The sequence below is a fragment of the Pyrus communis genome, chromosome 7 (genome assembly GCF_963583255.1).
Source record: "Pyrus communis chromosome 7, drPyrComm1.1, whole genome shotgun sequence".
Taxonomy (NCBI): Eukaryota; Viridiplantae; Streptophyta; class Magnoliopsida; order Rosales; family Rosaceae; genus Pyrus; species Pyrus communis.
In genome coordinates this window covers 15,551,178-15,623,266 of record NC_084809.1, presented here as the reverse complement: position 1 = coordinate 15,623,266, position 72,089 = coordinate 15,551,178, and the positions used below count along the sequence as shown (strand labels likewise).

At 36.8% G+C, this 72,089-nt stretch overlaps 3 protein-coding genes, 1 long non-coding RNA gene, 2 other non-coding genes and 1 pseudogene across 7 annotated transcripts; 3 read left to right on the top strand and 4 right to left on the bottom strand.

Annotated features, from left to right (window-relative positions):
• Nucleotides 1-7,703: 7,703 nt before the first annotated feature.
• Nucleotides 7,704-9,038, top strand: LOC137738922 (uncharacterized). The gene is made up of 4 exons (XR_011069075.1): nucleotides 7,704-7,819; nucleotides 8,419-8,500; nucleotides 8,636-8,765; nucleotides 8,894-9,038. It is a non-coding gene; the product is annotated as an uncharacterized lncRNA (long non-coding RNA).
• Nucleotides 9,039-31,550: 22,512 nt separating this feature from the next.
• On the top strand, nucleotides 31,551-31,624 carry TRNAR-UCG (transfer RNA arginine (anticodon UCG)). Its single transcript has one exon. It is a non-coding gene; the product is annotated as a tRNA-Arg (tRNA).
• A 1,915-nt stretch (nucleotides 31,625-33,539) lies between these two features.
• On the bottom strand, nucleotides 33,540-37,881 carry LOC137739658 (MAR-binding filament-like protein 1-1). 2 transcript variants are annotated; one of them, XM_068479311.1, is made up of 4 exons: nucleotides 37,512-37,881; nucleotides 36,035-36,078; nucleotides 35,769-35,909; nucleotides 33,540-35,538 (listed from the first exon to the last, which is right to left on the bottom strand). In XM_068479311.1, exons 1-4 carry the CDS (start codon nucleotides 37,783-37,785, stop codon nucleotides 33,832-33,834), a joined length of 2,166 nt encoding a protein of 721 aa, XP_068335412.1. In that variant the 5' UTR covers nucleotides 37,786-37,881; the 3' UTR covers nucleotides 33,540-33,831. The 2 variants fall into 2 exon arrangements, with proteins under 2 accessions (XP_068335412.1, XP_068335413.1); XM_068479312.1 differs by having other exon boundaries at nucleotides 36,035-36,075.
• A 6,115-nt stretch (nucleotides 37,882-43,996) lies between these two features.
• Nucleotides 43,997-45,193, top strand: LOC137740623 (trihelix transcription factor ENAP1-like). The gene has a single exon (XM_068480460.1). The coding sequence runs from the start codon at nucleotides 43,997-43,999 to the stop codon at nucleotides 45,191-45,193; it is 1,197 nt and encodes a 398-aa protein (XP_068336561.1).
• Nucleotides 45,194-46,631: 1,438 nt separating this feature from the next.
• LOC137740622 (pentatricopeptide repeat-containing protein At3g16010-like) lies at nucleotides 46,632-47,768 on the bottom strand (annotated as a pseudogene).
• Nucleotides 47,769-49,448: 1,680 nt separating this feature from the next.
• LOC137739492 (heat shock 70 kDa protein 15-like) lies at nucleotides 49,449-54,437 on the bottom strand. Its single transcript, XM_068479078.1, has 10 exons — nucleotides 54,305-54,437; nucleotides 52,380-53,567; nucleotides 52,020-52,247; nucleotides 51,811-51,906; nucleotides 51,492-51,713; nucleotides 50,875-51,069; nucleotides 50,646-50,792; nucleotides 50,383-50,532; nucleotides 50,180-50,310; nucleotides 49,449-50,022 (listed from the first exon to the last, which is right to left on the bottom strand). The coding sequence occupies exons 2-10, from the start codon at nucleotides 53,547-53,549 to the stop codon at nucleotides 49,794-49,796; spliced, it is 2,568 nt and encodes an 855-aa protein (XP_068335179.1). The 5' UTR covers nucleotides 53,550-53,567; nucleotides 54,305-54,437; the 3' UTR covers nucleotides 49,449-49,793.
• A 3,885-nt stretch (nucleotides 54,438-58,322) lies between these two features.
• On the bottom strand, nucleotides 58,323-58,427 carry LOC137741210 (small nucleolar RNA R71). Its single transcript, XR_011069240.1, has one exon. It is a non-coding gene; the product is annotated as a small nucleolar RNA R71 (small nucleolar RNA).
• Nucleotides 58,428-72,089: the final 13,662 nt, after the last annotated feature.

The following is a 72,089-nucleotide window of genomic DNA, read 5'->3' as shown; positions in this document are numbered from 1 at the left end:
AATTAAAAAAGGTTGAGATCAATTCAGAAGTACTTTTTTTATTTAATTTCAAATTAAAATAATTATAACAAACAGAATTCAATTGGTCTATTTTGGGACTGACTGACAGTTATCCATCTTGCAAACATATCAAGATTTAAAAAAGAATACTGACGCGGTCCATATATTTATTTCTGGGCTTCAAGGAGTCATATGAGATGAACATCTCATGTACAGTTCTATAATAGCGATGGTAACAATGATGGTATCATCAACTATAATTATCTAACTGTTCAAGTACAATTGATATTGTTGAGGCGCAATCAAAATAGGGTTTTTGAGGATGGAATTTGTGGCGTCAGCCTATAGGGTTTATCATTTTTATTATTTCTTCTCTAGCAGAATGTGAGAGATTACCTTTTGATTTACCAGAAGCAGAAGAAGAGTTAGTAGCAGGTTATCAAACCGAATACTCGGGTATAAAATTTGGGTTATTTTATGTTGCTTCCTATCTAAACCTTCTTCATTATTTGTAATAGTTATTTACATGGGAGGTTGGAATATATCTATTTTGGACATAAATGTTTATGAGCTTTTTAAAATAAATAAAACATGTGGAGTTTTTGGAGCGATAATTGGTATCTTTATTACATTAGCTAAAACTTATTTGTTCTTGTTCATTCCAATCACAACAAGATGGACTTTACTGAGGCTTACAATGGACCAATTATTGAATCTTGGATGAAATTTTCTTTTACCTATTTCTATTAGTAATCTATTATTAACTTTTTTTCCAACTCTTTTCGATATAAAATAACATTCTATATTCGCAACGTGTCTCAAACAAGAGAAATAAACAAAAATAAAACTATTCATATATATATATATATATAAACGATATGTTCTCTATGGTAACTAGGTTCATGAATTATGGTCAACAAACAGTACGAGTTGCAAGGTACATTGGTCAAAGTTTCATGATTACTTTATACCACACAAATTGTTTACCCGTAACTATTCAATATCATTTTGAAAAATTAATCACCGCAAAGCGTTTCCGCGGTCGAATCCATTTTGAATTTGATAAATGTATTGCTTGTGAAGTATGCGTTCGGGTATGTCCTATAGATCCACCCGTTGTTGATTGGAAATCGGAAACTAATATTCACAAGAAATGGCTGCTTAATTACAATATTGATTTTCGGAGCCTGTATATTTTGTGGTAATTGCGTTGAGTATTGTCCAACAAATTGTTTATCACTTACTAAAGAATATGAACTTTTTACTTATGATTGTCAATAATTGAATTATAAACAAATTGCTTTGGGTCGTTTATCAATATCAATAATTGACGATTATACAATTTGAACAATTTTGAATTCACCTCAAATAAATAAGTAAATCTCTTGATTAACAAATAATTTATAATTACTTTACTAATAACTAATATAGAAGGAATTTAGGTTTCTTTCGTGTTGTTTGGTCAATTACTACAAATACCAACTATTAATTGGTTGGTAAGAAATGCATCTTAATTTGGATTGAAAATCCATTAATTAATATATCTATAATTGTTTTAAAGTATATAGTTTAGAATTAGAATGACTCATTCAGATAAAGAACAAAATTATATATATACTAAACGCTTAACTTTCTGGTTAATTCCCTTTGTGTCCTTTTTACTATTCATTCGCCAGTGTTCTTCCGTTTTTGCCCTTTCGTTGTTCTTTAAGTTTTGCTTTTTGTGTTTATTATACAGTAAAATGGCGTTTTTGTCCCTGCTGTGCGATAGAAATCTGTCGATTTCTTCAGGAAGTCGAGCCCCTGATATCCACGCGTCCTCTACTTTTATGAGATGTCGACGCATTGCATGGTTCCAGAAGTTCTCGAGCCTTCCTTTTTTTTATTTCGATTTCGATCTCTGCCTCACAAAAGCTCTTTGTGCTCTGATGGCTCCCCGATCTCCAGTTTTCTCTCTCTCTCTCCCTTTCTTGCTAAAAACCATGATTAGCAACCTGAAGCGAGAAACTTAGTTTTCTCTTCCTTCCTGCTCGACTTGATTCCAACAAAAAATCTCTTGCACAGAATCAATTTTCTCCCCATCACCGATTTCAACTGCATGCACACCTATCAAGCCCTAGAATCCAACCGAACTCACCCCCTTCAAGTCCATTTCTGCTCTTCCACTCGCTGCCCAGAAAATCAAGTTCTCAAGGTTCGACGTTTCATCGATTTCCTCCCCCTCAAAGATTATTTTGGTCTTTTCGGGCATACTGATTTTTTATTTCTATTAATTTTGGTTGTGTGATTAGTGATTTTTGTTCTTGATTTTACTAAAAATTTTGAGTTTTTCTTTTTGTTGTTTCTATGGTTTTTTGGTCTGCATATTTCAATTACTCTCTCTTGTAGCAGAACCATCGCGACCACTAGGGGCCACTACCGCATGAAATTATGGGCTTCAATCGTTTTCTAAAACCTTATGTACTCATGATAAGTTATTCTAGGTTTTATTCCATGTTCAGATCATCCCCAATTTCGAAAGTTTAGGGAATTGGTTCGTTTCCATGTTGCATGTTTAACATTCTTCTGTGTGATGCTGAGTTGAGGCTTTACGAATTGGAATCATTGAGGGTAGGCTTGAATTTGGCCAAATTTGGGTAAGAAGCGTTACTATTATATTATATTATATTATATTTTATACACACACACACACACTAAACCCCAGTTTTGGGTTGCACTGTTTACCTATAGTGTGCGGACGGATTTGCCCCTCATTCTCTTTAGTGTTTTCTGATTTTGGTGGGATTGTGCAGGGAATTAGCCATTTTGGCCTTGGTCATGTGTGTTGCGCGTGTGTGGCTATTGGCGATGCTGGCAACATGTTTTGGTTTACATTATGCCACGTGTTGATCATCATCTTCCATTTGAGAGACAGACAGAGGAAAAGATGGATGCCTTGCAGTTGCCCAATGGCAGTAACCAAGGCCCTTTCCTCGAAAAAGAGATAATAAATGCACAGTGACAGAAATATATATATATATATATATATATCAGCATGTTTTGGTTTACATTATGCCACGTGTTGATCATCCTCTTCCATTTGAGAGGCAGACAGAGGAAAAGGTGGATGCCTTGCAGTTGCCTAGTGGCACTAACCAAAGCCCATTCCTCGAAAAAGAAGATAATAAATGCGAAGTGGCATAAATATATATATATATATATATATATATCTATGTATGTATGTATGTATGTATAAATATATATATATATGGCAGGGCATAAAAGATAGTCTAAGGTCATGATGCGAAGTGGGAGAAAAACAAAAAGGCAAAAAAAAAATATATATATATATATATAGATGTATATTATATTGGCTAGGGCAGACCACGTGTTAATGATCCCATGCATTTGGCTTTTTAGCTCTTCCCTTTTATTTTTCTTTTCTTTTCTGCACGTTTCCTCTCTCATTTGTCTTTCTTTTTGGTTTCGACTTCTGCGTTTTCTCCCCTCTCTGTGTCGCTGCTTGCAAATTTAGGTTTGTAAGCTCTTCTCTTTTATTTCTCTTCTCTTTGCTGCACGTTTGCTGTCATATTTTCTTTTCTTTTCTTCTTTTTTTTAGCTTTGGGCTTATGTTTTTTCTCCTCTTTTGGTATTGCACTATTGCTGCTTGCAAATCTAAATTTGTAACTTCGGTGCTCAATCTGGGTTTGTAAGTTTGGTCCTCATTTTTGTTGTGCTTTTTGCTTTCGATTTTGTTTTTCTTTGGAGTTTTTGTTTTTCCTTTGCAATTGTGATGTTGTTTTGCTGTCTATGATGTTCTTTCGTTGGAGCGTGCATTTTCATTTATTATTATTATTTTTTTTGGGAAACAGGTTCTGTCACATCTCGGTCCGGGATGGATCACTTCTCGGGCCCGCTTCACTACCGTAGCACGATATTGTCCGTTTTGGGCTTATCATTTCCTCACGGTTTTGTTTTTGGGAACTCACGAGCAACTTCCCAGTGGGTCACCCATCATGAGATTGCTCTAGCCCCCTTCTCGCTTAACTTCAGAGTTCCAACGGAACTCGAAACCAGTGAGCTCCCAAAAGGTCTCGTGTTAGGTAAGGATGAGAATATACATTTAAGGATCACTCCCCTGGACGATGTGGGATGTCACAATCCACTCCCCTTAGGGGCTCGACGTCCCCGTCGGCACACTTCCGGCCAGGGATTGGCTCTGATACCAATTGTCACATCTCGGTCCGGGTGGGACCACTTCCCGGGCCCGCTCCACCACCGTAGCACGATATTGTCCGCTTTGGGCTTACCATTCCCTCACGGATTTGTTTTTGGGAACTCACGAGCAACTTCCCAGTGGATCACCCATCATGGGATTGCTCTAGCCCCCCTTCTCGCTTAACTTCGGAGTTCCGACGGAACCCGAAGCCAGTGAGCTCTCAAAAGGCCTCGTGCTAGGTAAGGATGGGAATATACATTTAAGGATCACTCCCCTGGGCGATGTGGGATGTCACAATCCACCCCTCTTAGGGGCCCGACGTCCTCGTCGACACATTTCCGGCCAGGGATTGGCTCTAATACCAATTGTCACATCCCGGCCCGGGTGGGACCACTTCCCGGGCCCGCTCCACCACTGTAGCACGATATTGTCCACTTTGGGCTTACCATTCCCTCACGGATTTGTTTTTGGGAACTCAATCTTGGGCGATGTGGGATGTCACAATCCACCCCCCTAAGGGGCCCGACGTCCTCGTCGGTACATTTCCGGCCAGGGATTGACTCTGATACCAATTGTCACATCCCAACCCGGGTGTGACCACTTCCCGGGCCCGCTCCACCACCGTAGCACGATATTGTCCGCTTTGGGCTTACCATTCCCTCACGGATTTGTTTTTGGGAACTCACGAGCAACTTCCCAGTGGGTCACCCATCATGGGATTGCTCTAGCCCCCTTCTCGCTTAACTTCGGAGTTCCGACGGAACCCGAAGCCAGTGAACTCCCAAAAGGCCTCGTGCTAGGTAAGGATGGGAATATACATTTAAGGATCACTCCCCTGGGCGATGTGGGATGTCACAATCCACCCCTCTTAGGGGCCCGACGTCCTCGTCGGCACATTTCTGGCCAGGGATTGGCTCTAATACCAATTGTCACATCCCGGCCCGGGGGGACCACCACCGTAGCACGATATTGTCTGCTTTGGGCTTACCATTCCCTCACGGATTTGTTTTTGGGACCTCACGAGCAACTTCCCAGTGGGTCACCCATCATGGGATTGCTCTAGCCCCATTCTCGCTTAACTTCGGAGTTCCTACGGAACCCGAAGCCAGTGAGCTCCCAAAAGGCCTTGTGCTAGGTAGAGATTGGAATATACATTTAAGGATCACTCCCCTGGGCGATGTGGGATGTCACAATCCACCCCCCTTAGGGGCCCGACGTCCTCGTCGGCACACCACGGCCAGGGTTAGGCTTTGATACCAAATTGTCATATCCCGGCCCGGGGGGGGACCACCACCGTAGCACGATATTGTCCGCTTTGGGCTTACCATTCCCTCACGGATTTGTTTTTGGGACCTCACGAGCAACTTCCCAGTGGATCACCCATCATGGGATTGCTCTAGCCCCCTTCTCGCTTAATTTCGGAGTTCCTACGGAACCCGAAGCCAATGAGCTCCCAAAAGGCCTCGTGCTAGGTAGAGATTGAAATATACATTTAAGGATCACTCCCCTGGGCGATGTGGGATGTCACAGGTTCTGTCTTGAGGATTTCTGGCTGGAGTTCTTGCTTCCTTTTGTCAGGTATTAAGTTTTTTTTTTACTTTTTCCTTTTATCAATTGATCTGGGTGTTATATCATACATTTTAGTGTTCACTTCAATTTTTTTTTTTTTGGCTGGTTGGTTTTACTTCTGTTTAGACTGTACTTTGGTATCTTTTAATATATCACGCTATATAGGTGTTATATATACTATATCAAGTGTTGTTATTAAAGTGGTGATCGTGATGCTTATGTTAATATGGATTGTGTGTTGTTAAAAGTGAAGAAGGTGATGTTTCTGTTATAACCAAATAAGAACACTATTAAATTAATTGTTTTTCCTGCTGCAATTTAACAACAATTCCCCCTTTTCTTATAGGGATTTATTTGTGATACAAAGTTTGTATTTGTATGTTTTGTTTTGTTAACTAGATTATACTGTTTTGTACAGACCTATTTAATGTTGACTATTTGTTGTATCAAAATCATCTCAATGCTTAATCAAATTTGATAGGATCGACAAACGATTTTTTTTTTTTGTCTGATTGTATTAATCAAAAGAAACTGACAACTTATTGAATAAATGTGTGTGTTTTTATTTCACTATTATTATTATTGAATAACTGATCTCGCTCAAAATCAAATTTCAATGGCAGTTTTTTTTATCCGTTTATAATATTTATAAAAATGCATATATTGTGGCTGGTATTTTAAACCTCCTTGGCTGCACCGTTTATAAATTTATAAATATTTCGTTTCTATAGATCACATGGAAAACGAAGGCCCAACTCCACTTGATCAATTGGTGGCATATAAAAAGGTTGTCAGAATTAAAGTACGTGTTTGTAGGATATGGAGACCGAAATACCCAGGCATGGGCGACAAATATACAGGCTTGCACTGTATATTGGTTGATGAAAAGATTTGTCATAATTTTTTTATCAAATGACTTTATAAACGTTTGATCTTCTATGTTAATAATGAATTATTATCTTTAAAGCGCATGATGTAGTTTTTATACTGGCTGTGCTAAAGATCGTGTACAATTTATTTGAAAACTCTTTATTGTCCTGTTTTATATTCTCAAATCATACATTTGTTTTGCCATTTATCCTGTGCACTGCATAGCTTTTTGTACACATATTCATTTCCTTTGAATTGTTACTTATAGTTGTTAATTCACTGTTGCTATTTACAATCCATATTGCTAGTTAATATTTATGATCTACACATAATTGCATGTTATTTCAACTATAAAATTTGGAACAATATGCTTACCCACACTGTTCTCATTATAACTTTTTTTTTCCTTAATTTTTTTTCTTTTTTATTATCAAGCAACAAGCTATCGAAGCATCTTCTACTGAAATGGACTATGAAATAATAGTTCCAAAGATTGAAGCAGGCACTTGCTATGAGATCATTAATTTCCGTACTAACTATGCAAGGGCTTAGTATAGAGTTGTTCCACATGAGACCCAAATCATTTTCACTTTGAAGACCGTTTTTAAGAAGTTGGCAAGTGTCTTTCCGCCAATTCCACGACACAGATTTTTCTTGCAGGATTATAACGGATTAAACAAATGTGATATCTTAACAGGTAATCATATACATAAATAAACATATTAATATATGTTTGTGCCTATTTTATTCAACAATTTCCTATGAACTTACCAATTTGTTTTTTTTTTTTTTCAAATTTGAAGATGTTATTGGCCACCTCATTTCAGTGCAGCCTTTAGAACCAATACAGATCAATCAGAGAATTGAGAACAAATGTGATTTGGTTATACAAAACATCAGCTCATTTCGTGTCCATAATAAAATTTAAAAGCTTTTTACCTGTCAATTCCATTTCAATAGTCTAATAGTCATATTCTTCTATTAAAAATAGTTCCAATAATTTTAAATACAAAGATTTTCATGACTTTAATTTTTTTTTTTTTTTATCCTTTTTGGCTTTCGTTGTTTTACAGAAATGAAGAAGCTAAGATCACACCATGGTCAGATGTTGCACATGCCTTTTCTGCTTTCTCATTAGAACAACTACACCAACCAATCATTATTGTTTTTACAAGCTTGAAGGTTAAGCTGTTTGGAGGTATTTACTTTAATAAAAAAAATTCTTTTTTTTTTTTTCTCTTTCTAATTTGTTTAGCTATTAAACTGACTTTTATTTTGTTTCTCTGCCCTTGCAAAACTATGTTTGGTGATTTTATTTTATAAAGCGTATTCAAACATTGATTCCATTAATGTCTCATATAAACGTAGATGCGTAAAAAAAAATGTTAACTTATAATGTTACATCATTACAAGTGTAAATTAGCAATTTTTCTACACATCAATAAATACATTTCATTTAATCATGATCAAACAAAGCTTCTCACATAGAAAACAGTCAAAGTATTGATGAGAGGTCTACATCATATTTGCAAAACGGATGTTATTACGAGAACAAACATATTGTATAGGTAGTTTTTCATACAAGAAACTTAATTTTCATGCTGCCCTTTTTGAGTTAGATATGATTTTATTGTGATACACTATTTAAAATCTATAAAACGATATTAAATTTTATAACCTACGATTTGCAATTTTTGTTTGCCTGGATGAAAAACTATTTTAAATGTCAATTATTACATAAATTTTCTCTTTTTATATCTTGACTTTTGTTTAATGCACAGATAGCATCATCTTGAACAACACTGGTTCAACACTTTTCTTTATAGATCCAGACATTCCAGAATTGAATACATACAAATCAGTGTGAGTCCATTCACTCTCATAGAATGATAATCATAGCGTGGTTATATATATATATATATATATATATATATATATATATATATATTAAATTATTTTTATTTCTGTTTTTCCAATTTTCAATCTGAATGATTACAGGTTTTCAACCTGGCCTCATCCCATTAAAACACTGCTTCCTTCCAAGCAAGCCAATGAGCAAGACATTTTCCAAACTGGGAAAAAGATGACAATTGAGGAGTTAGGATATTTGGATCCTGACTTATATAAGGTATATAAAATGTTTTCTTTTTAATTATGTTCAATAAAAACGTTTTCAATTTTATTAAGTTATTTTATAAAACTTATCTATTTAATAATTTGTCCCTGTGTTAATACAAATTTTTCAACATTCCATAGAATGATACATTTTTGTGCAAAGCATCGATTAAGCGATACAACACGAAATATGAATGGTGGTACACGGCTTGCCCTACGTGCGCAAAACAAATGCATCAAGATCCAACAAGTGGTCAACTTATTTGCCAAAAGCATCCAAATCAGATTCCCACTCCATGGTAATAATTCTAACATTGTTTCAAATTTTCTATTTTATGAATCGTTGCAAGTTTAGATTCCATTAATCAAACCAATAATCAATTAAGTAGCATCAACTACAACCTGAAACCCAATCACTTCATTAATAATTGCAATTAGAATCAAGATTTGCTTTCTTCTGTTGTAGATATAGATGTTGTTAATAAGATTTGTAGCATTTCTTTACTATTAACTCCTCTCTCTTCAGGTTAGCATTAGTTCTTTTTCCTACAAGTCAGATATGTGCTAATAATATTGAGAACAATGCCTAAATTAGTTTGACTCTTCTCATTTTGATAATTAATTTTTCAACTATCTTCTCCAACTGCAAATTAGTTTGATAACATTTTGGTTTTAAGTGTTTATATAAAAGTATTTCATTCCAATCAAGATGTCATTGATCTTTTTACTCTTATTTTGCTCAACATTTAGTATAAAAACTAGGAGTTACAAGTATTACATTCCATTCACCAAATCATTGATATATTACCCAACCTAGCCATGTCTGTGTTCTTGATATTGGTCAATTTGTTTCAGGTCATGATATTTGTTCAAACTCTTGACTTGCATGTATTTTTCAAGTTTTATACCTCTCAGTACTGGTCCAATGAAGAGCTAACAATATCTCATAAGTTAATTCAATGTCATTTTCACCAGATTTTATCATTACTACCATGCCTTAGTTTATCAGTGCTCTTATTATTAGCAGATCAGGTGAAAAAGTTTTTGGTGTACCCTGTAAAGATTTGGTTTTCAATCAGAGATCAGTGGATCAAAAACAGTTGCCAAGTGAGTTTCTTAGACTTATAGGGCAGAAAAAAAATTTATCACCTTCGATTTGGAAGCAGAAGAAATTCATTGAACTCGAATGATCTTCTCATCTATAACATTTCTGAGGACCTCACCATTCAACCAACAACTCCACAATCTCTAAGTAGAGAAGTTACAATCTCTTCTACAGCAGTTTCATCTTCAAGTACACCTGTTGACATAATTGCTGATTCACCTGTTGACATAATTGCTGATTCACATAAAAGAAAAAGAGAATCAATTAGAAGAGCCCTTTTTATACCATCTAAAATAAGGTTATACACTATATATCAATAATGTCAACCGCATCTCAAATTCAACTCAATATGGTCTAAATTTATCTTTTTCATATCTTAAATATTTGTGATACAGTGAAGCAGAAGAAATATGTGAAACAGATACACAAGATCAGGATCAGGAATTGTTCAAAAGAAAATCGTCACCAACCAGCTCAAAGACAAACTTTGCTCCATACAAAAAAAACTAGGTAACTACAGTTTATTATTAATTGTTCCATGCTATGAATATGTTCATCTCAAAACTTTATTACACAGTTATTAACATTATCTTTCATTTTTAGCTTCCATTTTTTTCTCATGATGAAAACTATTTTTTCTGCAGTGACTGCTTCAAGCAAAAAGAAAAAAACTTTTGCTCATGTCTTGAAGAATGTTGGCATCTGTAATCCAAAACAGACAAGTATCAGTTGACAATTTTTTGTGTGTAAATAGTAGATCCTCACATCAATTCCCCATACTTTTTGTGTATATAAACAATGTGCTCTTTTACAATATTTTTTTTTTCAAGTAGTCATGCCAGTGAAGCACTAACTGTCAAAGGGGAATGCTAGGTAAATCATTTTTTGTATGTTGATGATAAGGCATTTGATAATGTCTTTTCTGTAAATTATATATACTTAGACAACTTTGTAAAAATATTTTGTCCATTTTGTGTTTGATATTTATAACTCTTTGCATATCCTCTTATGCATAATTCTCCACCACAAATTTATATCAATATCAAAACACTTCTAACCTTAATTTATAGTTACTGCAGCATATTCTATGTGCACATCATTTTCTTCTTTAGTTTCTGCTGATTTTTGTTCTCTGAGTTATATATGTTACCGGTGTTCACAACTAAAATTGATTACACAGACTTGAACTACAAGTATACTGCAAATTACATCACTTTCTGCCAACACTCTGCTTCTTTTTCTTATTATATTTTCTGTGTTTAAATAGTATGAACATACTAAAAACCTGTTAATTACAAACTATCCATTACAAGTTTGCACTAGTTGTTTTCTTCTTTTATGTTCAGTAGTTTTAAGATCTGCAGCAACGCGCGGGCACTATTGCTAGTTAGACCAATAATAGTACTTACATCTAATCATATCCCCTAGTATTTATTTACTTAGGATTAAATTAGGAATGGTTCAAAAATCATAATAAATAAAAAAATTCTGATCGGGTCTCAATAAGGTCATGAAAAATATTTCTATTTATTTATCACTTATTTTACATATAATGGATTTGTCCGGACGAATACATGATTTTCTTTTAGTTTTTATGGAATCGGTTCTTATACTAGGAGGTATATATGGGGGTGGTATTATGTGACAGCCCGTCCTGAATTATTCGTACCGTAGGTGTGAAATGACGATTTTGCCCTTGGTGGGTATTTATCATTTTGGGTGGTTTTGTTGTTTTGTTGGTTGCACCTGGACCACACACACCCACACCCACATCATCTTCTCCCGTGTCTCTCTCTATCGCTAACTCTCTCTCTCCTTCTCACTTGTACGGACGGGACTCAAAACCCTTGCAAACGTGACGGATCAAAGTGGAAAATGGTACCTTTGTGTTCGTGAGGATCATACGAGTTCAACCATACCAAATTCAGGTAAGGAATCCTTTGGTTTCACGTCGAACCAGGAATCTCCGATTTGGTCACTGTTCATGCACACGTGAAATATTGTTTTTCAGGGAATTTGAAGCTTTTAGGAAGCTTAGTGAGGTCCTTAGGAAGCTCGGGGTGGTTCGTTAGGTGGAATTGGACATCGGGATCGTGAGTTGCAAGTTTGGCCAAATTTTCTTGAATTTCTCCGACGACATCTCGTGATCTTTGGGGCTTTAAACAGGTAAGCAAATGTTCTACAAGTTAAGAGCTTCAATTTGGTACTGGTTTCATGAAATTTGGTGAAGAAACGACTGAGAATGAAGGGTTTGAAGATTTTTCCAGGTTTCCAGCGACCGGCGTTTCGCCGGAGAAGAAGACAGTATATTCCGTCAGGTTTGGGACGAAATATGTTGACATCGTCAGTCAGTTTTAACGGAATCCGTTAGGGTTTAACGGAATATTCCTGACAGCGTTAATTGACGCCGTCAGTGTGACTGGCACATGGCTGCGCGTGGGGGCGCGTAGGTCCGTGCACTCGCCGGCACTTGGGATCTTGAAAAATTATTTTGAAAATATTGGGATGTTCGTGAGGTTGAGTAGATCACGTTGGTATATCCAAACATTCCATTTGAGCATTGTATGAGAAGTTATTACCTAGTTTTGGTTATGTGCTTTAAATTGACGTTTTTATAGTTGTTTCGCATATAGGTGAGACCTATCCTGAGGACGAGCGTTCACTCGAGGCAAGGGGGTTATGACCCTTCCACATATCAGTGAGTGGGCTTTTGGTTTTCCGTATATACCTATATACTTGTGGTTTTTCCCAGAAAATGAAATGGAATGAATGCCATGCATTGCGTTTGCCTATTTATTTATGCATTAGTAGTTGCATATATGTATGTTTAGTGTTGCGGACGCACATGTAAGTGCCAGGTAAGTTTATGGTTTATGATTGTGAATTAGTGGTTATGTGAGATGCATAGAGAGCTCATAACCTGCACCCCCAGTGTTAGTGATCTTGCCCAGAGTAGGGCACAATCTTTCACGTGATGTTCACCTCCCGCACCACACGCTCATCTTGGATCCAAGTTAGGTGCACAGTCTTGTCGTACAAACCACTATAGGTGGTTCTGGCTCGTAGGTGACCCGCGATTATTCACCCAGTCTTCACGTAATCGTAGCACTTGAGCGTATTTATTTACACCCAGTCCTATCGTACATACACTTTAGGTGGTTCTGACTCGTGTGCAAGTATAGTTAGTGAGTTGGGGATTTGAGCTCTAGATTTAGCTGTATAGGTCACATTAGGTGACTTCGGCTGACATGTTACTTGCATTGATTGACATTACCTGGGTTACTTACATTTTATGTGGAGGCATTCGACATGGCATATTTCTGAACATGTTTTTGATATATGTGTATATTCTATTTTCTGGGAAACTATACAGGTTTTACGGCGAGGGGTTAGAACTTTTGATAATGAAATGATTTTGAAAAGCTTTGTTTTTGCCCACTCACACTTTCTGTTTTGCGTCCCTCCAGGTTCTAGTTAGAAGCAGCTTTGATGGTTCACGAGGACTTGATGGTGGTTCTGATAGAACATCACAAATGTAGGATCACCTTTGAGTGTTGTGTAATTAGTATTCTTCTTCTGGACTGCACTTAGGCTCTTTGTGCTCTAATTATGTTCATCACACTTAGTCTCGCATTAGTGTGTTACCTTAACTAATTTTTTTTTAGTAGTTTGGTTTTTATTTATTCATACTTTTATTATTATCTTTTGCTTCCGCACTGTGCACATGGCTACGTCACCCTCACGTGACGGCCAGCACGCCTTGATTTCGGTCGGGGTGTGTCATATTATTTACCAACCCCATTTATTCTGCCTTTTCATTGGGACTGGTTCTTGTTTGTATATCCTTATTCTATATTCTATTAACTCTAATTTTGTAGTTGTTGCATAACTCCTTATTTATGTGGGAGCTATAAATGTTTTAATCGTATTTGCTGTGATGTTCATGACTGGTTTAGAATATTACAAAGATTTGAATCTTTGGACCACTGGGGATGTGGTTACTTTACCAGTTTGTACAAATATTTTTGTTTTACTCATGATTATTATTACAGATACGCTATGGTAAGGAATTATTTGGACTGCAAGAACAAACCAGATTATAGAGCAAGATTTGATAAGTTAGTCAACAAATTGGAATTCATTTATCAACAAATTTTTTTTCTTCCATTTGAATTCGTTTCGATAATTCTTTTAGCCGCTTTGATAGGTGCAATTGCCATGGCATGACAGTAAAAGTTTATAGAATTAGCAATGCACATTAAAATATATTCTATTAACAATAGAAAATCTGCCTTTGTTCCGTACTTTTTTTTATTCTAGTCAATTGAAACTATTGAATTGTTGTTCGGTTCATATTGAAATGAATCGAAATTGATAAAGAGTTGATCAATGATGCTCGAACATGTACTTGTTTTGAGTGCCTATTTATTTTCTATTGGTATCTATGGAATGATCATGAGCCGGAATATGGATATAGCCCTAATGTGTCTTGAACTTATACTGAATGCGGTCAATATGAATTTCGTAACATTTTCTGATTTTTTTTATAGTCGCAAATTAAAAGGAAATATTTTCTCAATTTTGTTATGGCTATTACACTTGCTGAAGCAGCTATTGGCCTGACTATTGTTTCATCAATTTATCATAACAGAAAATCAACTTGTATCAATCAATCAAATTTGTTGAATAAGTAGTATATATCAATATCATATAAATTCTAATATTCATAAATTAGAATGACCATACATTACATAATAATACATGTTTTTGAAAATGTAAGAAATTAAAGTATCTTGGTTCTATTGCATGAGTCAATCCAGAAGTAGATTGATTAGAAAAATTATGATAAATTATTGATTCATCTGGTGTCTAAATATATGATTCATTTACAAGTTTACTAGATTGAAACTTTCTGACATTAAAAATTTTATAGATCCAAATGTCACGTTCAGTAAAGATTTATGATACGTGTATAGGGTGTACTCAATGCGTGTGTGCCTGCCTAACAGATGTATTAGAAATGATACCTTGGGATGGGTGTAAAGCTAAGTAAATTGCTTCTGCTCGAAGAACAGAGGACTGTGTCGGTTGTAAGAGATGTGAATCCGCCTGTTCGACGGATTTCTTGAGCATTCAAGTTTATTTATGGCATGAAATAACTTAAAGTATGGGTCTGGCTTATTAATACGTTCCAAAAAACCCTACTTGAATACATTTGATTTTTTTAACTTTACAGACAAAAACCCACGCTCAAAAACTATTTATTTTGAGCACTGGTTTTTCTGGTCCAAGTTTATCTTGTTTTTACCTTGAATAATTTTCCTTGGTTAACGCTGGTTGTAGTTTTGCCAATTTTTGTGGGTTCCTTAATTTTCTTTCTCCCTCATAGAGGAAATAAGATAATTAGGTGGTATACTATAGGTATATGCATAATAGAACTCCTTCTAACAACCTATGCATTCGATTATTGTTTCCAATTGGATGAACCATTAATGCAACTGATGGAGGATTATGAATGGATCAATTTTCTTGATTTTTACTGGAGATTGTGAATAGAAGGAATTTCTATGGGACCTATTTTACTGAAAGGATTTATCACAACTTTAGTTACTTTAGCGACTCGGCCGATTACTCGAGATTCCCTACTATTCCATTTTCTGATGTTTTCTTCTCAAGACCTTTTACTTTTTTTTCATCATGTGGGAGTTAGAGTTAATTCCAATTTATCTACTTTTATCCATGTGGTGGGGGGGGGGGATGGGGGGAGAGAAATATTTGTATTCAGCTACAAACTTTATTTTGAACACTACAGGAAGTTCCTTTTTTTTTATTAATGGGAGTTTTGGGTATTGGTTCCAATGAACCAACGTTAAATTTTGAAACATCAACTAATCAATTGTATTACTTTTGAAATGACAATTGGAATGATATTAACTCCTATTTATTCATTATCTATGTTAAGCCAGATGTTCCATGGATACAAGCTTTTTAATGCCCCAAACTTTTTTTATATTCTAGACCACAAGAATTATTTGTTTCGATCTCTATCCTTTTACTGTAATAGGTATTGGTGTTTATCCCGATTTCATTTTATCATTATCAGCTGACAAGGTCGAAGCTATTATATCCAATTATTTTTTTCGATAGTTTTTGTGAGTATACCAAAAAATGAAACTGAAATCCCATGATTTTAAAAATGGTTGATTATACAATAAAAAAAATGAGTCTTTTATATTCTTTTAAGTAAAATATTTTGTATCATTTTAAGTAAAATAAATAAATTGGAATTCTATTATAACTAGATATCTTTGGAATTTGTGAGAACCATTTGGATCAAGTAATGGAAATGATTCAAATGGTTCTTGATTGTTTACATGAAGTTTTTGTATATATACCTGTATGTCGTCCTATGTTTATATTCGTCAAGTCTTTTATTCAATTAGATGTTAATGTAAATGAACCATAACCATGCAACCCAATTCCTAATAGATTAACCCCAAAATAGCATATCCAAATTAAAAGAAAGCCCATTCAGGCCACAATTGCAGAATTTACACTTTCAAAATTTATATTTGTTCTAATATGTAAATAAATAGCGAATATGGTCCAAGTAATAAATGCCCAAGTCTCCTTTGGATCCCAATTCCAATATGATCCCCATGCTTCATTAGCCCATACTGCTCCCGAAAGAATACCTACTGTTAAAATGATAAACTCTAGACTAATAATATGATAACTCCAACGATCCAATTGTTGAATCAATTGATACCTGTAATAATTTTGAGATGAAATAAAAGAAGTGTTCTGTAAGACATTGTTTCTTTCGTTCACATATTGAATCTCACCAAACTAAACTGACTCATTTTCTAAATTATTGCTTTTACTAAAAATCCTTATGAATTTTCAAAAATGTAATGACTAGAAGAGCTAGTGATAATAATGATCCACAAAAAAGAGCTGCATAGCTCAATACCATCATACTTACGTGCATCATTAACCAATGGGATTGGAGAGCGGGTACTAATATCGCAGATTGATGCATTTTAGTTAAAAGACCCGAAGTAGCAAAACCTTGAGTAAAAATAGCACTTGGCGCAGTTATTGTGCTTAAATGGTTTTTATGTTTTTTAAAATATTGAATAATATGAATAATGGAAAAACTCCACGAAAGAAAAATTAATGATTCATATAAACCACTTAATGGTAAATGCCTCAAATACATCCAACAAGTAACTAATAATCCTGGTATGTAGAAAAAAGTAGCTATCATCCCTTTTTCCGACGAATCATCTAGTCCTACGATTTCATCAACTAATAAAATTATCAAATGAATTGTAATTACAATTGAAACGATCGAAAATGATATATGAGTTAATATATGCTCTAAAGTTGAAAATATCATAAAAATTATTAAATTAATAAGGGCGTCCCTCAATTATAGGAATTGAAATCAGGAACTAAATTCATTATAGGACATACTCTTTTAGAAGATGCCATGCTACCATTCGGACTCGAACCGAAATGCTATAGCACTGCTTCCTAAGAGCAGCGTGTCTACCGATTTCACCATAGCGGCTTATTCGAAATCATAATAACCTATTTTTATTCAATCGTTGAGCTTGAAGGAGTTAATTCAATCCAATATTTTTTTTAGGAAACCATTCAAATTGATGAATAAAAACTTCTTCAAAAATTAGGGACTAAAACGTTTTCGTTAACATTAATGATATTGCTTTTTCATATTATTATCTTTTTATTTAGTTGTTTATTATTTTAGGATGGCAATTTTATTTAACTAAACTAACAATGTATTTTTCGTAGGCTATTACTTTAAACTCTCTTAAAACTAAAATGTAACAATTGTAACTATATAATTTTTACTTCAATCCCTGGATATAAGTAAAAACAATGTTTTGCCTCATTTGCATTTTTTAATGATTCATTTCTTTTATCATTTATTTTATTAATCTAAAATGAAAAATTCATTTTATCAATTAATAAAAAAATAGAATTTTTATATAACACAATTTCAGCAATACACTCAAAAGATTTATGTAAATATTTGCATAGTTTGGTTGCGTTAGGATTCTTTATTGTGTAGAGAATTTGCGTTAAGATTTAGCAAACTCATTAAGTTAGGTATTTAGGATGGTCATATCAATCATATAGAAATTGTACCGTAATTCAAAAAAAATTTCTAAATTTTTTTAATTAAAAAAAAAAATTATATATATATATATATATATGTAAGATTCCACATCGCTCAGGGGAGTGATCCTTATATGTATATTCTCATTCCTACCTAGCATGAGGCTTTTTGGGAGCTCACTAGATTCGGGTTCCATGGGAACTCCGAAGTTAAGCGAGTAGCACGCGAGAACAATCCCATGATGGGTGACCCACTAGGAAGTTCTCGTGTGAGTTCCTAGAAACAAAACCGTGAGGGCATGGTCGGGGCCCAAAGCGGACAATATCGTGCTACAGCGGAGTCGAGCTCGGGATGTGGTAGGGGCCCGAGCCAAGATGTGACAATTTGGTATCAGAGCCAAACCCTAGCCGTGGTGTGTCGACGAGGACGTCGGGCCCCTAAGGGGGGTAGATTGTAAGATCCCACATTGCCTAGGGGTGACACACCCCGACCGAGATCGGAGCGTGCTGGCCGTCACACAACGGTGACGTAGCCACGTGCACGTGCGGAAGCTAATAAAGTAGTAATGTAAAAGTACGAATAAAATAAAACTAGCATACAAAGTACTAAAACAAGTGCTAGTAAGTGAGATACAATTTCAGAGCAGGTCTATAGCAGCCCAAACGAAAAAGTTGCGACAAAAGTACACCCGAAGGTGACCCTACGCTGGTGAGTATCTGTCAGAAAATGCCGGAAGAATCCTCTGGGAAAACCACCGAAGCTGCTAATCAACTAGAACCTGGAGGGGCGCAAAACAAAAGCGTGAGTGGGCAAAAACAAAGCTCTTTGAAAATCATTCGTAAAAATACTTTCTAACCCCTCGCCGTAAAACCTGTATACTTCCCAGAAAATAAACATATACACATATGTATAGGTATGCTAAACATGCTCAAATATATGCCATATACTCTAAAATATACCATGCCGAAGTCTCATAACGATATGCAAGTGCCCAGGTATAAACATATCAATATCATGTAATCTGGCAGCCGGAGTCACCTAACGTGACCTGTACGGCTGCATATAGAGCTCAAATCTCAATCTCAATATCTGAACCTGCCCACGAATCGGAACCACCTAAAGTGGTCTGTACGACAGGCCTGGGTGTAAATAAGTGCTACGATCACGTGAAGGCTGTGCGAATAATCGCGGGTCACCTACGAGTCGGAACCACCTAATGTGGTCTGTACGACAGGCCTGTGCACCTAGCTTGGATCCAAGCTGAGCATAAGGTGCGGGAGGTGAACATCACGTGAAGGACTGTGCCCTGGCCACGGGCGGGAGCACTAACACCGGGGGTGCAGGTTATGAGCTCTCTAACTAACTCAAACTACTGCTGAATGTAAATATGAATACCACTTACCTGGCACTTACCTGTGCGTCCACAGCACCCAATATGCATATGTATAAATATATGCAACTACTAATATGACCATCAATGCTCGAATAATGATGAAATAATGCATGGCATAAACTAATAAACATTTATTCAATTTCTGGGAAAATATAGTATATAGGTATATACGGAAAACAAAAGCCCACTCACTGATACGTGGAAGGGTCGTAGCCCCCCTGCCTCGCGTGACCACGCTCGTCCTCGGAGTACGTGTCACCTATATGCAAAATAACTATAAAAACGTTAACTTTAAAGCACATAACCAACTTCTCGTAATAACTTCTCATACATTGCTCAAAATGGACAATTGAATATACCAATGTGCTCTACACAACCTCAGGAACACAACCATATTTTTAAAATAATTTTCCTCCACCGCACGCGCCCCCACGCGCCGGCCAAGGCACGGCCACACGCGCCAGCCACGCGCAGGCACGTGTGGCGCACACTGACGCCGTTAGGAATATTCCGTCAAAACTGACAGATTCCGTTAACGGCGTCAGGAATATTCCGTCAGAATTGACGGAATATTCCGTCACCTTCTCCGTTCAGTCTCCGGCGACGTCGCCGGCGCCGGAAACTGGGAAAACCTGCAACTAGGGTTTTCTCGCTCATTTTTCCACCATTCTTCACGTTTCTTGCACCAAATTAAAGCCCTAAACTAGTAGAACACAACCATACACATTTTAAGGTCTAAAACTCACTAGATTATACCTGTGCAAACTCTCCAAAACCGGCCAACTTAGAACAGAACGATCCCGACGTCCAAATTTGTCCAACGAAGCACTCCGAGGCTCCTTGGGACCTCACGAACACAACTACAAGCTTCAAAAGTCCAAAAACACGCTAGAATAAGTTTGCATGAATAGTAACTACAACGGACCTCGCTGAATCGACGTGAAAACGGCCACAACCTTACCTAAAAATAGTATGGATGTGCTCGCCTCGACCTCACGAGTTCAATGGTATGCTTGGTTCCCTTGATCTGCAAGGTTTGGTATGGTTATGTGTGTGTCCGTACAGTTTCAATGGAGAAGGGAGGAAGGGAGCACGGGAGAGACAGAGAGAGAGAAGACAGAAGGAGAGAGAGACAGTGTCTGTGTGTGGGAGTGTGTGTGGTTCCAAACACATGCCAACACCACACCACCCACCAACAGAATAACGAAACGAACTAGGGGCTAAAATGTCATTTCACTAGTACGTTTTAATAATCCCGGGACGGGATGTCACAAGGGGAGTGATCCTTATATGTATATTCTCATCCCTACCTAGAATGAGGCCTTTTGGGAGCTTACTGGCTTCGGGTTCCATGGGAACTCCGAAGTTAAGCAAGTAGCGCGCGAGAGCAATCCCATAATGGGTGACCCACTGGGAAGTTCTCGTGTGAGTTCCCATAAACAAAACCGTGAGAGCGTGGTCGGGACCCAAAGCGGACAATATCGTGCTACGGTGGTGGCTAAGGCCCAGGATGTGGTGGACCCGGGGCCGGGATGTGACATATATATATATATATTATATCTTGATCGATCTTCCAATCGAAACTTAGGATCTAAAATAAATCACTCAAAATTGGCGCATTCGTCATATAACTTCCGAAAAATGTAAACGGGGCTTTTATTAATTTAATTGGGTTTAAGGAATTTATATACTGATAGTAATTTCTAAAACCAAAAATAATGGTTTAAAAAATTACAAAAAACATTTTAAACTTAACCAATTAGTTTCAACTTGACAAAAAAAAAATTAGTTTCAACGACTTTTCTTTATAATATAAAATAAAAAATATAACTAAAAAAATTCTTTTTATTATTGAGTAAGAGCGATGGGGAAAGTGAAAATCTCCATCCGGAAAATAATAAAACATACCAAATGAAAGGCGAAACCCTTGCATTTACCCTTTTTTGAAACAAAAAAATACCATTCCTTCTTAAAATTTAGTAAACAACAGAATTCTTATCTATATCAGAAACAAAAGAAACATTTGGCTTCAAATTAAAGTCAAACAAATTCAATTTTATATTCGTTTTATTTAAAACATTATGAGACTAATTCTTTTTTATTTATTTTATTTTTAATGCATATTGTTTATATTGTAATTTATCTTATATATTAATATATATTCTTTTTTATTATATATTAATATTTATTCTTTTACCATTATGATGTTAATATTAATCATAATTGATAAATATTAGTTGTCATTTTTATAACTTATAAATCTTATAAATAAACTATAAAAAAAATTATATAACTTCATTGGTTATTAGAACGATTCATATTATTTATTTGTTACCAAAAAAAAAAATAATAAATAAAAACTTTTAGAACTCTAGAAAGAGATTTTACTAACAAAAAAAGCTTTCAATGCTGCTAGTCCAAATTTATTTTGGAGTTTCTGTGACATCCCACATCGTGCAGGGGAGTGATCCTTAAATGTATATTCCCATCTTTACCTAGCACGAGGCCTTTTGGGAGCTCACTGGCTTCGGGTTTCGTAGGAACTCCGAAGTTATGCAAGAAGGGGGCTAGAGCAATCCCATGATGGGTGACCCACTGGGAAGTTGCTCGTGAGTTCCTAAAAACAAAACCGTGAGGGAATGGTAAGCCCAAAGCGGACAATATCGTGCTACGGTGGTGGAGCGGGCCCGGGAAGCGATCCGCCCCGGGCCTGTGACATCCCACATCGCCCAGGGGAGTGATCCTTAAATGTATATTCTCATCCCTACCTAACACGAGGCCTTTTGGGAGCTCACTGGCTTCGGGTTTTGTAGGAACTCCGAAGTTAAGCGAGAAGGGGGCTAGAGCAATCCAATGATGGGTGACCCACTGGGAAGTTGCTCGTGAGTTCCCAAAAACAAAACTGTGAGGGAATGGTAAGCCCAAAGCGGACAATATCGTGCTACGGTGGTGGAGTCGGGCCCGGAAAGTGGTCCCGCCTGGGCTGGGATATGACAATTTGGTATTAGAGCCTAACCCTGGCCATGGTGTGCCGACAAGGACGTCGGGCCCCTAAGGGGGTGGATTGTGACATCCCACATCGCCCAGGAGAGTGATCCTTAAATGTATATTCCCATCCCTACCTAACATGAGGCCTTTTGGGATCTCACTGGCTTCGGGTTCCGTAGGAACTCCGAAGTTAAGCGAGAAGGGGGCTAGAGCAATCCCATGATGGGTGACCCACTGGGAAGTTGCTCGTGAGTTCCCAAAAACAAAACAGTGAGGGAATGGTAAGGCCAAAGCGGACAATATCGTACCACGGTGGTGGAGCGGGCCCGGGAAGTGGTCTTCCCCGGGCCGGGATGTGACAATTTGGTATCATAGCCTAACCCTGGTCGCGTGTGTGCCGACGAGGACGTCGGGCCCCCAAGGGGGGTGGATTGTGACATCTCACATCGCCCAGGGGAGTGATCCTTAAATGTATATTCCCATCCTTACCTAGCACGAGGCCTTTTGGGAGCTCACTGGCTTTGGGTTCCATGGGAACTCCGAAGTTAAGCGAGTAGCGCGAGAGAACAATCCCATGATGGGTGACCCATTGGGAAGTTGCTCGTGAGTTCCCAAAAACAAAACCGTAAGGGCGTGGTCGGGGCCCAAAGCGGACAATGTCGTGCTACGGTGGTGGAGCGGGCTCGGGAAGTGATCCGCCCCGGGCCGGGATGTGACAATTTGGTATCAGAGCCTAACCCTGGCCGCGTGTGTGCCGACGAGGACGTTGGGCCCCTAAAGGGGGTAAATTGTAACATCCCACATTGCCCAGGGGAGTGATCCTTAAATGTATATTCTCATCCCTACCTAGCACGAGGCATTTTGGGAGCTCACTGGCTTTAGGTTCCATGGGAACTCCGAAGTTAAGCGAGTAGCGTGCGAGAGCAATCCCATGATGGATGACCCATTGGGAAGTTGCTCGTGAGTTCCCAAAAACAAAACCGTGAGGGAATGGTAAGCCCAAAGCGGACAATATCGTGCTATTGTGGTGGAGCGGGCTCGGGAAGTGATCCGCCCCGGGCCAGGATGTGACAATTGGTATCAGAGCCTAACTCATGTCGCGTGTGTGCCGACGAGGACGTCGGGCCCCCAAGGAGGGTGGATTGTGACATCCCACATCGCCCAGGAGAATGATCCTTAAATGTATATTCCTATCCTTACCTAGCATGAGGCCTTTTGGGAGCTCATTGGCTTCGGGTTCCGTAGGAACTCCGAAGTTAAGCGAGAAGGGGGCTAGAGCAATCCCATAATGGGTGACCCACTGGGAAGTTGCTCGAGAGTTCCCAAAAACAAAACCGTGAGGGAATGGTAAGCCCAAAGCGGACAATATCGTGCTACGGTGGTGGAGCGGGCCCGGGAAGCGATCCGCCCCAGGCCGGGATGTGACAGTTTCTTATTATATATATAGTCCTCAAATTGAGGGTTATACTATAGTGACTTTTCCATTTCATTGGAGATGTTTTATTTTGGTTGGTTAGTTTTGTTTCTAACCTTAACAAAATAAAGTTAGAGAAGTTAAACTATATGGTTTTACAAGAGATTATCCTGAAGTGGGAATGAAACTCCTAAGAAAAAATGTATAATTGTTGTAGGCATAATTTACTGAACAATTATGGAGGCCTTAGAGAGAGGGGTGCGACAATAGTAGAGAGAAAGAGAAAGATGTGTAATTGTGATGTGTGTTATATTTCACCCCATTGTGTGTAGGTTAGGTAAAATCCTTACCCTTTTAGAATTACAACTCTAATAGGAATTAGACTACTAAAGGGAATGTAAAGATATCTCTAGATACACTAGGATTTACACAATCACATTCTAATCTAATAGGACGGCAACACTCCCCCTTTTAGTGTGTAAATACTCAAGTAAATGGTGCATCAAGTCTTTATTGATGAAGCAAGTACAGTTGATGAAGTCATCGGCACAATGAGCGAATGCGAGTCTCATATCAACAGAAGAATGCATAAAAAGGTAAAAACTCACAAAATCTTGCTATGGTAAAACCCAAGGTAGAAGAAAATCCATAGACTAAGGAGAAAAGTGAGAAGTTGCATTAAGTCAAAACTATAAGTCTTCTAGATGCAAGTAGAAGAACTCACAAAGGTATAATCAACCCAAGATGGGTGCCTCGTCAAAACCTAGTTAGGTAGCCAAACCCAGTGGGAAAAATGCTCATAATCGTAGGGAAAAAGAGTACATTAAGATCAAGTAAGTATACTTATGGATACTCCCCCTGAGTTTGACAGAACTTCCAAATGAGAACTACAAGCATTGCATATGATAGTTAGGCATACCAATTCCTCGGACAAGTTTCTGGAAGGTTGACTTCGACAGTGACGTCGTGTAGAGATCGACAAGGTTGTCTGGGATCGACTTGCATGACTTCAATCTCTTGATGCTTTACTAATGTGGTGTAAACGCAATATGTCTTGGCGTTGACTTTGTTGATGTATCATAGCTTGGTCAGGTTGATACATGCGGCATAGTCTTCATGGATCGTAGTTGGGACTCAATGATGAATGAAAACAACAAGTACTTCGAAGATACTCAACAAGTCTCACATGTGGCATATTGAAGTGAGGTAAGTCTTGGAACGATTCGATTATTTCGAAACTAAGGTCATATCGTGGACCTCCAAGATATTGCAATATCCCTAAACAGTAAACACAAAACCATTCGGGGATTTTGCCTTGTGCGGGTTCGATAAGTAACCACCGTTAGCATAACAAACAAGGCAAGCATCATTCTGAGGATCAGGGGGGTTGGATCCACTCGAGATGCATTGGGATTTGCCTAAATTCGTAGTACTTTAAGAGTACGTCTTTAATACCAATTCAGTGGTTACGTGTAGACGCGGTGCTGCATCTTTACCAATAGATCAACAGCGAATGAGATGTCCTATCTAACACAATGAGCTAAGTACAACGAAGCACAAAGTTGAACTTATATATCGAATTTTGGATTCCATAACCTCTTCAAGGGTCTCATTTGCATATAACGTATGGACGATCACAAGTATACTCAAATGTAACACCTTCAGAGTGTAGTTCGACTGGTAGACCAAAATACCGTCAAAACAATGCTTGAACTTCAAGGCATAAACGAGTTTTCCCAAGATCCTTCATCTCAAATTTCTCTTTAGGTGCGAGGTAGTTTTCTTCAGCTCATTCGGAATCTTAGGAAGATTCATGTTAACGACATAAACCGTAACTCTAGCAATTTGGAATAAGACTTCATAGTTTAACACGCAAGGGCATAATTCATCCTTAACTGATCAAATAATCACTTAGACGGGTATACCACATCCGTTGGATTGTTTCAATCTTTAAGTGAACCCCTCAAACAAGTTAAGAGGGTGTTCCATGGTTTGGAACTATTTGAACCAGTCTATGTAATTCTTCGGAAACTTACATGTAAATCTTTGTATTTTTATCCCCATGTAGAAAACACTAACTACATTTCATAATGCTGCTATCAATCACAGGACGTTTTGAGAGAAACGTTGCGCCGTAAGACATGCATCATATTGCACTATTTCATTCATTTCATTACGCTTCATTTTCCAATTGTAACACAATAGAATTACCTTGGGCAGTGTAGGAACGATGGGTCCAAAACACACTTTGGTAATGAATTTGACCTGGATTGTAATTTCGGTTGTCAAATCAGTTATATGTTGTCACTTAATCAACAAAACACGGTTCGATATCGTCGCTTTTCATTTATGTCAGTAGCTACCATATAAGTGAAAATATCATCAATGGTAATCTCATTTCAATTCCATTAACTCATCCAAACTAGTATATTGGACCAAGAACTTCAAGTCTCGGGAGTAATCCGATTAATCTTATGAGATGGAAATGATTTGAGACAGGGATCAAGTATAGATTCATTGTTGTGCCGTGTCTTCCTCTTTTAGAAGTGAATCCTATGAACTGAGTAATCTGTCTTGCTCCACGCCAAGATAGATTGATTGGTTATTCGTCGGTGTACCGGACCGTCCAACAGGGGCGTCTAAATCGTCCAACAAGGGTGGCACATCCTCCAGGGATGTTGACTCAACATTCGTTAAGTACATCTATCCTTACAGGCATGTTTTTTGTTGGTATATGATCTCATCACTTTTAGCTAGATCAAAGGAATGCGTTTGGAGCAACATTCTGAAGCTAGAATTCATCGCATTTGCTTATCACATTTGTGCGGCATGGGGATCGAGATGAGACATAGTGAGTGACGTCCATGCAAATTTGCATCATTCTACAGGAATGTTGACATTCTTATCTCCCCCTAACGGCGGGAATACTATCTCATTGAAGTGACAACTCGTAAATGAGCTGTAAAGAGATCGCATGCAAGGCCTCTAAGAGAGCTAGTGTGAAAGAGAATCATGATTGACAAAGATTCACATCTTTCGTTGAGGACCCATGTTGGTACGTTGTGACGGTGCAACTTGGCACATGAAATGCACATCCAAATGCACAAATACAAAAAAACGTCAGGTTCGTACCCAATAACCAACTGTAACGTCAAAATGGTTGGGTGGCAACGGGCCTCAAGGAAGACCAACATAACTGCGTACAAGATTGCATAGCCTTAGGCAGAAACTAAAAACTTGGTAAGTTTACCAAAATCCGGGTGATTATTGAAATTGCGCTTTATGATCGCTAGGCGAAGCTATTTAGGGTGAACATGAGAATTCAGTGTTCAAATATAAACCCAAAAGACATGCAATACTTTATCGAAAACCGTCGATATAAACTCTCCGGCATTATGCAGTCTCTCAGACTTTATGGGATAAGTAGGATGGTGAGCCCTTAATCGGCCAGGGGGTTTAGCAACAATGTATGTGGATAAACATGTGACTAGTTTCTCAATTCATCAACCAAAACCATAAGTATTTATATGGTTTGCATTTTGGTTGGATTAGTCCACATATATTCCCTTGTATCCACTGTGAAAAGATGGTCGTTTCGTATCTTTGCGAGGGATGAAATCAATTTCCCTAATGAGCAGGCTTGAAAAACTGTGCTTGTAGGCACAAGATCCTTACTTCGGGTAAGAAGATGTGTTTTAGCACCATTGTTTGACCTAAGTGCCCCAAATAGTCGTGTCAAAGCAAGTAAAATGCTCAATCACCAAGCTCTAAGCCAAGTGATAGAAGTGTATGTAGATTGTTGTGGCCTATTTTATATGGCAAGGGGAAGAGGGTTGGTGGCAATGAGGGATTGTAGAGAGATATGTGTTTGTAGAATGTGCAAAGGGATGTGTGTAGAGGATGTGTTATCCCCCTACGCAGTGCTTTTATTTATAGGAAAACTAATGAAAAATGTTTGAAAACTTTGAGTTTTAATGATAAGGACAAAATAAAAGGTAAAGTGAATAGTAGCAGTATTGACTTTTTAGTGTAAAAATGTGGTTTTTCGTTAAAGTGAACAATACCGGGAACTTTTCGTTAAAGTTCCCTTTATTTATAGTAATAAGAGGAAGAAGAAATCCTTCATCCTCAAGGAATACAAGTTCATATAAGAAAGAATAACTAAAATCAAATCTAATCTAAATGGTGTGTTCCCAGTTAGGAGACAACCCATTGGCCCCAAATCAAAGCTTCAAGCTATTTTTGGAGGTGGTGCAAAGATATTTCACTCTATTTTCCACAGTGGTTTCATTCATGATCATTGTCATCTCGAATATATCTTTACGAAAACTTATTGATGTTCTTCCGGAATGGATAGAGTATAAGGTCTCTGACATGGTAATTCAATATCATTCATACAACGAGGAACGTGCCAATGCTCTTAATCAGGTTGGATAGACCTGAAGTCGTTGCTAGAAATGTGATTTAGGTGTAAAGTTAGTGTGCGTAGTGTCGCATTCATCCAGACAACTAACTTTCCCCACATTCGTACCTAATCAAGTGCTTAATTGAATTCAGTCACATAAAAACAAGAAACATGATTCAATTAACTCGTATTCGAGGACAATATCAATAAAATTATCCACAACGAAAACAAACACCAAACATGAATCCAAGAACATAGAAAAATGTTCACAAAGTAAATGGTTTACTAAGGGGATTCGACCAACAAGGCCATCCATGTCAAAATTCTGCTCTTCCAACAATGATCGGTAGAGCAAAATTAGTCTCACATATTGACTATGAGAATGGTACTCCTCAACGACATTGGTAGGGGTACAAACAGGCGCATAACCAATAATCTATTCCATGAAGACAGAAGTAGATTATGTAGGGTTAAGGTTCGGGAACACTATCCTTTATTCTTGAAGTTTTAGGTCTTAGGTGCCAAGGGTCACATTTCAGGCATGATGCCACACCTTGGCAAGCCCTGATTCTACCATATGTTGTAAAAAAATTAAAAAATTAAAAAAAAAAAACTCGAAATTGGATTATGAGGGACAAACCCAAAATTGGATTTAGTAGGCTCCAACCGAAGCTGAAGGGGTCTGTTTGGTAGGCCTCTGCCGAAGCAGAGAAGTACCATTCGGTGCACCTCTGCTGAAGTAGAGTATGCCTTTCAGTGCATCCATGCCGAAGTAGGGCATCATCGTTCTGTAGGCTTCGACCGAACTTGGTCAAGCCATTCGATAAACTTTAGCCGAACTTAGTCTATACCTTTCTCTCACGTTTGTGGTAGTAATCTGATCTAAGAATTTGGTAGACTTCCACTTTCTACACTGCTGCTTCAGGAGTGAGTTGGAAACATGGAAGGATGAGAAAAGTATTCTCCAATCAAAATTCGATTGATTTATAAACTTTAGAATTGTACTCATTCAGGGACGTAATCATGGTGTGCTTCAGGTAATGTCTTTCATGATTAAACGGTATGTATAAGCAAGTCAAAAGGCCATGGAATCCTCGTTCGAGAGGTACTTTCGTTTGTAATACTTCAAGCATAAGTCTTCGAATGAAGATCATGGCGGAAGCTGATTCAGCTCTTCCTTTCCATTGTTGGCTTTAATGGTTTCTCAGCTTCTTGATAATCAAGTGAAGATTCATATATTGTACCCCACGCACAGTAGTTTCTATTAGAAACGTCCAAATAAGGGAAATCGAACTTGTGACGGTTCGACAATCCACTGAATTAGAGGGAACAAGATTGTGATTGGTGCTATGGGAATGAATCATCCATAAGCATCAAAGTTAGAACACTCGGGTTCTAAGACATGGTTTACATGAAAAAGTCGGGTTTTCATGGGTGTATTGTTTTATGAAAACTTCGAGTTTCAAAGGCACTAAATTTGAAACTATAGGTTCAATTTAGTTTATGAACGTTTAGTTCATAAAAGAGAGGTTCCTGCAAGAACACATAATGCAATATGTTGATTTAAGTGTAGTGGATTTGAGTTGCTTTAGGAATTCAAGTGTGAGCGTTTCGGGACTACGAAAGGATGTCAACGGTTCAAATAATAGAAATAAATTATTGAATCGATAATGGCCAAAAGTGATATTCAGATCAATAATTTTGGATTTTTTGTTAGATTGAGGGACTGCAGGTCACTTCTAATTAATTCAATAGATCGGGATCATTCAGGATCGATTGTAGAAGCAAAATAATGACATGTGAGTCTTATTAGCTTTAATTGGCGGCGGGCTAAGTAACAATTGAATTATAGCTTAATTAGCGTTAACCAAAAACGTCCCCAAAAAATTATATGTGTATGTTTATGAAACGCGGATGCCAATACATGGCATCGGGTCGAAGAAAAAATATAAAAGGACAGTCCAACACGCTTGGGCTAGCTACAAAGTGATAGGTCAAGTTTATAGCTGTTGGGCCTTGGGAATATGGCTGCAAAGTAGCCCAACCTAACTGTAGGTCAGCGGGCCAGGGAAGGGGGTTAGAGCCCAGCACCCTAGGTTTGTTGGCTTTAGGCTAACGCGTGAAATAAGCCCAGCTTTCGCTGGCTTCTGGTTAACACATGAGCAAACCCAGTCAGCATAAGGCTTCTAACTTTGGGCCAAGATGATGGATTGCTTCAGGCGGGCCATATCATGGAGGAAACCCAGCAGAGCTGGTGTTGAATTTTGGGCCAGGAAACAGAAGCCCAACAAGGCTAGCTTCTGGTGAGGCATGCACAAATTGAGGCTGCGCAGCCTAATCGTCAAGAACCCAAGCAATCGTACATATTTGGCTCAACGCAACTTCGAGCTGCAATTTTCCCATATTCTTTTCGAATTCTTAGGATTTGAAAAACCCTAATTACTTCTAATTTCTTTCAATTCTTTGACTCACATATTCCACATAGCAAAAATTGCATAATGCATGAAACATGTGTGTGTGAGAGTGTGTGTGTGTGTGTATATATTGACAAATATATGAAACATATACACAATATATACTAGAAGGTACATATAAATGTAAGGAGTTCATGCATCATGGGGAATGTTTTCATGCTTCATGGTCGTTTCAAATATCTTACTTTATTTTAAGCGTACGTGATTGGTAGAAAACAACAAAATCCTTTGAATTTGTAGAAGATCCTTCTCAGAAAACTAGAATTGCATCTCTAATGTGTTGTATCACATTCAACACAGAAAAATTAAATTGAATCAATAGCATGTAGATCAATAATAAAATAATAAATTAATCATAAAAAGAATGATTAAAACGTAATACTCTAATTGAAGATCAAATTCTCTTTAGCGCAGCTTCAAGAGAGTGCTGATAACATGTTGTAGGCATAATTTACTAAATAATTATGAAGGCCTTAGAGAGAGGGGTGCGGTAATAGTAGAGAGAAAGAGAGAGATGTGTACTTGTGAGGTGTGTTATATTTCATCTCACTGTGCCTTTATTTATAGTAGTAGGATAGGTAAAATCCTTATCCTTTTAGAATTACATCTCTAAGAGGAACTAGACTAATAAAGGAAATATAAAAAATATCCCTAGATATACTAGGATTCATACAATCACATTTCTAATCTAATAGGACTGTAACAATAATAACTTAAATAAGTATGTTGGCATAATGTTTTGTTTATACATGTTTTTTCATTTGATTAATTTTTTAAACTAAAACCAGAAATTATAATCACGAATAAATCCTTTTCAAAAAATGTAGGTTCTAGTAAAAATTAAAAAAACGAGTTACCAAATAACAAGAAGACCGCATAGCGCAGTGGATTAGCGCGTTTGACTTCGGATCAAAAGGTCGTGGGTTCGACTCCCACTGTGGTCGCTTCAAACAACACTTTATTTGTACATTTACTTAATTTTTTGTTTCATGGAAATAGCAGCTGCATGTCACTTTTTTTTAATAGCATTTTGTTGTAGCCGTTGGATAAAAATTCAACGGCCCGTGTTATTGGTTCAGAAGAATTCGAATCCCCTGCTCAGGAAAGGATCCAAATCCAACAACTCCAACCTTTGTTTTGTTTTATCTTCCACTAGAAGGGATCACTCTGCGTTATCTGTGTGCTTTTATTTTTTATTGGCTTTTTAGCCAAAATGATATCAAAGATTTACCTAATTCCTCATTTTGATCTTTGAGATTTGAAATCAATAGAAGTGCTCTGAGATTGTCCACCATCAATCATTTTGGTCCCTCGTTGAAAAATTATGTTAAATAAGGATCAAAATGATAAAATTACCCTCAATATAATAAACAATGCCAAAATTATTTGACAAAAATTAAGGGTATTTTTGTCATTTTATTCTTATTTTATGGAGATTTTTCATGGAATGATCAAAATGATTGATTATGGACAAACTCAGAGACCAATTATATCGCTTCAAACAACACTTTATTTGTACATTTACTTAATTTTTTGTTTCATGGAAATAGCAGCTGCATGTCACTTTTTTTTAATAGCATTTTGTTGTAGCCGTTGGATAAAAATTCAACGGCCCGTGTTATTGGTTCAGAAGAATTCGAATCCCCTGCTCAGGAAAGGATCCAAATCCAACAACTCCAACCTTTGTTTTGTTTTATCTTCCACTAGAAGGGATCACTCTGCGTTATCTGTGTGCTTTTATTTTTTATTGGCTTTTTAGCCAAAATGATATCAAAGATTTACCTAATTCCTCATTTTGATCTTTGAGATTTGAAATCAATAGAAGTGCTCTGAGATTGTCCACCATCAATCATTTTGGTCCCTCGTTGAAAAATTATGTTAAATAAGGATCAAAATGATAAAATTACCCTCAATATAATAAACAATGCCAAAATTATTTGACAAAAATTAAGGGTATTTTTGTCATTTTATTCTTATTTTATGGAGATTTTTCATGGAATGATCAAAATGATTGATTATGGACAAACTCAGAGACCAATTATATCGATTTCAAATCTTAGGGACTAGAGTGAGGAGTTATGCAAATCTTAGGGACCATTTTGGATAAAAAGCCTTTTTTTTTCTTTTTTTTTTTTTTTTTTACCCAAAATGGTATTTGAGATTGACATAACTTTTCATTTTGGCATGACAATGAAAATTGATAGGAATGTGCCTTGAGTTTGTCCATCATAGAATATAACTTTTCACTTTAGCATGACAATGAAAATTGATAGGAATGGTATTTGAGTTTGTCCATCGTAAATTATTTTGGTCATTTTGTTAAAAAATTGTTAATATCTTCATTAGGTAGAGGAGTTGGTTTGTCAAAAATACCCTGAAAAATGTGGTCACATGGTCGTTCACGGAAGGACTAAAATGATTTGCCGTGGACAAGCTCATAAGACCACTTATATCTGTTTTCATTGTCAAATGATCAAAATAAGAAGTTATGCCAATCTTAAGAACCAATTTGGTAAATAACAAAAAATATAAACTTTTGTGAATTACCTACAGTTCAGTTTAATCACCACCCACTTTATTCTCACATGATTCAATTTGTGGATGTAATTATTTCCATTGGATTTTAATTCCATATCTCCAGAATCACAACGCAGCAGAAACAGTTGGTAATTTTCTGGATTGAGCTGCCTAGTCTAGAGCATAAATGTCAAGTTAGGAAAAACGAAAACAAACAATCGTGCATTGGATAAGTAAGGTTGTGTAGGGATTTTCAAGTTAAACACAGATAATCTGAGAACCTCGTCCTCAAGTACAATCTATTCATACAGATACTCAATTAGAGATGCAGAAACTTGTAAGAACATATTGAATATTGAATCTTCTATAAATCCACTGAACTCCACGATCGATACTATACACTGAACATGTGTGTACAAGGGAATCACATTCAGACTCAAGATCTGTGTTACACACAAATCAACTTCACTACTCCCTCAGCGTCCTACTTGTATAATGCATTTGATATCGGGGAAAATTTTTGAAGTCCAAGAGGAGAGAGCCAAAGAACAACTGGCTTCAAAGGATGATGGTACAGGAAGATTCAAAATAATCAGGAAAAGAAGATTACCGCAATTAAAACACTTCACTATCTTTACTCGGCAGCCTTTTTCCTCCTACCACCACCACGTCTTGGAGTAACAGTGACAGGCTCTTCAGCCTCTTCCGGTGGTTGCTGATTATTTACAACATCTTTTGACAAATTTATTTGACTTCTTAGCCGCAATATTTCACCCTTGGCAGATGCCAATTCCTCTTCCAATTTTTTGCTTCTCTTCTCCAGACCCTCCCTTTCCTCGCCTAGTCTCATGACAAGATTGTGGACATCTTCCATGTTTTCTCGGGCCTCTTTGGACGCAATCTTATGCTCTGTTAGGGAATTGTAAACAACCTCTTTCTCATCTTCAAGGCTAGAAATTAGAGAATTAGCCCTCTCTAAATCTTGGGAAAGCACCATTGCATTTCGGTTCATCTCATCCAGTGCTTTGGTAGCCTCTTCCAGGTCTGTTTCAAGAGATTTCCGAGACTCCTTGTCCTTCAAAATCTGTTTCTCCAAAGTTTTAACTTCTTTTTTCAAAGAAGAAACTAGCTCCTTTTCTTCTTTTAGATCACTTGAAGCTCTTTCAGCTTTTTTGTAGACATCAACCAATTCCTCCTGCAGGCTATCACGTTTTTCTGCAGCAACTGTTAGTTCATGGGACAGAACTTGCAGCTCCTCATTTGTATTCTTCAGAAGTTCTTTTGCTGCAGAAAGCTCACCAGCAACCGCATCACCACTTAACGTCACCTCATCAAGGGTCCTCTGCAGTGATTCCCGAACTCCAGTAAACTCGGCCCGAACCCTAGAGATCTCAGCTTCAAGTTCCGTGTACAAAGTTTTTGACTGTTTTAATTGATTTTCCAGATTGGAAGCTTCACTTCTTGATTTTGCAAGAGCTTCCTGAGTGCTCTGGAGTTCATGTTTCAAATTCGTTTCAATTTCCAGTTCTCTATCCAGAAGTTCCTTCAAGTTTTCCTTCTCTCGGGTCAAATCAACAATTACTTCTTTGTTTCTACTTGTGTCATTCAGAGCAAGTTCAAGCTTTTCCTTTAGCTGCTGAAATTTCTCTTCCTTTTCTACCAAAAGCTTAGCATCCAAATCTGCCTTTCTACAGGAGGATGTTTTCAGATTATTGTATTCCTCCTGAATAGCATCAAACTCCCTCTTCGAATCATCTAATTCAGAAGTTAAAGAACTAACTGTTGCATTCAGTTCATCGAGAGAGGAATTCTTCAATTCTAATTCCTTTTGATTTTTCAGGAGTTCATCTTTCAACATTTGACTATCTGAAAGTGCATTCATTAGTTCATCCATCCTTTGATTGTAGGTAGCTTTCAAGTCCCTCAACTCCAAATCTTTTTCGGCTAGAGAAGAGCCAAGACTTCGGACATTATTTTCTTTATCCTTGATTTGTGAATTGAGCAAATCAATCCTTCCCTGTAAGACTTCAATTGAGTTTTGCTTTTCCTTGAAATTTTCTTCAAGTACTACCTTTTCTTCTCCGGCCTTGGAAAGGTTGGTTTTAAGACTGTCAATTTGAATTTTAAGCCCCTCAAGCAACTTCTTTTCACCATTTAACTCCTTTCCTAAGCTTGCAATTGTACTTTTTGCCAAACTCAGTTGGCTTGTTAGAGAATTCTGCTCTTCCTTTGCCTTTGCAAGTTGCTTGCTCCGTTCTTCCTGTTCACCTAGTAACTTTGATTCATAGCTCTTCCCCAATGAAACAATAGCAGCTTCCTTTTCGTTCAGCATGGTCTTCATCTGTGCATTTTCAACCAAATTAAATGTGGGTTAAATCAAACAAAGCATCTAAAAATATTTACTTGAATAGAACACAAGATTGGGAAACAAGTTAAAAGACGCATTATTTTTTTTGTACATTTTGAAGTTCCTTTTCAAAGAGACTAGACTCCCGTCAGCATCTGTGGTATGTCTGTGTTGTCTCAGCATGTAAAGAAAAGCTTTTTCTGTGGAATTGAATAGAGACTTACAGATTCGACTATGGCATCAGTGGCTTTCTTTTCTGACTGAGTCAATGCATACAGCGCACCAAGGACACCAGAACTGAAAATACCAATGCCATTCAGGAGAGACAAAACGGGATTTGGTGCTGCATTTGTTTGAGGTGCTTCCTGTTCAATGAATAACTCACTTTAGAACATGAAGCCTTATAACAAACAATTAACAAAATAAAAAGAAAGATATTAAATACAGATTTTTTTAGTGAGTCTAGTAGACATTCGTAGCTTCTTTGTACCTCTGTGTTTTTACTCCCGTCTGGTGTCTTTAGCTCACTTTCTTCTGGAAAAAAAAAAAAAAGGAAATAAAGGAACTAATGCATAAACCGCATGAAACAAGATGGAAACTTGTCACAAAAGATAATAATTTATAATAACACCCGTCCATGTTAAGGAAAAACTAAAAATGCAGCACATTGTAAGAATCTTCGTAAAAGGAATATATAAAGAGAAGGTTTTGTAAATACCCTAAACTACCTTTGAAATATTATTGCCTAATTAATAGGATCCGCACATATATCCCAACTTTGCACATTTAAAGGATATGAACTGTGTTTTGTGGAACTCTACTTAAATTCTGCTTGTCTGCATCCCTTTCCCTTAGTTTGGTTGGCAAAATGATGAACAAAGAAACTAAAAATCCAACATGACTACCCATACCAATCCACATATTGCACATACTCAACATGAAAGATGTCTTTTAGGCCCATTAATGCCCCCACTTAGTATTCAACCATTAAAGAAAATGGACTAAATTTTGGGATATCATCGATTTCTCACTTAAATTACCTGGATGACTTGGGGCAGGACTTGTGCTGTGCCTAGCTAATCTGCCAAACTACGCAAATTCTGCTGCTATTTTGAGTTGCTAAAAGAAGAAACTGACTTGCAGAACAGCTGATCTGACAATAAATTTATGGAGCTGGCCTGGCATTAAGTTTAACTAACAAACTAAACAAGCTTAAAACAACCTAGAACATGTCAGATTTTCTGTTTAGTCCTGATTAAGCATTCAAAGTCATGAATGAGGGGTAGAACTTACCCTTACAAAACCATCTTGTAAGGGAAGGGTGTCCAAGGGCTTATAAACTATCCAACGATACACTATTTGTTTCAAACTTTCAATATGGCGCATTTGGGACAAGACAATCCATAACACTAGTGCACCATACATCCTCGTTTACCTGTGTTTCTACACTCTTCTACCACCCTAAACCCTAAACCCCAAACCCCAAGACAATCTTACAGATTATAATCACTTATGTTTACAAGTAGAAACTTCCCACTTGATACAGTGCAAAGGAAATACACCATAACCATTCTAGAATCTAGCTGGAATTGCCTAATCACAATCAGATTTTCAATCTTTATTGGCAATAGAAACCCTTAAACTTAAACTGCATTATCAAAACCCCTAATCCATTTACAGAATCTTGAGTCAACACTCACCAGTCACTTCGAACAGAAAAGTAATATCCTTTTGTAAAGAATAAGAAGAACTCATTCAAATTCTAATATGTTTCTTAAAAGACTATTTGCAACAAACCCAAATCTTTAAAATGGCAAACAATTAACAAACCCAATAAGCTTTTTGCCTAAAAAATACGATTACAATGAAAATTTTCCAATTTCCATTTCCCAAAAATTTCATGATCTCCAATCCCACCCATCAAGAAGAAAGAAACCAATTTGAATCACAATGACAGTTCAACTTACTAGTGGCCAAGCCTTCAAGAGCAGTGGCCCTGAGCTGCAAGAGTGGAAGAACTGAAATACCCACAAACAGAATAGCCCTCCTCATGCTACACACACCGTCGTTCGAGTCCTCCTGGCGCAGGGACGCCATTGGTACCACCGTCCTCCTCGTCTCTGCACTCCTAGAGGTGGAACACAGGAAAATGGGGTGAGAGGAAGAACAAGAAGAAGAGGGGAAAGGAGAGAGGGAGAGGGGAGAGTGCAAAAAGCAAGAGCTCCCCATCAGAAAGCCCATTGCTTGTGTTTCTTGATTGATTGATTTGTTTGCCTCTGGCCTGGTTGGGATTAAAGGGATAGAATGTTGAGCACTCTGAGGCAGAGCTTTTGCTCTTTTTTTATTTCAGTTTTTCGGTTTCAGTGGTGTCTTTATGGCTGATTTGTAAATTAAGTGAATTGTGACTAATATGAAATAATTACGTTAATTAACAATGAAGTAATAATCTAATCATCAATAATCACTTCATATTAATTTACAAAATTCGATTTAAAAAGATCATTTTCCTAACATTACCCATTTTTAATTTTATTATCATTTTTAATATAAAACAATAATTTTTAATTAGGTCAATTTAGTTCATATGTTTTCAATTTAGCCAATTTGGTCGGGAGCTTTACATATAGAGACAAAAACTTTTACTGTATTTCAAGAAACTCCATTAGTTTTTAAACATGTCAAAGAGAGACAAAAACATAAAAACAATTATAGCCTAGCCCTATAACATAGAAACAATGTTTTAAAATATCAGCCATACCTCTAAAGGCTTTAGGGCTATTAATAAAACTCAGTCCTCATAACTCCAACAAAATTAATGTGCCATAAGCTTAACCCGTCTTCGACTATTTTTGCAGAATCAGTTTTGAAACTATATACAGAATCAATTTGTATCCTTTACTACTATAATCAATTCAACCCATCCTCGACCATTTTTGCAGAATCAATTCAATCATTCATCGACCATTTTTGCATAATCAATTCAACAAGTCATCAACCGTATTTGTAGAATCAGTTCAACCCGTCGTCGACCATTTATGCAAAATCAGTTCAATCAAACCCGACCGTTTTTGCAGAATCAGTTCAACCCATCTTTGACCGTTTTTGTATAATCAATTCAACCCATCCTCCTACAATTCAACCCATCCTTGATTATTTTTGCAGAATCAGTTCAACTTGTCCTTGATTGTTTTTGGAGAACTAGTTCAACCCGTCATCGACCATCTTTTCAGAATTACTTCAACCCATCCTCAACTGTTTTTGCAGAATTAGTTTAATGCAATTCAACCCATCCTTGACCATTTTTGCTAAATTAGTTCAACCTGTCCTCCACCATTTCTTCAGAATCAGTTCAACGTTTTTGCAGAATTAGTTTAACTCGTCCTCGACCATTTTTGCTGAACCAGTTCAACGTTTCTACAAAATCAGTTTAACCATTCCTCGATTATTTTACAGAATCAATTCAACCCATCATCGATTGTTTTTTATAACAATACCCATCTTCGACCATTTTTGTCGATCAGTTCAACTCGTCTTCAATAAATGTCAATGTTTACAAATTTCCCTAATTCATCTTTTGGTTTATTAAGTTGTAGGTGTGTTAAATAAATTTTCATTTCCAAAATCTAGTTCTTGTTTTTTTTTTTTTTTTCATCTTACAAATTTGACTTTAAAGAAAGGTAAAGGTCTTCTAATTTGTTTGATTTGAAACTCATCTTAAATTGGTCAATGGAAGGTTATCTATGATAAATCAGTTTGATTTGAATATCATATACTATAAAGCAGTAAGAACATCCTTCAATCCAATTTCAAGGAACATTTAATTTGACAAGAGAAAAAAGAAGGGAATTATACCCCGTCTATCAAATAATTAAAACTAGATGGGAACTTTAATTGTCCAACTAGGAATGGGAATGAGATGGTAAACCGGGTAGAGGTCGTAGATCCACAAGTTCATTCATTCATTTGAATAATTAAATTGAATAATTAAATGGAACCAATATTCCTTGAAGAGAGAAATAGAGAGAAATGAGGAATGGTTGAAGAGATATAAGTGTGAAAAAGACTTTTTCCTGTAAAGGGTAATTTTGTAACCTACATTCTAGAGAAAAAAAAAAGGCAATAGTATCATTTTTGGATTTGGATCATTGCTAGATCCCCTCCTAGGGAATCCTAGAGATCAACGCATGTGGACCATTGATAAAAAATCGTGCGGTCACAATTTTGTTCTTTTTTATATTTTTCACGCAAAACGAAACTACTTTACTTTTAAAAATATAAAAAGCATTTAATTGGGGCCACATGATTTTTGATCAACGGTTCACGTGTGTTGATCTCTAGAATCCCCAGGGAGGGGATCTGGCGAGGATCCAAATCCATCATTTTCACATGTGTTAACTTTGTCTCTCCTTAAAATGTTTAGTCTCTCCTTAAAATGTTGAAAAAGTGTTGCCTTAATATACAATTAAGTATTAAAGGTATACTCTATGTGTAATTTTTCCTATTATAAACTTATTTGTTAAGTTATAATTTATTTGATTTAAAATATTTAAAATTAAATAAAATTAAAATTAAAAAAAAAAATTATTCTCCTTCCAATTCTCGGACCTCCTCCCTAACATTTTTACCCCCACTTTTCTATGCCACAACCTTAATCATTTTTCAGATTAGAAGTTTTATTTCTTATATGTATTATTTCTCATTGATTTGTATATTTCTGTAAAGGGAAAGGGTAATTATTTCTCATATGATTTTTTTTATGAATTTTTAAAAAGAGATTGAATGAAATATCCTTCATTGGCTAATAGAGACAAACAGGAGGACTAAATTAGCCAAATAAAAAACACAGAGATTAAATTTGCCATATAGCTATAACACAGGGAGCATTTTGACATTTAAGCCTTTTAATTATTTATTTATGACGACATAGTTAGTGTTATCGTCTAGAACTCTTCTTATTAACTATATGTGATTCTTGAAAATAGTGAGTTCGATACCAATTTATTGGATGACCCTGATCGTATAACTAATGTATTACCTTATCCAATTTCAAGTACATACTCTGATTAATTTTGCTTCACTCATTATCGCCTCATCTTCAATAGGCATGCAAAGATTTTTCTCAGAGTGTTCCTTGTTTCATTTTTTTATTATAATAAAAGAGTATTGAACACTTAACTTAGTTTTATTCTAACTCATTTTCCTACCTGTTGACTCTAAAAATTAAAAAACCTACGCGGCGCGCAGGCCGAGTAACTAATAAGCTAACTAAGTCCTTAGGTTGAATGCGGGGCATGTCAACTCGTCGGCCGAGCTCGGCCGAGGAGTAAAAGTTGTTGATGTTGCATTGAGCGCGTTGTTGACTTCTTTACCTTGCGACTGCGACCGAGGAAGGAACATTCTCGGTCTTCGGGTCCTAGAGCCTGAAGACAAGGCTGCTAGTTCTGCGAAGTTCACAAATCGTCGACACCCGATTCGGTCACCGTGATTATATTCGTAAGAGTATAAGCACGTCGAATCGACACCAGACTATACGGACACAAATATTCAAAGGTGATGTATGTCTTGATGGTGAATATGGTTTGGTCGTCAGAATGCCGAACTCTGAAACTCACTTGTGAGTATCTAATCATAAAATCACCGTCAGAATGCCGAACTCTGAAACTCACTTATGAGTATCTAATCATAAAATCACTCGGCATCTAGTATGCCGAATGTGGTAGCTTGTAACATCTTACTTCGCTGAGAAGGCTAATAAGATGACCTCTGCCAACAAGGATTCGAAAACCCTTCTCGGTCGAGACTTGGATAGGTAACCAGTCGGCCTCGACGCAGTGCTGTTTATCCAAACTGAAGATGCTCCTTGGTCGACTGATTCTATGGCAACAGTACTATTTATCCAAACTGAAGGTGTTCGCTGGTTGCCTCCACAGTGCTGTTTATCCAAACTGAAGGTGTGTCGGCGAGAAAAAGAAAATAAAAATCTCAAGTTGTTTGAGAGGTTTTGCGCAGGGCAATTGTGTGTTGAATTGGGGGTCCTCAATTGTTGCATGATGTCTTGTATTTATAGCACCAACTCCTTCTTGAGATCGAATTAAACTCATATCTGGTTTGGGAGTTCTTGTTTCGTTCCAACTTTGCTTCGAACAACCCTACTCCCGTTAGGACTTTGAACTCACCTCTTTTTGGGGCTTTATTCATTGTTGGTCGAGAATCCTAATTGCACCAGGACTTCCTCAACCCTCTTTGCTTATCTGAACTACTCCTTCTTGTGATAGGACTCGACCATCCCTGCTAAATGGCCCGGAATCATCAAGCAGCCCATAGTACTTTTGATATGGCTTTGGGCCGAGTATAAACCTACACTCGGCCCAACAATATTATTTTGGGCTCAAACACTACCATAAGAGGATTTTTTTTTCCCTTTCTTCGAATAAATAATGTATATCATGATAGAACATTTGCAATTGTAGTGATCTTGGGAGTTTATGTTAGTAAACAATCATGTTAGTTTTATTTTGTTCATTTCCTTCTTCAGAAAAAGTAATAATTTAACAGCATTGCCTGCTGTAATGCAGTGATAGCAAGTTTGATCCTAATGAATTTTGAATTTTGCTATATTCTAAATGCAATAGTCTATCTCATGAAAAGTAAGGTTGGAAGTCCACCCGTTTTGTCATGATAAGTGACAAGGGAAGGCTAAGGTAGTTACTTTGTAGGTGAACCGATGAGAAAATGCCAAGTAGGAAAATCTTCAATTCTGGCAACTAAATATTCAATATCTTCATTTCCTGTCACAGAAGAGATTTTTTTTGTGCACAAAACTACCAATGCGACTAGTAAGGGAGCACCCTCTCTTTGAATCGGATACAAGCAGCACCATTTTCAAAGAGAAACTGCACATAAACCAGTTAGTGACCACTCCTATAAAAACTATGAACACAAAACTGCCAATGAATATGTCAAGTACTTAGAGATAAGATCGCACCAACTTTATCATGAGATACCAACAAAAGACGTAAACCCACAAGAAAAAAATTTGACACGATTAAAAGTATCACTAACATCTAGAAAACCCACAGCTAAGCCATCTCTTCTCCAAACCTCGAGAAAATGACATTTTTTTTTCCAAATTTCCAAAGTTGGGAAAATTTTCAAACCAAAAATGGGTAAAAATCAAAGGCATATTTGTCAATATGCCTCCTGAACTTGTATAGAGCTGTTAATTTTTCCCCTGAACTTTAATTTTAGCCAATTATCTCTCCGAACTTTTATAAATAGTCAATTCTCCCCTTGATGCTAGATTTTAAAAAATTTCATCCAACTTTCCATCTATTTTCACCACGAGACAACACATGACAATTGTATTGGGACAATAATGAAAAATTGGATGAAAAATTTTAAAATCTAACGCTAGGGGAGAAATTGGCTATTTATAAAATTTTAGGGGGTAATTGCTTGAAGTTAAAGTTCTAGGAGAAATTGGCCAATTATAAAAGTTCAATGAAAAATTAGCTAAAAGTAAAGTTTTGAGAAAAAATTAACAGCTCTATACAAGTTCGAAAACAAACCGAGGAATACCTCAAATCAAAATAAGAGCTTTACTCACAACTACAAGAAGCCCAAATCCGCAAGGCCCAGCCCACCTGAATACAACAATAACGGTTCTGCACCGCAGGAAAAATAACGTACCAGGCAGTAAGGCGTGCCGCGTGCAGATGCTGTGACCTTCTTTAATCCCCAAATCTTTTACTCCCTCTCTCTCAGCCTTCTTGTCTTTCTCTTCTTCCCATCTCAGTTTCCCCAAAAGAGACACAATTGATTGCAAATTTTTAGCAGATGTCGAGTTAAAGCTTCAATTTGGCTTTCCACCCAACAAATTTCGGGGGAAGTTTGGAATTTGAGGTAAGAGCTAAGGGTTTCATTCATTTCTCGTTTTTGAAACTCCTGGAATTTGAATTTAGCTCAAGAATCTTTGAAAATTGAATCATGGGTTTGTTTTTGTTTTTAGATTTCACACGTTTGGGAAAATAAATTTGGTAAATTTTAACTAGAAGGTTGATGGGGTTTAGGTTTACTTCCCAATTTTGTTGACCTAAGTGTGTTATATATTCTCTGATTGTGATTTTCTTTGGGCAATAGGCTGTTTTGAGGAAGATTTTGATGTGGGGTTTGCTGTTTTCGTGTTTTTTTTAAAACGAAATGCTGATTTGGAGCTAGTGGGGTTTGCTGTTTTCGTGTTTTTTTTAAACGAAATGCTGATTTGGAGCTAGTTTAGTTCTATGAAGGAGAAGTTGTTGGTTGGATTTAGAATCCAAAGGGGAAAAAGAATAATGGGGGTGTATGGAGCTTAATCCCGAAATGGCAAAACTGGTTGTTTCGAACTAGGAACTAGAGTCTTTCTGGGTTATCTTCTTTGTGGTTGTTTTGTTGTTAATCTTGAGTTCGTGCTGAAATGGATGACACCGAAGATGACACAAGGTATCCTCCAAACCTGTATGGTGGGAATCACCAGCAGGGCTATGGTTCTTCACAACGCCAAAAGCTTCCTGCTCGTGGTGGTGTTCCATATCCTAGGCCAGTCGGTAATGACTATGCCGATGATGAGGAGGAAGATGAGACTGATGACGATGAAGAATTGGGTGAGGAAGAAGAAGATAACAATGGTCAAAATGGCTATCCTTCTGTTCATAAAGGTGTTGGGGATGATGATCACGAGGATGATAGTGATGATGAAGAGGATGAGGATGATGAAGAGGATAATAAGATGATGGTTAGAAGGCTGGATGATGATGATTTGAAAACGCACCCAAAGAAGCGTAAGTTAAAGAGTTTGATTTCAAGTTATGAATTTGCTCCTCGTTTGCCAGCTCCTCCTCCTCCTTCTGCTGCCGCACCCTCTGCTCCAAGACAATCAATTGGTGGTCGGAATGCGCTTACAGATTGGACTGAACGTGAGACTTTTGTGTTACTAGATGCCTGGGGTGACCGGTTCCTTCAACGTGGAAAAAAGAGTCTTCGCTCTGAGGAGTGGCAAGAGGTTGCAGAGAAAGTATCAGAGGTGTCCAAGATTGAAAGGACAGACACACAATGCCGCAATCGGTTGGATACATTGAAGAAAAAGTACAAGAAGGAGAGGGCCAAGTTCGCAGAGTCTGGTGGTGCCACTAGTAAGTGGGTTTACTTCACAAAGATGGATATGTTGATGTCATCGCTACAACAGCAAGCAGGCCTCTCTTGTGGTTTGGACTCAGGGGAGTATGTTTTCATGAACCCTAAAGTGTATTTAAACCGTGCAAATGGGTTGGATGAGATGAGGGATAGTCCAGGGAATTCTGAATCATCTGAGGGAGGGGATGACGATTCAGATGGGCTACCACCCAAGAAGAGAAGGTATGGAAGGGAGAATGATGATCGGGGTTCCTTTAGATTGCTTGCTGATTCCATTCAAAAGTTCAGCGACATATATGAGAAGATTGAAAAGAGTAAAAGGAAGCAGATGGCGGAACTAGAGAAGATGAGGATGGATTTCCACAGAGACTTGGAACAGCAGAAGAGGCAGATTATGGAGAGAGCGCAGGCTGAGATAGCGAAAATACAGCAGGGCGATGACGAGGAGAATGATAACTCTGCCGAAAATGCTAGCGGGTAATATCGGTATCTATCTGTAATATTAATGGGTTATGTTAACTGCAAGCTGTTGTTGTATCAATTGGGGAAGACTTTATCCCCTTGTATTTCTTTTGAGGAAATAAGTTGTTGATTTTGTATCAGATATGGTAATTAGAAATTAAATATTTCGAGTTACAACTGGGTTGCCTCCTTTGTTTCCCTTTTGTTCCAGTTTGAGTTGGAAATCATGGGATTGGAGTGATATGATAAGGGCCTATCGAATAACAATTTCGTTTTTAATTTTTAGTTTTTAGTTTTCATTCGTGTTATAGATGCATGGGTGACAGAGTGACGGTGAAAAAATGTGAAGGGAACGTATATGTAATGACGCGAAAAATTGAAAACAACTAATTTTCGAGTGTTCGTTTTCATATAATGTCTTTCATTTCTCCCTTTCACCACCTCCGGGCCTGTTCTTCTAACACTCCTCGGGCAGCCGGCTGCACTCCACGCTTGTGAGAGCACAAAAAATTGTAAATATTTAGTTGGGAGTGTAGATAGCTCGAATACGAAATTGCAAATACTCGGTTTGGAACGTTAGATGGCTTGATGAGGAACATCAAATTGCTACCCTTCTCAGCAGTAATAGGCTGAATTTGTCCAGCTCCTCGATAACTCATTTGCAGAGGAAGAGAGACGAAAGGTCAATCAAGAAGCTATATATACTTGACAGATGGAGCTCTGGGAAAATCTAAACGGACGTGGGGTTTTGCGACGTGGCCTCCCGCTAAAAATATAATTTACCCGCTCCTCTTATGAAAGTCGCTACTAGAAAAGCTAAAATTACCGAAATGAAATTTTTTGCACTTATTTTGTATGTTCCCTAGCTTAACGGGCTTGCGTGAATTTTTTAGGTATATATCAGCTGGAACAAATCAATTAAAGCTATACATGCATCCCTAATGAAAAAGGTTTAACGCCTAATCAAGGAATTAAGGCAGCATAAGATTACTTGCACCTCAAAACTCAAGTTTGCTGGGTTTTCTAGCTTTCTAGTGTAGGAGTGACAAAGTGAAACGTACCCTAAGTTGGATTAGCAGATCCTTTGAACACCATAACCAACTTACTAATCAATGAACGAATAATGGAATAGACTTTAAAGTTGGAACTCATATAAAGAATTATTAACACAAAGATATGAAACTTTGATTATGCATGTAATTTGTCGATATGTTTGCATGTATGTAAACATTATGTACCTTTGTCGAGAAGAAAACAACATAAACGTATCGACGAACGTTTGAATTCTATAGACAATAACAGAAATTCATGTAACAGGGTGTATGACCTGCAGAAGAATTAGTCACTCACGAGTGAGTTTACATTCTGTTTGTCCTTAAGCAAGTCTCCAACCATTCTAAATCTGAAACAATCATTAAAACCGGCTGTATGTAGAGCGCAAGTGCCTCGACACTAAACTATAAGAACAATTTTACTAGTGAAAGAGGAGAAAGTAATATCATACCAGGTCCCATTGAGGAAGACTTATGAACATCATCGGCCTTGCCAACCGCCTCAAGAATTGATGAGTAAGTAATGAGATCATATTCAAATCCTTTCGAATCCCTTTCATCAGCTTTGCAGCCTCTTCAAGCAAACCAGCTCCGCTTAGACGACCAAGAATAGTGTTATAAGTAACCGCATGCCGTTAAAATGTTATTATGTGAGTTTAGGTCGGGAATGCAGCTGTTTTTCTTCCATGATTGCAAGCAAGGAATGTGCTTCATCTGTCATATCAGTCCTCATCATCCCTGACATGAATGCATTATAAGCATACACGTCTGGAGTGCATCCGATTTTCTTCACCTCGTGAAAAAGATCCAAAGCGTCATCAAGACGCCCACATTTCCCAAAATGTTTAATCATCACACCATACACCCTAGCACTTGAACGACCACAGTTTTCGTTCAATTCTTGGAATAACTCATTTGCACCTTCATACCGCTTTGCTTTTCCAAGACTGTTGATCAGGCTGCAATAGGCAGCTGGACAAGGAGGAAAACCCTTCTCATCCATCTCTTCGAGAAGCAAAAACGCGTTCTCAGCTCCATTTGTTTTGCAAAAATCGTAAATAAGAATTGAATAGGTAAACGAACTGGGAGCAATACCATTAAACCTTCATCTTCTCAAACCATGTAGCTGCCTCCGAAGCTGGAGCTCTGGATTCAAATAAGGCTTTGATTACAGTGTTATAAGTCACCACATTAGGTGTGCAATGCAAAGATGACATCTCGTTGAAAATCTTAATAGCATCTTCTATACGACCTTCCTTTCCCAAACTGTTTATCAAATTGTTCATGAGCACAACATCAGGCTTACAACCCTTCTCTCAGAAGGTTTTTGTATATAGCATAAGCATCGCCTACCCTCCCCACTCTGCCCAGCCCCTTTATCACTTCCGTATAAATAAAAACAGTAGGCGGACACCCCTTCTCTTTCATATCCTGAGCTAGGCTTAAGGTGGACACCCCTTCTCTTTCACTTCCGTATAAGTACAAACAGTAGGCGGACACCCCTTCTCTTCCCAGCCCACTTGAAAAACCGAACCTTAACATTCACTTCCGCATCAATCTGGAGGACCGAGAGAACCAATCGATGATCCACTCTGAGCTTCAGAACTTCCAGCGCCTTTTCTGCATCAGGCCCCCACTTGAAAAGTTTCAAAATCTTTGTGAAACTGAAGGGTCCTTCCTTGACATGTTTCTACTTCATGGGAAAGTTTCGCTCTTCCCCAGATGCTGCTCTAGGCAACTGGAACATTTTAACTATCTCACTTTCTGCTTAATCACAACACAGAAACAGGTTATCACACAACATTCAGTAAGTGTATTCAATCAAAACCCAGTTGCACCAAAGTTCAAATCCCCCTCCTCGTATTTTAGATGAATTTAGAGTAGACTATTCCATCGTTTGTAAAAAACAAATTTGAAAAAAAAAAAAAAAAAAAAAAAAAACAAAACCCAGATGCTAATTTAGAGTAGACGAATTCGCAACCAATTTTACCATAATGCACGATGTTTTGCAGCCAAATTTACACCTCCGGATCAGAGTGGATGATTCTACTCATGCTAACTAGTGCAATGATTCGTGTAAAATACTGTTGTTCCGGACGGCCTTCAAACGAAAATCTTGTGACAGGAGCTGCGGTTTCGGAGTTACAGGAAAGTAGCAATCGCGCCGGTGTCGTTTGAACAAGGACAAGAGAAGGACGGAGGAGGTAGGAAGGAGTGAAAGCAGAGAACGGAAGAGACAGGAGAGGGAGAGCGCCAAGACAAGACAATGGGAACTGCCGTTGCTGTTACCTTTGCTACTGCTCTCTAGTCCCAAATTACTTTTAAAGTGATTTCAATAGTGTTATGCAACGGTAGATCACTACCACCATCTCACCATCACCACCCCCCTGGACCATCTTTGACACCACCACCTCCCTACCACTGTTGTCGTACTACCATATCCTCAACCGCCATCCCCTAGACAGCATAGCCCGCCACCACCATATCCACCGTCTTAGCATGGCCAACATAACACGTACCTCCGCCACCAGCATCATCACCCCCCATACTATCTATTGCCATAACCCGCCACCATGGTCATCACCACTTCCATCGTCTCACCATTGTAGCCACCACCGCTGTCACCATCTCGCATCACCATCACCAAATTCACCCATTACCCTCAACATGACCGCTACCACTTCCGCCATCATCCCTACCTCTCAACCAGTATTTTTACAACCATCCCTTATAATCATTGTTAATACAACCACCATCTACCGCTATAATAGTTGAGCTTCAGAATGAACGTTCCAGTTGTATAGGCAGCCCTGTCTCTGTTATAGAAGTGTGATCACCGACTTTTGATTAAACCTACTTGTAACGATGATCTTATCTCTGTTAGAAAGATAATTCATACAAAAAGTAGTTTAACTAGCATCCACAGCGTGCTCCATCTTCAAAGATTCTAATCTCGTCACTCAGTACTACAAAAACCATCTTTGCCGGTGAGAATGGAAATCCAAAAGCCAGGCTCAGACCAAAACCCACACTTCCACCGGGCGACAACGAAAGCGCACTGAAGGCTGCATCGAAGAGAACCTTGACGAACATATTCGCATGCCAACAAAATGCTACTATAAATTTCAAAACCTGTCCGCAAGGGCATCAATGCATGATTCGCAGAACAAAATCGAGCAATTTTGGAGATAAATTCAAAGATATAGGAAGCAAGAGTATCAATGACAAATGAAAAACAAGATTAGAATGAAAAAGTATAAGGTCTAATGGTCTCCATCCCATCATAAGAGGCGAAAGAGACCCCGAGGGCAAAATTTCTCTTCAAAACCCTTCACAAAAAATCCTGAATTCTAGAGACCAATTGTACGGTACAATAATTAAAAACTGACAAGACCACAAGCAGATAAAAGGCTTTACACCTAGAGGTATATCATTCATTTAGCACACCACGGGCCTCTCCCTCTCCGTCCAAACTGCGTTTTAAGGCTCAAAATGGAAGTGTTTTATGCTAAAGAATCAAATCCTGAAACGCCATAAGAACCATAGAAAGGCGGATACTCTACAGAACTACGCAGAACTTTGGGGAGCTTCTGGCTTGTCGGTTTCCATTGGTTCTGTAAAAGCCTGTGGCACCTCATTGTCCCCGTCAGCAGGATTCTCTGTGGGGCCGGGATTGGCATTTGCATCTCCGGCCTGAGGTTGCTCACTTCCCTGAGGAGGTGGGGTTGGCGGAGTTTCAGGAGCAGCTGGCTTGGCTGGTGCTGGTTTGGGTTTCGTCATTATCGGTCTGCAGAACCTGTCAACAAAAGTGGATAAAAGAAGAGGTTACCACTGTCAGATATCCCAAAGGCTTCCAAAAGACTTTATGAATAAGCAATAGGCTCTTGTTGTCTAAGACAAACAGTTCGTCAACTAACCAAAGAAAACAAATTTATCAATGCAAGAAATAGTACCTGTCAACTGCTTCAGCCTTCCGTCTCACATCAGCTGATAAGAGTACTGGGTTGGCATATTTGGGAAGCAAATCCTGTTGCTGCTTTTTCTCTCTTAACCAGGCCTCGGCTTCAACACACTCATTCAATACCTAAACAACACAGAAAGAATATTGTGAGTTGAAATGGTGGAGACTGGGGCAAGGGGAAGTCGAGTCCATTACCTTCTGTTTATCAGCCAGATCTATGTGTTCAAATTTTGCATCATTTGATGCTGCAGCTTCTCTGTAACTATTGACACAGTAAGCAAGTTGATCAATCACTGTTCCCCTCTCCGCGTGCTCCTTCACCCGCTCTTCAATGGGGTCACCTTGCTGCAATTTGAAAAAATCACCAATGCTCAAAAGAATCAAAACCAACAACATCAAGTTGGACGAGAAAACAGAGAACTTCTCACCAAAACACATTAAAAGAAGAAAATCCTCACCTTCTTCAGATCCTCAAGTTTGGCAATGTAAACTCCTTTGGTTTCATCTTCACCATCTTCATACAGCCAGTCCTCCACCTCCTGAAGTCTAGCAATAAAAGCTTCCCTCTCGGATTCAGTGACAAATTCATGATACTTGTCATTGAGCTGGCAATACAAAAGAGAAATTTAGCAAAAAAATATGGTAAAATAAAAATGAAAATGCATCACGAACATACAAGCAAACTACCTTGCTTCTCATGTTATACACGTATGCTTCAACAGCATTTTTCTTGTCTTTTGTTTCTTCCATAACACGGTCTTGTAAGGCCATTTCAAACTCCTTCTCAATTGCCTTCTGCAATTCATTTGGTGGCATCCCTCCATAAACTAACTCTGTCACAGGAATGTTTGTTTTCCTTACCTTTATCTTTTTAGCATCAGCCTGCATCGAAAAAACCAAGACATTAAGAGTGCAGTCCCCACAAACAGAACCAAATAAAACCACTGATAGCATTTAACCATTCCAAAACTGAATTTTTAAACAACACTTAGTACAGTCCATCATCCCTTCTCTTCTCTGTAGTGACATTAAATGTAGATTATACGAGTTAAAAGATTCTGATGACTTTTGACAACCCTTCCCCATAGTTAACGTAATTGAACATGAAAAGAATGATCACCGAAAAGCTTAGCACAAGTAGACTATATCAAAGCAAAGCATAGAAAGTTAGGCATAAGTTATTCATCTCCTTAGTCTACATATAGCTGACTCAAATTGGGTAGCTAAACAATATTGCCCTCCCATGGTCCAGGAAAATAACAAATAACAAATGGAATAAACACATGTGAATCATGACGACTGACCTTCGCATCAGTTTCCATTTGCGCAGGCTTGTCCCCGGACTCGGGAACACCAGTTTCAGCACCCGGAGCATCAGCAGTGTCCTTAGCATCTTGCATGTTCACATCAGTCTCTTTGGTACTTGGGGGAGCCGCATCACTGGGTGCCTCATCAGTCTCCATCTTAGCAGCCTCCTTTGTTTGCTCTTTTGTGACAGGAACCTCAATTTCTTCTTCTTCCAAAAGCTACAGCATGTGAAGAAAAGCAAATAGAATTAGAAAGAAGATAATCAACCAAAGACATCTAGAAGCACAAAATGCTTTTAACTTTTAACAATCTTACAGTTGCTGAGTCTACAGACACAATCCCATGCAGATTTAGGCGAGCTTTGACCTTTAGTTTTGCCCGCTCACTTTTAACGGACTGGAAAGGACCAATCTGCACATGTATAGTGTAGTAGAATGTTAGGAAATATCTGGCAGATAACCTAATAGCGTTGAGAGAAATTAGAGCGCACAAGTTTAAGATCCAATATTCAATTTGCCACTCACCGTATATGTGCTGATTTTTGCAGGTGCCTGCAAATCACTAACATCAGCATACTGCACATCAACTGAAAAAGTGCCCGATCTGTAAAATGTAAGGGCCTTGATACTTGGGATAGGATTTCCCTTGGGGAAAACAAGGGTATTTTGGTTGTTCTCAGCTGCTCCGTTCTGAGCGTCTGGACCAGAACCTTTCCAGGACAAGGAAATTGAAAATGGGAAGCTCTCATTAACCTTCATATTAAATGGGATAGCATTAGTTAATAACAAAACATAATTTTTTGCAAAAGCCAGCAGGTTAGACAACATACCGATTGGTTCAACTAATGGAAACAAATTCACATACAAAGCAAGAGTTAAACTCACCTGAAACTCTCTAACTTTGAATGTTGGACTAAGAATTGCACATTGCAAAGCACAACCCCTGGCAACGCACTCACTTGCATTCATAGTTCGCCTAGGCTCCTTTTTGAAGAAATCTGTCAATATCTTGATTATAGCAGGAACACGAGAGCCTGAACCGACAACCTCAACTGTGTGAATGTCCTCTATTGAAAGCTGTGCATCAAGAAGGGCCTTCTCCAAAGGTCCCTTCACACGTTCCAAAATAGGAATACTAATCTGCTCAAATTCATCCCGCTTAATAATTCCCCTAACATCCTTCTCTTCCATTAAACACTCTATATTCAAAGGTACCACAGGATTTGCACTAAGCATCTTCTTCAACTTCTCACAAGCGGTACGAAGGCGAAGGCAAGCCCTTGCATTCTGTAAAACATCAATTTTGTACTCTTCCTTGAATTTTGCTGCAAAATGGTGGAACAGTACTTCATCAAAGTCCCTACCTCCCAAAGACTGGTCAAAGGAATGAGCCAATATTTTCAGCTGCCCCTTCTTAAAACCAGCAATGCAAACTTGCATGCTAGCATGCCCAATATCAACAAAGGCAACATTCAATTGGTCATTTTCTGGTAAATCCGTCTTGTAAATACCGTAAGCCAAAGCAGTCGCTGTAGTTTCATGGAACAAGCGAAGAGGGTTCAATCCAGCAATTTTTGCTGCATCCATAACAGCTCTTCTTTGGAGATCAGTGAAATACACTGGAATCCCAATACAGCAATCGACAACAGCTGCATTGAGATTCTTCTCGGCTATGATTTTCAGATCAGAAAACAGCATTCCAAGAACTTGGGTAGGTGTAAATGTCTTTGCTTCTCCCAGATAACGGGCATGAATCAATGGATATCCATCAGGCCCTTCAGAAACAGCAAAGGGCAATGATTTGATATCCCTCTGCAACACAGGATCAGAGAATTGCTTACCAATCAAGCGCTTGATCTGGGAAATTGTGTTCTTAGGGTTCATCAATGCTGAAGCAGCCCCAGCTGTCCCAATGAACCGCTGCTTCTCACCAAAACAAACAAGGGCCGGAGTTTCACGCTTGGACTCATCATTGAGCACAACGTCAATACCCCTCTGCCTGGCTACAGCCACAATGCCGCTCTCATTGCCAAAATCAAATCCCACCACGCTCATCCTTGCAGAATTTTAAATCTGGAAAATAAGTAAGACCCACATTTAGTAAACAACCGAAACTAAAATTCAAAATCAAGTAAGAACCCACATTCACTAAAAACAACTGAAACTGAAATTCCAAATCAAGCAAGAACCCACATACACTAAACAACTGAAACTCGTGGAATCAACAACACCAGTTCAAACAAAGAACAAGGGAAACCACCATTCAATCATAGAAACAACCAAAATCGGATGATGAATATCTTCACCGTCCTCACGGTGATTACAGTATCAGAAATAAATAATACAGTAGCTAAAGGAAACAGAAAAATAAGTCCGCAAATTACACCTCCGCAAATCTTGGATTAAAAAACCCTCCGTCCCCATTCAAATTGCATAACATACAAAACAATAATCTTTAAAAAAATTAAAATTAACCGATCCTGATTGCAAATTCCAACCAACGCTAATCACCCAGGCAGTCAATAAACCCCATGATTATCTAATCACCAGAATCTGCTCAAACTAGTGTAATCGTATATTCACCGAATCTAGCTCAACCCCAAAAATAGACACCCTAAAAGATATAAGCAAAAAATTGAATCGCAGCAGAAAGTGAGGCAGTTCAACACTTAAATTAATCAAAACCCCACCGAGGCTAAACCCAGCGTAAAATATCCAAATCGGGAAACGGTAAAATCTACATCAGATCTAACAGCATTTTCACATAGAGATCTGATCCGATGCAAAGTCTAGGGTTTTAGGGAGCGTACCTCGAGGGAGATCCACAGAGAGTCTGAGGACGGGAGGAGCGAGAAGGAGGAGAGAGAGAGAGAGCTTTGGTAGGGTTTCTCGAAGCCTCTGCGGGAACGCTTTTGTGGAGAAACAGAGAAGGTTGCAAGAGAGACCTAATGAGGTTTTTTTTTGTTTGTATAATTTTCGCATGTTATATCTATATATATATATATATATATTTATTTTTTTTAATTTAATTTAATTTATTTTTTAATGTTAGGAAGGTGCTGGAGGCGTTTAGAGAGATGCTTGTTATTCTTCTAGAAAGTTCTTTTGGACTTGCGAAATTAGAGAGAAAGGTAGAGGAGTATTCTCTCAGCATCGTTGTGGGAAGTGTGATGTATGCACATACTTGTAGCCGATCAGACATCAGTTTTGCAGTTGAATCCAAGATGGATCACTCGAAAGCTGCAAATAAAGTGATGCCATATTTGCACGAAACAAAATACTATATGATCACATATCGGAAATCTAATAACTTACAAGTTATCGGTTATTCATATTCAGCTTTTGCTACATGTGTTGATAGATCAACTCTTGGTTACTTGTTCCTCTTAGTTGGAGGAGTGATTTCTTGGAAGAGGACATAAGCACATAAGCACATAGGCACAATGCATGACTACAGATGCATTGACAAAATGACTGGGGCCAAAGACATTTAATGATCATGTTGAAAGAATGGGTCTAGGTAACCATGATGATTGTCATATTTTATTTTGTTGTGAAGATTTGTTTTAGTGACAATATTTTGGTTCCAACATGCAACTATAGAGTGTTTAGTCCTTCTGTAACTCCTTCTGAGAAGTTCATTGGCACCTGGGCGATTGAATTCATGCACCGGCATTATAGGTCAAAGAGGCACTTCCAGTAAGAAAAGACGAAGAGAGTTTGAGAATTAGTTTCTTTTCGTTACTTTTTTCAAGTTCTTACATGAGCATATATATTAAAGCTCTCTAACTAGATTAGATCATTAACGTTTAATTGAATACAAGGCCCCCTCACATGTGCAGGTTGCCCAATCTTTATAATGGCTTGATGTGAATTTAGAACGACCACAATGAAGAACACGAATGAGAAGAAAAATGGAGAGCAGACAAGTATCTCCTGCTTACTTGGTTCTCCCTATTATCTCCATGAGTGAAAATCGACGTAGACGCGAGTTGGAAATAAAACTCAGGGGTGTCAAGAGGCGACATTATGGAAAATTCATTGCTGGGATGAACAGGGCACTAATAACTTATTCAACATCTTAGCAAATGAAGGAATAGAAGTGTCTTTTGTGTCATTTGCTTCTTTCTCCCTTATGGGCACTTTGTTGCGCTAGATTAATAAACTAGCTCATGGAACGGAAGGTTAATTACTCACTGCTGGCCAGTAGCTCAATTTACCTTCTTTGCACTCAGTTATAATTAAACAATTATCTATCACTATTATGTTATTCCTTAGGAGTGAACCTTATCATCTTTGAGGAGTTAAGCTCAAGTTTTAATTTCGTCAATTTTTCGTTGATAGTGTGCAAGTAAACCTCATGTCATTTAATATATACCAGAATGGGTCACCCGCGCGTTGCCAGAGGTTTGAAAATTGTATTTAACACTGTGTTTGAAAGTTGTAAAAATTGTATCACAAAACATTAACATTATTGAGAACATAAAGGTTGGAAAAGGTTTATAGATGAAATGTTTAATTTGTACAATTTAAACATAAAAGGTTGAAAGCTTTTTGTTTACAGACGTACAAAAAATATTACAACCATCCATTGCACTTAGCAGTTGCATCCACTTTTCAAGTGGAACCAACATTTAGATACAAAAAATTAGCAAATGCTGGTGTTGGTTCATTGATGAGCCAATATTATATTGTATATTTTACCCTATTCTTAGTATGTTTTGGTAATTATTTTGGTAGAATTTTGATACTCTGTTTTATATTTCCAATATAGAACATTCGACTTCCTTTGGAGTAAAATATGATCAAACAAACGAATTTTGGAGTGATTCAAATTGAAGGACGTTCGTATCAAAATTTGGGATTTTTCTACCAAGCAGTTACTTTCTGGCGATGGAATAAATGAGCAGTGTACAGTGCTGGAAAATGACGTTTCTAGGCTGAAATTGCGTTTTTGGAGCCCAAGATGACCTCTGATGGGTTCATGGCATTCTGGAGAAGTGTTCAAAATAGTCCAAACTTTAAATCCAGCTAAATTGGGCCGGTTCTGGAGCAGTTTAGGGGCCCCAAAAGTGACTGTGCAGATTTTAGGCAAGTTTTACCATTTAATTTAGGGATATGTTTCCTATTTTACTTTAGTTATTTAGTTTCCTAGTTCAATTGGAAGACCTTTTCTTATGAGGATTTAATTTTTACTAGGTTAAATAAGCTTGGCCGGGCCTAATTATGAACTACTTCTTCTCCATGCGTTCTTTGGGAGAGGAAATTGGCCAAGTGTAGAGATTTTCAGACTTTTTCATTCAAGGAGTTTCCGATCTTTTATTATTTCAATAAAGAACTTTGTGATTTTTATTATGAATATGCATAACTAATTCTCTTTTTGCTAGGGTGAGACCACGAGCCTTAATAAGAATATATAGTTTCTTTTCAATTTGTTTATCATTATATGCATGCAGATTTTCGAGTTATTAATCACCGATTTATATTGTCCAAGTGTTTTGATAATTTGCGATCATTAGAATGTTTAGAAAATGAATTTGATGCAATTTTGGTCGGAGGTCGGTCCCTGAAATTGATGAAGGTTTCTTGTGATTAATATGTGCAAGTTCACTTAGGATGAATACCATGTCTTAAGGGTTGCATGGTTTTTCAAAAGGTTTCACAAAACTTAATGAATCATGCATGTTAAGATTTGATCTGAATACCACAAACGGATTGCATGTTTGATGTACGTTCTATATTGGGGGTCCAAGTAGGTATATATTAGGAAAACCTAACCTTTGAAATATGCATGTATAAATCATAAGTAATTGGGAGAACTATATAGGTTGTTAAGGCGACGGTGGATCCCTAGTGCTTTCTTAACTTGATTTTTTTTCCTCATCTTTAATATTGCAGATTTTTCTACTTCCATTAATTAAATTCATTTTATTAAATTAGATCATAAAAATCAATCATCTCAAATTTCTATATTACAATAATTAATTAGAATGTGGTTTGCTTCGAATTATTTAATAATTCCTATGGAGAACGACCTTGCGAGAATCATTTATACTACAATATCCTTGTCATTCTTATAAGTATTATAGGAGTTTTTAACCTTTTTGCGTGTGTGGTAAAATACCGATCAAGAAATTGGTGTAGTTGCTGGGGATTATTTAAAATAATATGTTCTAATCAGATTTTGACTTAGTTATTGCTATATATAAAAAATATTTATAAAAAAAAATTTCGTTTTTATTGTTTTCTACATATTGCAGCAATGCAGTGCATATTACAACAATATGTGCATTGTTAGCACTTGTTCAGCAGGGCAAAAATTGTTTCCGTTTGATCCAGAACCTGAGCAGTCTTTAAGAAGGAGACGCAGAGAGCAAAATTTACAGTGGGTTCCTTCCCTGTAGGGACTTTTCTGCAGTCTTTATTTTCTGGGAATCTGCACAACAAAGAAACAATGGCTTTTGTTATTCCAGAGGCTGGGCAGCCTTTAGGTGATTCATTGACAGGTATACCAAGTGCATTAGTTATCTGGAAGTTGAGGAAGGTTCTACATTCGAAATAAAGCATCACATGTTGAATATTCTACCTACATTGCATAGGTTATCAACCGACAATCCTAACATGCACATTACAAAATTTTTAATAGGATGCAATAATATTTTAGTGAGAGGATTTTCAGCCGAATCTATTAAGCTTCGTTTATTTCCCTGCATTTTGAAAGATCAAGCAAAGAGATGGCTCCTCACACTTCCATCTAGAAACATTAGCACTTGGGACCAACTCAGTGAAAAATGCTTAAGAAAATATTAATTAGCTTCAAAGACTCTTGACATGAGAACTCAAATTTCATCTTTTGCCCAAAAAGCAAACGAAGAGTTTCATGAGGCATGGGAACGGTTCAAGGAGTTGATCACAAAATGTTCACATTCCGGTATTGACGGTATTACTCAAATGCATATATTTTTCATAGGGTTAAATATGACTACAAAAACTCTTGTCAATGCTTCATGCGGAGGTTCATATAAAGATAAAAATGCAAAAGAGGCGTGTTTATTGTTTGAAAAAATGGCAACAGATGCACAATAGTGGGTAGTTGAGCAGCCGTAAACTAGGTCTGTTTTTTAGATGTTGAATGGTTCTCCATATGTATCAGCACAAATTGAAAAAATGGAGAAAAACCTTGAAAATTTTGATGCAAAATTTGACATGCTATTACAAAGAATTCCATATTCACAGGTTGTTATACAGTAGCCCTTAACAACTGCCTACCGTATTTGCAGCATGACATGATTTTATGAGCTGCCCATAAAAGGATGCTTATTTGGAGTTTACAGCAGAACAAGTTAATGCATTTAATAATTTTCAGCATCCAAGAAATGACCCATATTCAAATTTCTACAACCCGGGTTGGAAAAGATCATCCTAATCTAAAGTGGGATAGAGATTAGCATTCTAAACCACAATTTCAATAGCAGGTACAACAACCTACTACACCTAAGGCTGCTTGGGAGATTGCAATTGAAAAATTAGCAAATACTACAAACACAAGATTTGAACAGACCAGTCAAGAAATCCAAAATATGCATGCAACAATGAAAAATATGGAACAACAAATTGGGCAGATTACTTTGCAGGTTTCAGAAAGAGCACCGAGTACATTTCGCAGCCAAATTGAACCAAATTTGAGGGGAGGTGCCAATTGTAAGGCAGTTAAAGTTTTACATTTTGGGAAAAGTTATGACAACAAAGATGAAAATTGTCCTGGAAATTCACGGGCAGCGCCGCAAGCCACAAATAGATTCTAGAATTTTTGCAAAATCTGATATTTTTGCAGATTCTACGCAGCTTTTGGACATATCCGAAAACAGTGCAAAAATTGCCGCAAAAGCTGGAGAACGAGTTTATGTGCCTCCAATGTCTTATCCCGAAAGGTTGAAGCCTAAAGCTAAAGGTCAACAGTTGACAAATTTCATGAAGAAATTATTTAGACATATTTCATTCATTTTTAATATTAAATAAATTATAATTGTCATTATTTGGTTGTTAGTGGGAAAGTTTATTTGTCATTATTTGTGGTTGGTGGGAAATTAATATGGAGTTTTTAGCCTTTCATCTTTTGTAACTCTTCTAGCATTTTTCTTTGTTAATTTTTGTTTACTACCCTATTCACTAAGGGTGGTAATAAACATATAATTATTAGCATTTTGCCCATTATCTTTTTATTTATGATCCCAATAACAATTTCTTAATAACTACAATATTTATTCCTCCATACTTTCTATCTTTTACATATATTGGCCAAAGAGCTTTTGACTCTTCTATTTTTGTGCAGAAAAGTTTGAGTCAAACACAATTTAGTTGGGCTGTTGTATCGTGAAGGAGACAAGTCAAGATATACATTGCTGCACCGGTTCGTGAACTTTTGTAAAACCGCAGTGAGCTTGAATCTCCTTAAAGAGAGCGAGATATCCGCGCCTCAGCCTAATTGTCTACGTGCTTCTTAGAAGAATATTACAATTTTTCTTGTAATTTTCCCAACAACTGGTTTATGCAAAAAGTATTGTGAAGTCCAGGTTAGAAAGAGATATTTACATGGTAGATAAATATTGTAAATATTGTTTGATGTATATTAACAACGGACGGTAAATGTTTTCCAGCGTAGCAGGTGGAGTTTTGGTAAAACGATGTTCATCCTTAACAAAGCAACTTAGGGAAATGAAAGAAGTTAAGACAGTTAGATAGTTGTTAAATATGTGTTTCAATAAATTTTCAGTAGAAGAAAAGGTAAGGTTAAAATATACTTACCTAGTTTCTTTTTGGAGGAGTGTAATCTGATTTTGCACCAGTTGAGGATGATTTCTTTTATAACAATTTGATTGGAACTTCATCTAACTCTTTCGGATCTACTTCTGAAATTTCTTCTACTCCATGATTTTTAATGGGTGGTGAATGCTAGGTGACATGAATCCATGATAATTTGAAATTTATATTTGGAAAAATAAAAATACGAAACTAACCTTTGTTTATCGCTAGTAAAAAAAAAGATGCCTGATTGATTTCCTCTTTCGTTTATACAATTGTTCACTGGTTTGAGGTGTTGAAGTCGAAGATGACACAGTGGTGGAAGATACTGTAATTTCTCTTGACAATGCTTATGGAGTTGTTAATTCCATAGTTGTATCTCCAGTCACATTGTGAATGAGGATATATATCATTTGAATTGAAATTATTTTTCTTGTTCCAGAACTGCATGTGGGAAATATTCTTTTGCCCAATCAACCTCAAAAATTCATTTGGCAACTATTACTGGTCCACCAATCTTTGATTTAATACAAGATATTTGCAGGCCATGCCAAAAAAAATTTTCACCAGATTTACCAATTATCAAAGCATTCATTTTGTTTGGTTTCTTCAAGAACCAAATTTACTTTGTACCTACATTTAAAAATTGAATTTATGAGACTTTTGTGAGCTGTAACTCATTATAAATATAGAGAGGGAAAAAGTTAAAGTGGAATGGGATTTAGAGATTTGAACTAAGTTTATATAATTACATTAGTATTATACGGAGGCAAATATAAGAAAAGATGCAAGCAAGTGAAAAAAACAGATTTTATGTTATTATAGAAAGAAAACAGTAAAATATAAGTTTATAACAATTAAGTTAAGCAAATATAGAGCAAACATAACACAATCATAATAATAAAAACTAAAATGGGGGTACTAGGCGGAATCTCTTGCAAATAAAAATTTAACTTTGCATAGTAGACTAGTCAAATGAGCTAGTCGACTAGTTACAAGTTAGTCATTGATAAAAAGTGCAGTTGTAGGAGCAAAACCTAACTGACCAATATGTTCAAATAATCAAAGTCTGTCCAGATTAGTTTCATGACAATAATCCTTAAGCTTGAACTCATTTACGTATCAGTTCATTATGCAAACATCAATGACGAAGCAATTATGAATTAAAGCGTGCTGGATAGAAGTCAACTAAGTACAAATTCGTATCAGTTAAACAAACGTAAATCTACGAATCAAACTTAGTTCACTACAAGTTATCCTAGTCAACAACAATTCAGTTCAATACTCATAATATACTGAATAGTTAAATGTACTAGTCAACTAAGTACAGATTGTTAGGTGCCCACAAGCAAATAAACCAAGCAAACTTATAAAACTGAAACAAGACAGTGTGATCTTCAGTTATGTTTTAGTCTTGATTCTTAAGTTATGTTTACTTGGTTAACAACGTGTCAATATTAGCAAACCCTACAACGTTTATCTCTAGCAATGGTTATTTGGTCACAAAACACAAGAGGTAGCTCAAAGCTGAAATCAACTCTTTTCTAAAAATGTAAAACTCCTAGCCAAAACAAATGAGCATGTAAAATGAATTTAAGCAAGCAATTCAAAGACAGGTTTAGAAATATTCAATGAAGAACATTACCCATAAAATATGTTTGATGCTCCTAGGAGATCTGAGATGGAGATAAAAATAAAACTCTCAAAAACTTTTCCAATCTCAAAACCCCAACAACAAATGAAGCCTAGAATGGCTTTATAAAGATGACTGAGTTTCAGACACAGAGAGGGGATGAAAAGCCACGTGTCATGTGTAAAATCAACCTGGTAAGATCTAGGGCTGAAAATCCAGTTTTCGAGAAAAAGTGGCAGATGGCCCATGTGGGTTGTCTTAATTTGTGTGCTTAGACAGCTGGATAATAGACAAAACTAGACAACTACACTAAACAAAAGGAATCTAAAATAATAAGCTTGATGTGCAAATACAAATGTATGATTCAAACCTTTTGTAGTGTATAAGGCTGGTAATTTGACAAGTCCAACTCAGTAGAAATGCCAGATCAGCATTGTATCCTAACTCTAAATTATGAGCATGTGTGATAACATTTGTAATTTTTGGCAAGGGAAGCCAAGTAATAAATCTGGACTTCACAAAAACTTTTAAACGTCATTATATTTATCAATCACTCTGTATAGGTATCACAAAAATGCATAACTAATCTGCAATTTGAAAATTTTGAAATTGTGATTTTATAAGTCAGTAAATCCAAATTGCAAATTATTTATTCAACCTCAGTACCATTCCTTGTATTTATTTATTCTAATTATATGATTCGGTGTTTATTTAGGATTGAAAACATGATATTAAGATAGACCATACCTCTTGCCCCCTTCTTGATAAATGGTTAATTAAATACATAGATTAGGTATAAAAAGTGAAATCTCAGAGACAACCCAAAAGGCAATAAGTAATGATCAAAAATTAAAATTCACAATGAAGTAGCCAAAATGAAAACAATTATGAGATATTAAGGAGATAAGAAAAAAATATGGAATACTGAGACTAAAAAGTTATACACACTTAACCAAGTGAAAAATTAACTGATTGTAAATTGAAATCCAGGCAGGAATCAAATGTTGAAATCAATCACAATATAGGAAAAGGGAGAAATTAATTAACCTTCTATTTCAATTGCATACATTTTTAATCTATAACAAAAAAAATATTTTATATATAATATGGTATGATTTTAGTATTTTTGTATCAGTATGTTAAATGTGATATGATATTTATGTTAAATCGGTAATTAAATATATTATTATAAGTGATAAAAAAATAAAGAAACAAAATATTTGAAGTGATAAGCAACCAAATTATATTACAACATATTAAAGATTACCAAGGAGTTGGAATCTAGTTTGGGTGTTTTTGGAAAATGAGCTGCCTAGTCGTTGGGTCCTTGTGCATTTGTTTCACACAATTCATGCAAGCATTGTACCACCATTCATAACGCGTGTCAAACCTTTACAGATGCTTTACACAGAAATTGTGTCATCATGTAATGTATTCTATTACATATTTATATAACTTAGAATAATCATATATATAGCTTTTATTCAAGATGTAAAAATGCATATGTAGGATTTTAAGAAAATATAAGATTGTGAAATTAGATTTTATATCTTGTACAAATCTGGATTTAAAAAAGCCAATTCATCATTTGTAACTTTTTTGGCAGTCCGTAAAATTTCAACTTTGTTTGCTTGCTTTGAAGAGGGGGCAATATTTTTACAGGATCTTTACAATTGGAAAACATGCAGGTTTTAAAACATTATATTGCTTCAGCAATTTTATAAAAATAGGATTTTCTTTCATACAAGTACAACAAATCCAGTGTTATTTTGTTTTAAGAATTATAAATATACATACATTGTTTTGTATATTCACTTTTGGGATGTCCGAATCAATGAAAAAAAACGATGAACCAGTACTGTTTAAGATGATCTTTTCTGTGCGTAGAAAAGATAGTGAAAAAAAAAGTATAAATAAAACATTAACAAAAACATTTAATTACAATAACTAAGTTTAAAAATGAAATACAAATTTTGATGCATACAATTGCAAGTTTGTTTTAACAGTTGGGTCATTCTATCAGAGAAAGTGCAAAATAAACGTTATCCCTGGAACACGAATGCCTTTCTTCTTCATACTTTTGACAAACTCCTAACGCAATTAGTCTTATCATGTGGTGTGTTCGAAGATAACAGATAACTCACAGTCATTTATAACATAGTTTTAATTATTTTCTAGTTGTTAATCGAAAACTACCCACACCTAAATCAATTTAATACATGGAGATAAACAAAAAGGAAAATAAAGTAGAAAAATGATTAATGGTAGTCATTGATCACAAATATATTGAGATATTTGTAAGTTAATTGGTTAGGCAGGACACAAACATAAAATGACAAATTACAGCAAGCAAATATGATAAATTCTACAACGACAAAGAATTAAAACAATTTAAATGTATTTAAACACAACAAAATAAAGATATGAAAAATTAGTTTTTAATTAAACCAAGTACCTAGGAAGACCTAGACTTTTAAACTTATGAAAACAATAACGATTGGCAGGGATAATGCTTCTATTGACAAAGAAGAAAGGGTCTGCAACATCCGCCCATAATGTAACCATTAGTTCTTCTTTTATGTGGATAAAGCAAATGATGTACAAATATTTAAATTTTATACAATGTCAATACACCAAATATTGAAAACAATTTAAAATGACAGCAATAAGAAGCAATAAATAACCTTATATTTAGAATCATTATATCACACTTGTATGCGATCCTCTGATTAATCTGTTTTGGTTCTAGACGCTGCACTTACATGACCAATGACATCTTACAATTTAAAAGATAAATATAGGCAAATTGTTAAATCTATTTTAAAAAATAAATTTAAATATTTTTATTGTATGTATATATACATACATATTAATAGTACTCATAAGGATCTCAAGTCTGTTTGGGCAAGGATAAAGCGTGTTATAATCTTGTAGAAAGCACTGATGCTTAGGGATGGGTGGAAACACACTTGCCAGTTTTCATAGTGAATACGACTTGAGTATCATGCGCACGACTTTGTATTGTCCTCTGATTCTAATGGTGTGAAAATCGCTGATTTTGTAGCAGCCGTCGGGTTCAAATTTTGAAGCCATAACATCATGGTCAATATTTATTGTACAGGCCTCAATCGCATGTTGCTTCACAATTTATTATGCCAAAAACGTGAAGGAAAAAAAAAGAGTTACAAAAGTAATTAATAAATGAATTAGAATACAGATTATGCAATAGTGAATAACACACAAAATAGTATATATATTGATTGTTACCATGAGCAAATACAATGAATGACAACAGTTAAATTATTTGAACTAATATTTAAAAAATATTCCATAAATATAAAAAAAATTACCATAAAAAATATAATACCTTAGTTATAACCCAAGAAAGTAAAAAATGGAGGAAAAAAATATTACAGAACACCTATCTATACATTTTGTTCACCTATATATATTTAAGTTTTATTATTCGTCTAGTTAATTATTATTATTGTCACCATCTTGGATTAAAATAATTAAACAATATTTTTTCACCGTTTCGTCAAGTAATATATAGTGTAGAGTTGTATATTTTTGAACAGTCCCTAGAATTATTGATTCCCATATCCTGCAGATCCAAAATTTTATTTTCTCTGCTTACCTGTATTATTTCAATTGATGGATAGGAGTCGGGTGTGTGTTTTTCATTTATCCTGTTATGATGAAATTTCCATGATATCTCACAACCTTGTTCAAAACTAAAAAAGGAAAAGAAAAGAAAAACATAAACCAATGGTTCATCCATGTTTTCAGAGGAAGAGATTCATTGCTTAGCTGATATCAAGATTGACCACAGTTGGAAGACAGAAACTGTGAACCCAGAATCCATAAGAAAAACAAATGGTCTAAAATTTGTAAACCCAGAATGAACATCCAAACATATAACCAAAACTCTCAAAATCACCAAAAAGAAAAGAAAAGAAAAAACTAAAAATTAAACATAAGATGCATCCACAATTTATTCCAGCCCTAAATACCCCAAGGTAAAAATTTTTACTTGGCAAACTCATGGATAACTTTATACTAGGATGAGATTGAGTAAAATCTTTCACAATATTAACAAAATGTGCCATGTATGTGGCAATGAGGATAAGACTTAAAATCACATTTTTCTTAATCTTAAAATCACATTTTCTTAATTGCAATCATGCTAAAGAAATATGGAAGCTTTCTCTGGTAAGTGTTCGGAAGAATAATTTGAATCAATTTAATAATGTGTGTAGATTGGATGGAATTAATTAACAATATTGAGTGCAATGATTTGAGTGATCTTAGTAAAGCTCTTATGAAATGTTGCCAAATATGGAATGATAGAAATAATAAAGTTTTTAGAAGTATGCCTCCTAGTACGGCTAGGAGTATCTCCATTGTTGCAAGTGTAGGCTTATCCTTTTTTAAGGTTAATTGTAAGAAGATCTCTAGGAGTGATCCTTGCCACCAACACCCTATTTGCTGGCGCCTTCCTCCTTATGGTTATTGAAATTAAACTTTGATGGGTCAGTTAGTTCGAATCGTTCTGCAGCTGCTTTTGTTATTGGAAATGAAGAAGGGCAACAAGTTTGTGTTGGGGCGATGAACCTTGATGGTGCCACCACTTCGGTTGAAAAGGATGTTACTTTAAAGGGAGGGTTTTTGTTCGCCAAGCACAAAGGTGTGAAGAAGCTAATGGTGGAAAGGGATTCTAAGCTAGTCATCCAGGTGGTGCAAGAGGTTTGGATACCCCTTTGGCATCTTAAACCTATCATAGAGGATATCAAATGGTTGGCTTCTAGTTTCAACATATCAATTGGAACAAATTTTGTGGCCGACACATTAGCTCATATGGGTCTCATTGTTGTCAACCCTCATTTTTGAGATTATTGTCTTCTGATTTTGACTATGGAGGCATTTAATTTTGATTGTATTGAACATCGTTGTAATAGAGGTTTTAGGCTGTAATAAATTTCTTCTTCATAAAAAAAAATTATATAAACTTCATATCCTACAATGTGATCCCCTTCTCACCACAGTTGGAAAACAGAATTCATAAACTTAGAATTCATAAGAAAAATAAATAACCTAGAATTTATTACAAAAAACAGATAATAAGCTGACAATAATGTTAGATAGCAATATCAGTCTCTCTCTCTTTCTCAACAACTTTAATATACTATGTGAAATACAGAGTGGGTTACATATGTTTATGATCATAGTGTTCAATAATATATAAAGCTTAGTAAACTAATGGGATATCTAAGCTTTCAGAGGTAGAAATTGATACATGAGTTAAGATCAGCAATGGTCAAAGGTGAAACACATAAATGATAAACCTAAAAATCATAAGAAAAACAAATCATGAGATAACGGTAATCTCACACAATAATATTACACAAAAATTTAGGACTTTTTAGCCAAAATGGTCTCTGAGATTTGTATAACACATTACTTTGGTTCCTGAGATTGAAAATCAATAGAAATGATCCCTAAGACCACCATCCATTATTTTGGTTATTCTGTTAAAAACTCCGTTAAGTGTTCCGGAGCTCTTGGCTGGAAGTTTGGGCAATTTTCAAAGCTTCGTAACTCAATCGTTTTTTAACCAAATTCGATCCATAATATATCAAAATGAAGATAGGAAATTGTAGAACAAGATTATACCTATTTGGAAGCCCAATGGTTGCCAGAGATGGCCGGAAATAGCCTGAAAGATGACTAGTCAGCGGGAAACCTGGAAAACTCGTCGGAAACTAGGTAAACTTTAAACATTCATAACTTCTTCAATACTCAACGAAATCGAGTGATTCAAAAATGAAAATCATACTTCTCGATGAGACGAAGAGAATGGTACCTTTCTTGATGGCTAACTCATAGTGGTTCTTGAATCTTGGCTTGCTTAGGAAACCTGAACCAATGTAAGCTTTTTCAGCTTTTCATTGTAAACTTCTTTAACTTTTCAATTTTATTAAAAAAAATTGGGGGGAATTTTTTTTAATTAAGGTTATGTTATGTGTCTGATGAGAGACTGAATTGGATTTGGGGGTTTTTATTTGATGAGAGAGAGGGATTATACAGAGAGAGACGGAGGTATGTGATGCGCAGAAATGGAGGTTAGAGGGAGAGCCTTTTTATGCTTTCCTTGGGCACTTAATGTTTGTCAAGTGTTTGTCTTTGTCTGATAGTGTTTTTGAATATTTTAGGTATAACGATTAGCCGCAATTTATTGCCTAAGGAGTTACTGCGAGGGACTTGGCAAGAAGATGGTCAATAATTTTGTTCCATATAGTTATACAAAGAAATCATGAGATTGATGTTTTTTTTCTTTCCCCAGTTTTGTGATTGTGATGCAAACACAGCACACAGGCAGGAAGTGATAGACTTCGTCGTGAAAAGGTTAATCACATTTCATGCTTTCAAGTGGTAGTTACTATATTGTATGCTTTGGTTCTATATATTTCATATTTTGTGTTTCTTGTTCCCTTTCTGATGAGCGATTGAATCAAAAGATAATTAAGTTTGTTTAATTGATGCCAAAGTGAAGGAAAATAATATATATATATACACACACACACACTAAAACAATAGTGTTGAGGTTGTAGTTGTTTTCCTATGAAGTTTTTTTTTCATTGCATCTTATGCTTTCTTCTGAGTTTTTGGCTTGAGGTTTAATATGTGAAGGACTAGGTAGATATGTGTGTTTTTGGAAGAAAAATTGGAATTTTTTGTTGAAGAAGAAGATTAATATTGATTGACAGATAGGTTTACATTTTTGTGAATAAGTTTTTTATAATATTGGTTTATGAGATTATTGTCATCTTACCGTTTGTTTTTGTTATGATTTTTATGTTCCAACTCTATCACTTCAGTTTAATAAGGTTTATATATTATTGAACAGAATGGCCATAAACATACACATGATGACTATGTATTTGACATAGTATATTGAATTTATTAAGTTGGATATGGAGTGTGACGTTGTTGTTTGAGATTATTGTCAGCTTATCATTTTATTTTTTTAGAATTCCTAAGTTTATAACTTAAGTCTTTTGTAAGATTTTTTCTTTTTTGCTTTTGTGTAATTGCTATAGGTTTTTTTTTTTTTTTTTTTCATTCGGTGTTCTGCTTTCTTCCAGGCTTATATCTGGAGGTGTAATGACTTCCATACATTCATTTGTCCACAATTTATCATAATGTATTTCACTGTCATTAAAAAATTGAGAGTTGTTGTAGATATAATTTACTGAACAATTATGGAGGTCATATAAAGAGAGAGGGTGCGGCAATAGTAGAGAGAAAGAGAGATGTGTAATTGTGAGGTGTGTGTTATTCCACCCCATTGTGCCTTTATTTATGGTAGTAGGGAGGGTTAATTCCTTATCCTTTAGGATTGCAACATTTAATAGGTAATCTACTCCTAATAGGAATATAAGATACATTCTCATATCTACTAGGATTTACACAATCACATTCCTATTCCAATAGGACTGCAACACTCCCTTTTGAGTGTGTAAATACTCAAGTAAATGGCGCATCAGGTCATCAGTGATGAAGCAAGTACAATTGATGAAATCGTCGACACAATGAGCGAATGCGAGTCTCAAATCAACAGAAGAATGCATAAAAAGTAAAACTCACAAAACCTTTGCTATGGTAAAACCCAAGATGGAAGAAAAACCCATAAACTAAGGAGAAAAGTGAGAAGTTGCATTAAGTCAAAACTATACTTCTTTTGGACACAAGTAGAAAAGCTCTCAAGGGTATGATCAGCTCAGGATGGGTACTTCGTTAAAACCTAGTTAGGTAGCAAAAACCCAGTGGGAAAAATGCTCCTAATCGTAGGGAAAAATAGTTTATTAAGATCAAGTGAGTATGCTTCTGGATATTCCCCCTGAGTTTGACATAACTTCCAAATGAGAACTACAAGCATTGCATATGATAGTTAGGCATACCAATTCCTCGGACAAGCTTCTGGAAGGTTGACTTCGGCAGTGACGTCGTGTAGAGGTCGGCAAGGTTGTCTAGGATCAGCTTGCATGACTTCAATCTTCTGATGCTTTGCTGATGTAGATGTAGACGCAATATGTCTTAGCGTTGGACTTTGTTGATGTATGATGGCTTGGTCGGGTCGATACATGTGACATAATCTTCATAGATCATTGTTGGGACTCAATGATGGATGAAAACATAGCAAGTACTTCGAATATGCTCAACAAGAACTTCTAACCATATCTCACTTGTGGTACAGTGAAGTAAGGTGAGTCTTGGAACGATTCAAAGATTTCGCAACTAAGGTCTTATCGTGGACCTCCAAGATATTATGATATCCCTAACGGTCAAAACATAACCATTCGAGGATTTTGCCTTATGCGGGTTTGATAAGTAACCAACATCAGCATAATAAACAAGGCAAGCATCATTTCGAGGATTAAGGGGTTGGATTCGCTTGAGATGCGTTGGGATTGCCCATGTAGTACCTTCAGGGCGCGTCTTTAATGCTAATTCAAGGGTTGTGTGTAGACGTGGTGCTGCATCTTTAGTAAGATCAACAACGAAAGAGATGTCCTGTCTAAATACAATGAACTAAGTACAACGAAGCGCAATGTTGAACTTAGATATGGAATTTCGGATTTCATAACCTCTTCAAGAGTCTCATTTGCATATAACGTATGGACAATCAAAGGTATATTTAAAGGTGACACATTCGAAGTGTAGTTTGACTAGTAGACCAAAATACCGTTAGAACAATGCTTCAACTTCAGGTTAAGGCATAAACGAGTTTCCCAAGATCCTTCATCTCAAATTCCATCTTCAGGTGCGAGGCAGTTCTCTCAAGCTTTTCCAAAGTCTTAGTGAGATTCGTGTTAACGACATAAACTGTAACTCTAGCAATTTGGAATAAGGCTTTATAGTTTAACATGCAAGGGCATAATTCATACCTGATTGATCAAATAATCACGTAGACGGGTATACCACATCCGTCAGATTTTTCAATCCATAAATGAACGCCTCAAAACAAGTTAAGAGGGTGTTCCGTGGTTTTGGAACTATTTGAAATAGTCCATATAATTCTTCGAGAACTTACATGTAAATCTCTGTATTTATATCCCCATGGAGAAAACACTAACCACATTTCATAATGCTGCTATCAATCACAGGACGTTTGAGAGAAACCTTGCACCGTAAAACGTGCATCATATCGCACTATTTCATTCATCTCATAACGCTGCCCTTCCCACTTGTAACACAACAGGGTTACCTTGGGCAGTGTAGGAACAGCAGGTCCAGTACACACTTTGGTAAGAAATTTGACCTAGATTGTAACTTTAGTTGTCCAATCATTTCTACATTGTCACTTAATCAACGGAACACGGTTCGATATCATCGCTTTTCATTTATGTTTATAACTACCATATAAGTGAAAACATCATCGATGATAATCTCATTTCAATTCCATTTAGCTTATCCAAACTAGTATACTGGACCAAGAACTTTAAGTCTCGGGAGAAATCCGGATTAATCTCATGAGATGGAAATGATTTGAGACAGCGATCGAGTTTAGATTCATTGTGTGCCGTGCCTTCTTCTTCTAGGGAAGTAAATCCTACGAATTGAGTGATCTGTCGTGCTCCAGGCCAAGACAGATTGATTGGCTATCCACCGGTGTATCAGACTGTCCAATAGGGGTGGCACACCCTCCAGATATGTTAACTCAATGTTCGTTAAGTACGTCTATCCTTGCAGACATATTTGCAGCTGGTATATGATATCATCACTTTAGCTAGATCAGAGGAATGTGTTTTGGGCAATGTTCTAAAAACTAGAATTCATCGCACTTGCTTATCACACTTGTGCGGTATGGGGATCAAGATGAGACATAGTGGGTAACATCCACGCAACTTCGTGTTGTTCTACAGGAACATTGACGTTCCTAACTCCCCTTAACGGTGGGAAGACTGTCTCATTAAAGTGACAACCCATAAATGAGCGGTAAAGAGATTGCATGCAAGGGCTTTAAGAGAGTTAGTGTGAAGAAGAATCATGATCGACAAAAGATACACATGTTTCTTTGAGGACCCATGGTGGTACGTTACGGTAGCGCAACTTGGCATAAGGAATGCACACCCAAATGCGTAAATACGAAAATTGTT

Excerpts from the sequence above, each read along its gene's own strand:
- LOC137739492 (XM_068479078.1), bottom strand. The coding sequence starts at position 53,549 with ATGAGCGTGGTGGGATTTGATTTTGGCAATGAGAGCGGCATTGTGGCT. Across the intron at positions 52,248-52,379 it reads TCAAAGTTAGAGAGTTTCAG|GTTAATGAGAGCTTCCCATT; the intron begins GTGAGTTTAACT and ends TTTAATATGAAG. Across the intron at positions 50,793-50,874 it reads TGTATAACATGAGAAGCAAG|CTCAATGACAAGTATCATGA; the intron begins GTAGTTTGCTTG and ends TTGTATTGCCAG.
- LOC137739658 (XM_068479311.1), bottom strand. The coding sequence starts at position 37,785 with ATGGGCTTTCTGATGGGGAGCTCTTGCTTTTTGCACTCTCCCCTCTCC. Across the intron at positions 36,079-37,511 it reads TCTTGAAGGCTTGGCCACTA|AAGAAAGTGAGCTAAAGACA; the intron begins GTAAGTTGAACT and ends TTTTTTTTCCAG. Across the intron at positions 35,910-36,034 it reads ACGGGAGTAAAAACACAGAG|GAAGCACCTCAAACAAATGC; the intron begins GTACAAAGAAGC and ends TTCATTGAACAG.
- LOC137740623 (XM_068480460.1), top strand. The coding sequence starts at position 43,997 with ATGGATGACACCGAAGATGACACAAGGTATCCTCCAAACCTGTATGGT.